The 62,428-nt window shown below is 35.3% G+C and overlaps 1 protein-coding gene across 2 annotated transcripts; it reads right to left on the bottom strand.

The window, feature by feature from the left end:
* Positions 1 to 28,773: 28,773 nt before the first annotated feature.
* LOC124360569 lies at positions 28,774 to 60,550 on the bottom strand. 2 transcript variants are annotated; one of them, XM_046814295.1, is made up of 7 exons: positions 60,419 to 60,550; positions 56,985 to 57,208; positions 47,905 to 48,214; positions 47,486 to 47,693; positions 33,754 to 33,966; positions 31,286 to 31,406; positions 28,774 to 29,216 (listed from the first exon to the last, which is right to left on the bottom strand). In XM_046814295.1, the coding sequence occupies exons 3-7, from the start codon at positions 48,093 to 48,095 to the stop codon at positions 28,774 to 28,776; spliced, it is 1,176 nt and encodes a 391-aa protein (XP_046670251.1). In that variant the 5' UTR covers positions 48,096 to 48,214; positions 56,985 to 57,208; positions 60,419 to 60,550. The 2 variants fall into 2 exon arrangements, with proteins under 2 accessions (XP_046670251.1, XP_046670252.1); XM_046814296.1 differs by lacking the exons at positions 56,985 to 57,208; positions 60,419 to 60,550 and adding an exon at positions 49,710 to 49,985.
* Between the last annotated feature and the right edge of the window lie 1,878 nt (positions 60,551 to 62,428).

A 62,428-nucleotide genomic window follows, 5' to 3' on the forward strand; every position in this document is an offset into this window, starting at 1 on the left:
GAAAGAGACTCTAGGTTCTTTTTCCTAGTGAATGGTACAACTACTGTCTTGGAGGGATTTACTTTCAGTCCCTCTCCATGACACCAGTTGTGTACATGTTGAAGGTTGGTATTCATGATATCAACAACAACATTTGTATATTTTCCCTGTACCATAAGGACTATGTCGTCTGCATATCCTTGGACATAGATTCCATTGTTAGTAAGGACCATCAAGACCATCTAGTAAGGACCATCTAGTAGTAGACCATCTACTACTAGATTCCACAGTAGAGGTGACAGGATGCCTCCTTGAGGACATCCCCTTGTGGGTGCGATCACAAGCGATTCTTCATTGAGATCGGCCCTGATCCGTCTGGAGCACAGCATGGCCCTAAGCCACCGGCACAGAGCTGGCTCGAGGCCACGTCGCTGTGCTCCACTTACCATCGCAGTGAATTTAGCATTGTCAAAAGCTCCTTCAATGTCTATGTCAATTGCACAATGCCAATTCCTTGGCGGACAGGCTATCCTCAATCCTACTGACTAGTTGGTGCAGTGCTGATTCACAGGATTTGCCTTGCTGGTATGCATGTTGGTTGCGATGAAGGGGAGTGTCTGAGAGAACTCCCTTTCTCAGGTGCCTCTCCACCAGTCTTACTAATTGTTTCAGTAGAAACGAAGATAAACTGATGGGACGAAAAGATTTAGGGACAGAATAGTCCGCTCTCCCTTTTTTAGGGATGAAGACCACTCTGTTGAGACGCCAGACTTGTGGTATGTACCCATAAGCTAGGCTCGCCCTGAATAGTTCACATAGAAGGGTAAGGAGAATCTCCGGCCCTTGTTGAAGCAGGGCCGGAAAGATTCCATCCCCTCCTGCAGATTTGAAAGGGGCAAATTTAGAAATTGCCCATTTGGCTTTAGAGAGAGTGACAATCCTTCCAATGGCCCAGCTACCACGATAAGCTCTTGGCCATGAGCCTGCCTCATGGTTACCAGACGTTCCAGTGTCGTCATTCTCAAAGATACAATCAGGGAAGTGAGTCTCAAGGAGAAGTTTGAGGCTATCACTAGACCCGGAAGTGTGTTGACCTCCCTGGGACCTTAAAGATCCCAAGTGACCGGTACTTAATACTTAATAATGTTTGTTTTTTTTTGCTAAGCATTCATGTGATTAACGATATTTACTGACAGAAAACCCTCCTCGACCAATACCTTTTCGAGATCTTGCAGAGCGACAAGTAGTGTCATCGGACACCATCATTTGAATGACGAGAAATTCTTAGCTCATTTATACTTATTGACAGAACACCTAACCTCTGCCCTCACTCTACTCATAATAGACGTCGAAAACAGGCGTGTGACAACGCCGCCTCGGTTGCGAGATGTCTCCTAGTTTCACAGAAGTCAGCTATGGTCTTTGGATATAATTGTTTATATCCCATTTTTTATCGGTTCATCTCAACCCATTTCTATCGCTTCATTAGTCCTACAATCTTGTACCGTTATTTAGTTGCATTATATATATACATATATATATATATATATATATATATATATACATATATATATATATATATATATATATATATATATATATATATATATATATATATATATATAAAACAAAACCTGTTAGCACAAAACCTGAAATAAGAATTCCACGCAGTTTTGTTTAACCTCTGGTTCTCTTAACCATGAACGCTGAAAATTGTGTACCTGATACATGATTTATGACTATTTCCGTTTCAAAACATTTATACGACTCCATTTTATTTCATCTTGAGTGCCTCCACTAAGCTACAGACTTCGACTTTGGGATTCCTCCACATTGGTCTAAAATAGTTCAAGTGTTGCTGAAATCGTGGGAGCTATTCAATGTAATACGTAGAATGTTGCATATAAATTGCACGCGAACCCGCGGGTAGAGCTAGTAACTATTACTAAGACGCAAAATTGAATACTTACGGACAGTGTTCGCGGGTTTCGTTCTCGTGGCTAAGACAGGTTAATTTGTCTAAAGGAATTTACCGCACTTCCACCGTGAGTAGGTGTTCACTCAGCCACGTATAAAAAATCGGAAACGTATGTTGTGTTTCATTGCACTGTACATATATATATATATATATATATATATATATATATATATATATATATATATACAGACTCATATGTATTATAGTCGATATCAGCTTAATAAGTAAGCTAATAAGTTGTTATACATCACGTTGGCGTGATGTTAAATAATGTTGTTTTATATATTTATTTCTACAAAATATTACCTTTTGTATTGACTTACATGCTGATGCTATAGACTTTAACCCTGACGAGTAAGTGTGATGCAAAATGTAGAGTGTGGACGGTTTATCCGAAGCTTGGCATGATATTTTCTTGTAAACAATTTGTATATCATCTACAGTATTGTAAACATTGGAAACAGGGGAAACTGATTTCTAGAAAACGTATTCTTATTAAAATGGTATTCAGTAAACTTTTCAGTTTAACATAAGAATACATTCATTTTTTAGCCATTTTAAAAATGCAAATTCTATAAATGGAAAATGGAAAAAAGAATAGGTAGAAATAGTATGTATTCTTAACAAACTAATACAAGTAGCAGAGAAAAAGTACAGAAATGGGTTAACGTGCTAATAAGAAATATATACTTAATGTGTATTCAAATGCATGTATTTATCTATTAACTGCCCTAATAGTATCAGATATATTATTTTGCAGATAATAAATCAAATACAATGAGAACTATACATGGCGCCTCGGAGAATAATCCGCCTCAGGTGAATTTCATATATAAACTCACCAAGAGTTGCTCTAACAACTATATTCCACGCCAGGACGCCGCCTCGGAAAATCCTATTATTCACCTCAGATGAGATTGATATAAACTAACAACTGTATTCAACACAAGGGCGCTGCCTTGGAAAATCCTATTATTCACCTCAGATGAGATTGATATAAACTAACAACTGTATTCAACACAAGGACGCTGCCTTGGAAAATCCTATTATTCACCTCAGATGAGATTGATATAAACTAACAACTGTATTCCACACAAGGATGCTGCCTTGGAAAATCCTATTATTCACGTCAGTTGAGATTCATATATAAACTCAACAAGATTTGCTCTGACAACTATATTCCACGCCAGGACGCTGCCTTGGAAAATCATATTATTCACCTCAGATGAGATTGATATAAACTAACAACTGTATTCAACACAAGGACGCTGCCTTGGAAAATCCTGTTATTTAACTCAGATGAGATTCATATATAGACTCAACAAGATTTACTATAACAACTGTATTCAACACAAGGACGCTGCTTCGGAAAATCCCATTATTCACCTCAGATGAGATTCATATATAGACTCAACAAGATTTACTCTAACAACTGTATTCCACACAAGGATGCTGCCTTGGAAAATCCCATTATTCACGTCAGTTGAGATTCATATATAAACTCAACAAGATTTGCTCTGACAACTATATTCCACGCCAGGACGCTGTCTTGGAAAATCCTATTATTCAACTCAGACGATATTCGTATGTAAACTCAACAAGAGTTATACGATAACATGATATGGCTAACCTCTAATTTTGTCATTTGCAACAGGGCCATTGTTAATGACTTTGTCAATTCTACTACATGCTAAACAGTCGATTCAGTCATTCCACTTACCTCATATGAAATACGTTATTCATACATATTCAATATTTTATACATCAGTAAATCCGTGAGTAATATTACTCAACTAGCAGACAGATCAAATTGAACTTGTGGCTTCCTATTTTGGTGAGTGCCGCATTTTGTGAAGCAATAGGTGTCATCACACATCATTTAATTCAACAACCACTGGTGGATGGGAAGAAGAGCCTATATCCGACATGTCTTTGTTTCGTGAAATTTACATTTTAATTGTTTTATGACAAAAAGGCCTAATAAACTTTTTCCAAATGAAACGATGAATGCTTGAAAGGATAGTAGGATATGGAACAGTTGCCATCGTTATGTGTTACAAGAATAATTATAACATTGTATAAAATAATAACTCTTTATACTTTTTGTAACATATAACGATGGTAAATGTCCGAAATCCTATTATAAAATTATCCATCATCAATAACAAAGATGAATGCTACCTTTAAATTTATCGATACAAATACGTTTTCTACGGACGGTTTAGATCAACTTTGTATTACAGGCTCCACAGGAGGTGACTTGTAGGAGTCATAACATTAAACGAGACCAATGTTGCCAGAACTAACACCACAGAACTGACATTGTCCCGAAAGGTTTGGAGTGGGAGAGGGCGCCCGTTTATCACCAGGTCCTCGAATCTGTCAGCTGTCGTCCACACTCTGGTATCACTCCGCAGTGTGTCATGCCCGTAAATACTCGTAACTATAATATTTTATGTTAATCAGTAACTATTAGTATTACGGTATGTACAACAGTTACAACTATATGAAACCATATGAAACTATATGAAGTCAGTTACAACACTTGACTCTCCAAAAGGACCCTTTCTCTTCCTTCCGGAGTGATGTGATTTTCAAGATGGGTAGGAGACACTGCTTGTCGGATCCCATAAGGAAGGATAGCGTGTTCCATATCTCAGTCTTGTCACCTTGGGAGAAGGAGAGGCTAGCTCCGTTCCAGCCTCGTTCAGTCAAATTGGATTATAACTAAACTTGCTCATGTCTTAGGAAATCCTTTAAAACTAAGGAATCAACCATTTAACTCCAATATCCATTTAATGTAAGAGATGTGTCGTTCCTGATCATCCATTCAGTTATCGACATCAGACACATCGTTTTTTTGCTTTACCCAGTGTAGGTTCAACTGCAAGGTATACATCGGCCATAAAAGAACCTTCCGCAGTAGATAAGAGTCATCAAATGTGCTGTTCCAGTTTTAGGGAGCCTGGGAACCATCCTAGTGTAGTGAGTAAAATACATAGAATAGAGTACATAGATTGTAATCTATACAATTGAAATTTCAGCCATTATTGCTGCTAAAGGCTTTTTCGTTCTTCGTGTCTCTATACCAAAATAACGGCTCAATTGAGACTTTAAGGGCCTTAATAAGGCGCTTTTAACCAGTTGTGAAGGGTGAAGAAACCAGTGACTGATTAGTGTGCTAGGTAGACGATTTATTTTACGAACTACGATAAAAAATATCTTAAAAAATGCAAGGAAAGAATGTATTTTACTTAATTTTTTGGAATAGCACCACAGTTATAATCTCGTACTTCATGGAGAGGCGGATGGAATGCAGAAATTGCGATTTCACTAAAAGACCGCAAACCTCATACACAGTATGAGAAGTTGTTTTTACTTCATATCAAAGTATTAAGCGACGAACCATTGCCTGCTCCCTTTGACAAAACATGGGACAACAGTACACGGAATAAGGTCAAATTTCATTACCTTGATTAAAAGAATGAACCAAGTAAAATTGACACGTTCTCCAACAAAATAACATATTTACAACTACTGACTGAAGTCAGAAAACGCTAAGAGCTAGAGACTTATCATCTTATAAAGGATTCGTCATTACTGGTATAATATAGAATACAAAACATTAGGTTAGTTCCTAATGTTTTGTATTCTTAGATGTTTAAGAACTCGGTTTAATTTTATGTTAATATTTGCATTATTTTAAATACTATTTAGTAATAGTATTTAAAGAAATGCAAATATTAACATAAAATTAAACCGAGTTCTTAAACATCTAAGAATTTTAGTAATAAAATAACGGAATAATATGTTTAAAATATCTTTTATTAAAGAAATTAAATTTATTCAAAACCAATACCACACCATTTTTGGCTTGCGGTGTCACAGTTTGAACTAGACAAAACAGTAATGATATGATAGCAAAAACAGTGTTATGAAATTTGCATGTAACATACATGTAGCATGGAGTTTTTTAGATACAGTTTCTATTAAATAATAAGTGGGATAAATGTCATTAAATAAATTCCTTACTTCATGGTTAAGATATCACTTGGTCTCCGTAGTCTCGCATCATCAGGATCATAATACGCTCTTGTTCACTTAAACACTACAACGTAAAGTATAACAAAAACTCGTCTTAAATGTGTTAATTCCAACCAGGAACTGATCATGATACTGGAATTCCTCAAACCTGGTAAGTTAAGGGAGGCCTGCCCTGCAGCAGGTAATAACTGTAAAACAAGTTTGAGTTCGTAAGGAAAGTGGTTGTCTATGGAAGTTATTTACCTTCTGAATGTGGATGTTCATGTTTTGCAAATGAGGTGTCACTTCATTTTGGTGTGAGTATCTTTACATTTAAAGATTTCCAGCCACTCCCAGAAATCCCATTTTGGGGAAATAGGCAAAGTTGTAACAAGGACTATTTTTAAAAAGTTCACTTCTGTTTCCTAGAAAGGTTTCCCGAGTTCCATCTCTCCATATTTATCCATCGACTAAACAGAGTGTATAACACACACACATATATATATATATATATATATATATATATATATATATATAAATCAAATATGAAATGTATCATTTCAAAATGTTCGATATCTTTATGGGGAGTTTTACTCTGTCAAGTAGATAGATTACCGTTATGAATGAGACCTAATCTGTAAATGCTACGTCCGCGTTACAGTATTAAGGATAGTCGTTAGTAGGAGAGTTATTTCATCCTTCATTACTCAACCACTTAATTATGTAATCACAATAATCTCGCCTATCCTTCGCCTTCCTCTGTTTGTGTTCTAAAGTATAAGCGCTCTTGAGAATTTAATTCAAGTCAGTTTAAGTTGCGATATTGACTAATTATCGTCGAGTTACTAAGTAAAAGTTTAAAAAACTAAAGTAGGCTACACCATTTTCTTATTTTCCTGTATTGTGCTGTCTGAATTTCCAGTTTATGTATTTGGACAAGCGTGGGCGAAAAATAAAACGTCCAAAATAAAAACACAATATGGCATTTGAAATTTTCGTCCTCTATAACTTTTTACTAAAAGTTGCTAATAACATTAATACAAATTAAGTCGTATATATATATATATATATATATATATATATATATATATATATATATATATATATATATATATATATACAAGAGAATACCAAGCAGAATAATAAAAATTTAATGACGAAATAAAACACATGCAGTTGTACTATTCTGAAAAAAAAGAGTCAATGATGAATGAACAAAGACCCTCGAGAAGAATAACAAGCCACCTCATTACCTGATCCCATTTTATATTAATATTCATCCAAACCTTATTGTTTTTCGTAACTTAGCTTCGAAAAATTAAAGTTCCCTAAGCTTGTAAGCAGAAGCTTGTAAGTTGTAAGCAGAATTTATAATAATAAAATCTGAACTTTCTCTGTATTCACTATCAATTCAACAAATTCAATCGCATTATACTAATAGATCAATCTTTCGTATTCCTTAATAATCTTTTGTAATTTACAATTATTTGTGTTTGTAAATCAAACATTTTGGCATTTTTCGTAGAAACATACTAAATTATGGATCTTTCGTCTCCATATACAAGCATGAGATTTCGATTGGTCCTCTAATTACATATTCAGTTATGAAATGGTGATTCAGTTTATTTACATAACGACACCGCTTTTCAGCAGAAACTGTTCTATACAAAAGAATCTGTATAGTAAGATCTATAGCAAGATCTGAATATACACAGGGCAAATCCCCAAACTTAACTAGCCTGTCATTTTGGTAACCAATGTTATTTTGGGTATGTATCAGTGAAAGTTAATTTTTATACTTTAACTAATACAGGAATATATATACTTTGGATATTTGCGTAGCATATTCATTAAGACACATTTTTCTTTACCCAGATCAATTTATCAACGTATGACCAGACAAATTATTCCAATATTTGCCATTTTGGAATATTCATAGAGGAAAACCACGGTTTAAAAATACTGTTCTATGTAGCAATAAAATTTTAACAATTTGAAAAAGTAATAGATATTAAAATTTGGAATGGTATGCTAAAATGAAATCAACAACATTAATTTGACAATCTGACAAACCACATAGTGTCACTATATATATATATATATATATATATATATATATATATATATATATATATATATATATATATATATATATATATTGCTACAGAATAGTTGGTAATACATTAAACAGACCACAAAACACCAACTGCAGACTGACAAATAATGCGAATATACGCTTTGGCTACCCAGAAAGAGCATTCTTGTGAAACATTCATATCAATAGGGCAAAGCGTTTGGCCGTATTTCCTCATTACAGACAAACTGTTTCAGCCTGACAAAATTCAGCGTATTACTTTAAACATAAACCTTAGTTCAATAACTACACAACGTAAACTTTGCACATAACGTAGCTATGGCAGGAAGGGTTGATTCCATTGAGTTTTGAGTTTAGTCATTAAATTTGTCATTAATTTAAATTTGTGTCATAACCTTGTGATTACTTTAGAAGTTTATGTCCCAATGTTAAGTTAGGCTAATGAGAACAAGTCCGGACATGCTATGTTAGAGTTAGGGCCACATGTTACAGGACGAACATCCCACAACATTGTAGGTAATTGAGGGAGAGAGTGGAATACCCACTCCACTCCTCCTACTCTACCAGCTCAACAGGCATTACGGTTTAATTAGGAAGGTGGAGAATGGTGTTTAATTTTGAGTTCTCCTCGGAATAGCAAACAGACAAGGTGTTGTTAAGACTGCATTGTTTCTTGTTATCCCGACCTGCATCAATATTTGTATACTACAAGATTTGAAAGTACAACATAATCTCCACATGGTAAGTACATATTTTGGGTAATGGTTACTCTCCAGCTTCACGCGAAAACACTGTAACATGGGAACTGATAAATCATCGTTACTAGTAAACTGATATCTGATAATGAAACTGACATGGCATGATTAATTACGTTTTATAACACTACCAAAACATCTGCTGTTTACATCCTCTCATTTATATATCGGTGTTTGCGTGCCCCAATTATACGATTCTAATATGAATGAACTCCATCATAATGGTTCCAGAAGGAGCTGCTGTCGGTCGCAAAGAGAATTAAAATAGTCTGTACTTCATCTGATTCAAAGACAGATATGATGCAATCATGGGTGAAAATGTGTTGATTTTCTTTAATACATGAATTTAAATGTTTACCGTATACTTCTTTACTTTGACCCTTCTAAATATCAAGGTGAGTGATAATCACGGCCGCTGGCTATATTATGATGACTATTTAAATGAAGCACCGCTGCAAATAATATTTTCCAGGGTTATATTGTAATCTAATCTAAAATTCAATGAATTGTGCTAGCGTGAGTGTGCCTAATATCAGACCTCAAAGTGAATCTACAGAAATATAAGATTAGTCTGCATACTGTGTTAACTTTTACTGGTTATATAAAACGTGACTATAGTGTTTATTTTAATACGCCTACTCCAAGTAAGCAAAGACAGTAATAAATTATACGTTGGTTTAAGCAGTTGAGTAATGCAAAGAGGCGAGTGAAATGGACTGAAAGAGAACCGCTAATTTTAGGATTCCAGGAAACACTCGACTGATGTACAATGGGTACAACAAAACTCTAGAGGCTTTAGCAGGTGTTGAATGGGGTAGGAAAGTGAGGAAGTTCAGGAAAGTTTGGACGGACATTACAATGCCGTTGAGTGCCTCTGCAGTTCTGGACTCTACTCTGAGAATAACTACAGTGAAAGGTGGGGTAGTACGGAAAATGTTTTCGATTACGTCATAAAGAAAGTGGAGTAATAGAAATGTGTACTTGTCCATAATGTAAACCTTTCAATGTATATAGTAATTTGTGATGAAAAATTAAAATCATTGTTGTCTAATACTTAATGTTTTTTACTAAGCTGATGGCATTTACTAAACTCTTCAATGTTTAGTATTAAAAAGTGTTATTATAACATTAAGTTTAAAATTATACATCTTACAATATAATTGTGTCTCATGAAATTTCACCCATACATTTAGCAATATTTTAAAGGACCTGATAAAATAAAACATTTTTTGTAAACAACCTGTAATGGTCAACGTAATATTATTGTAGCAAAAGATCTTGTATTTTGTTCCTATGCTTTAATCGACGGATAGTTTAACAGTGAGTTTCAGCCATATTTCCTTTTAAATCAGTCATAGAGTGATGTGCGTGCGTGTTTGCGTACGTGTCCGTCTGCTCGAGGCATAGATTATAGGGATTGTCCGATTATGATGCAATTGATCTCGCCGATAATATCACTTCAAACACTTTTCACCATTTTTTAAGTTTTTAGTAAGGACCATTATCTTGTCTAAAGTGCCCTTAATGTCCTGAGATTACTGAAAGTCTGCTATAGGTTACGGTAAGTAAGTTTATTTTCAATACAGACTGGTGCCAAAGTATTAAATAAGTGTATAAAATAACGCGTGTGATGATACTCTTAAGGCCGATACCCAATTTACACTGAATAAACACAAAACATGGTTTTTCTTTTAATCAATAGAGGAAATTTCTTCAAGATATTGATTTTCAGCTGCGCTAGTTTTAGTGAAGGTCGAAAGGGAATGCTATCAAAAGGATTAAATCATAAATATTTTTTCGGATAATTTTTAGCTTGGTGTGATTAAAATCAACAGTCAGACACGTAACTCAACTTCAACCAATACTACCATGGCTGACAATAGATTTGTACACGATAAATACTACACACTTTTAGATTTTAACATAGGCACATAGGCACAGTCAATTACACATGCTAATCTGTAACAATGTGAGTGTGTGTGTGTGTGTGTTTTATTAAAAATGTCTTTTATAACAAAAAGGCTTAATCGGGAAATCGGGATTTGATTGTTCATGGATTCGTCTTAGGTCTCACAGGGAGCTTATGTTCGTCTATAGACGTTCTATGCTGTTGAGTTCTGTGCTTGTTCCTACCTCTGGTCTCGTATCGGTGGAAGTCCCTGCCCTGAATCAGTTCATATCGCAATCGGCAGTATAGAATGACATCGAGAAGATAGAGTGTGCAAGGTCAGCAATCCGAGCTTCCCGGACGGAAGTTTTATACGACTCTGGGTTTTAATATTAAAATGATTCTGACAGTCTTCTTTTGTGTTCTAAATACAATATCGAATTTTAATTAGTTTCAACGATTAGTTCCAAATATTGAACGATGATTACATGTAATTTTCTATAAACATTTCTGTCATCCCAACACAGATTTCCTGTAAAGGTTTGATAGGATCGGTGCAGAGGTTGCTTAAACTTGCTTTACCTAAACAGAATATTTTCATCCTAAGTGTTTTATACAACTTTAAAGGTTAAATTTCACAGATTAAAAATTGTAAAGAGAAAATCGTAAAGAATTGCGTTGTCTGGGTGCCTTTAAAAATATTGTGTATAAATAAAAACCACAGTGCATAAACGATTTGAGAAACCAATTTAAGGATTTTAATACAGGTTAGCACATTGTCAGTCCGTAGCACAAGAAGTGGTTTGACATCTGTTATGAAAACACATAAGGCGAATTTTACAAACATTTTCATTTGTAAAACCTATGGCGCTTGTTCCGCTTTTATAATAAAAAGCAATCCATTCGTACGATTTTAAAATATCATATGTCATAACTTATTATTTTTAGGCATAAGGATGGTTTAAATTTGAATTAGTCACCAATTGAACTGGCTTGAGACATTAACCTCTATTTAAAGTTTGTTTTTGATGTACGATGGAAGGATTGTGAAGGATATGTGATATTTGTGGACAAACAAAATCGGAGTGATACAAACAAAATCGGTAATCACTGAACGATGGCAAATGTCAACCTCTAAGTTTCAATGTTAATTTTCTTACAATATAAAAACTATAAAACTATACGTAGACCTATAAAATCTATAAAAACCTGCAGCTTTGTACTCTACAGAGGAATACTGAATTTGGTTTTTGTATGTGTGGTGATTAAAAAGTTAACATGGTTTACCCATAATTTGTATTCACCCTTTATATATAATTAAATTATATTAATATATAATATAAATATAATTAAATTATATATATATATATATATATATATATCTCAATTAATGCTTTTATGCGCGAGGCGACGTTGTATCACTATTGCATAGATAGATAGTATTTGATCGGTTTGATTTTAATAAAGACAACATTCAATTAAATTATATATATAATTTAATTATCTTTTTATGTAAATAATATTTATTTGTTATCGAATCATGATTGCATTAATTAATTTTCTATTCCAAGTGTGTAACTGAATGTTGTGTAACAATTGTTAGCAAGCTCTGACCGTCCACTGTGGTTGATTGATTACACACCGTCCGTCTGTATGTCTAAACCCGGGGATCATTGTGTGGTGACGAGATCAATGACGACAGATCGCATCCTGTCAGATAATGGCACGGCCGAAATTGTGTGAGACCGCCAGCTTATCGCACTCGCATGGCTTGTGTTGCCGCTCCACCGGTTACTTTGATTTGGGTAGGCCTTACATTTCAACATTACAAATATATTGTAAATAACAAATTACCATACACGGTAATAAATGTTATTTCGATTACTTTGTCGAATATTTTGGGGCTTGTGGACGTGAAAAGGGTTTTTTCATTTAAAATGTTATAAGTAACACTGAAATAACAATATGTTATAATTCTATTACACCACAGAAATATGACGAACAAGCAATAAATAACTCAACTCTTCAACATATTTTTTTAAATTAAGGCTTTTATGCGCGAGGCGACGTTGTATCAGTATTGTATACATATATAGTATTTGATCAGTTTGATTTTAATAAAGACAATTGCTGAACCAATACACGGTATTTTTTTATTGAGTATATCATTCATATTTGATATCTATCATAAGTATATCATTTCCCTATCTCCTCTCTATCGAATGCTAGTATAGGCAGGGCACTACGTATCTCGTACTGATTAAAGAAATATCGAATTGAAAAGAAATTCCATGCACAATATACCATAGTTGACAATAATATTAAACAATAAGAAATTAAAATTCACTACAGACTATCGTCAGCGAAATGTGGAGAAGAGCCCAAGACGGACGGTATACATACCTCATAGCCTTTATTTAAACTTAATTTAATTTATTGTAAACCAATCTTACCAAACAGGCCTTCGACTACATAGCAGAACATGTCAATATTAGTCATAAAAATTAAAATAGTAAAACACATAAATGAAAGATATTATTTTGGGCAAAAAATAAAATTATTTTTCTTATATAATGCCAACATGTTGGAGCATGAGTGATAAACTATGAGCGAGTGACGTGTTGAGTTACCAGTTGGGTGGAAATTGCCGTCGAACCGAACCGCCACCCTACATGCTAGAGCGTGTTTGACTCTAGCCATCCTGCAAGCCCAACCAAACTACGAATTAAGTTAATAAAGTTTACTTCTTTTATAATTTATACAAGGACTAATAATCTAATCTTTCAGTACAGAAAATACTAATAAATGAGTAGCATATACGTTATTCTTGATTTATAGTTTATTTTTAATTCGTTAATAATGTTGTTGATCATTGTAAAAAGAACTCTAAATTCATCCTTTTCGAGCACTAAGAAATTCATTTACATCTACTACTAACTTTCTCTTTACTGTGAATGGAATAGTTGATTACTAACACAATTTGACTAACAGAGTAGGCAGTGGTTAAATTATTTATGATTAATTTCGCTGATGAAAGCGCTCATCTGATGCTGAGTCAATAAACCTGTCCACGTCAAATGATTTGATTGTTAATTTGCTGAAATGAAGTGATCTGATCATAATATAACGTACAGAAGAGGAGGGTGGGGGGTGGCTGGTGAGACTAGCTCCTAACTCACAAACAGCGCCACACGCCCCGCGGAGTGTCTCAGCCTCAAGTGTGTGCGCTATGTATCTCAGATCTTGCAGGAGAGGAGGGTGGGGGGTGGCTGGTGAGACTAGCTCCTAACTCACAAACAGCGCCACACGCCCCGCGGAGTGTCTCACCCTCAAAAGTGTGTGCGCTATGTATCTCAGATCTTGCAGGAGAGGAGGGTGGGGGGTGGCTGGTGAGACTAGCTCCTAACTCACAAACAGCAACACCCGCCCCGCGGAGTGTCTCAGCCTCAAGTGTGTGCGCTATGTATCGCAGGTCTTGCAGGAGAGGAGGGTGGGGGGTGGCTGGTGAGACTAGCCCTAACTCACAAACAGCAACACCCGCCCCGCGGAGTGTCTCAGCCTCAAGTGTGTGCGCTATGTATCTCAGATCTTGCAGGAAAGGAGGGTGTGGGGTGGCTGGTGAGACTAGCTCCTAACTCACAAACAGCAGTACCCGCCCCGCGTAGTGTCTCAGCCTCAAGTGTGTGCGCTCTGTATCTCAGATCTTGCAGGAGAGGAGGGTGGGGGGTGGCTGGTGAGACTAGCTCCTAACTCACAAACAGCAGTACCCGCCCCGCGTAGTGTCTCAGCCTCAAGTGTGTGCGCTATGTATCGCAGGTCTTGCAGGAGAGGAGGGTGGGGGGTGGCTGGTGAGACTAGCTCCTAACTCACAAACAGCAACACCCGCCCCGCGGAGTGTCTCAGCCTCAAGTGTGTGCGCTCTGTATCTCAGATCTTGCAGAAGAGGAGGGTGGGGGTGGCTGGTGAGACTAGCTCCTAACTCACAAACAGCAGTACCCGCCCCGCGTAGTGTCTCAGCCTCAAGTGTGTGCGCTCTGTATCTCAGATCTTGCAGGAGAGGAGGGTGGGGGGTGGCTGGTGAGACTAGCTCCTAACTCACAAACAGCAGTACCCGCCCCGCGTAGTGTCTCAGCCTCAAGTGTGTGCGCTCTGTATCTCAGATCTTGCAGGAGAGGAGGGTGGAGGGTGGCTGGTGAGACTAGCTCCTAACTCACAAACAGCAGTACCCGCCCCGCGTAGTGTCTCAGCCTCAAGTGTGTGCGCTCTGTATCTCAGATCTTGCAGGAGAGGAGGGTGGGGGTGGCTGGTGAGACTAGCTCCTAACTCTCAAACAGCAGTACCCGCTCCGCGTAGTGTCTCAGCCTCAAGTGTGTGCGCTCTGTATCTCAGATCTTGCAGGAGAGGAGGGTGGGGGGTGGCTGGTGAGACTAGCTCCTAACTCACAAACAGCAGTACCCGCTCCGCGTAGTGTCTCAGCCTCAAGTGTGTGCGCTCTGTATCTCAGATCTTGCAGGAGAGGAGGGTGGGGGGTGGCTGGTGAGACTAGCTCCTAACTCACAAACAGCAACACCCGCCCCGCGGAGTGTCTCAGCCTCAAGTGTGTGCGCTATGTATCGCAGGTCTTGCAGGAGAGGAGGGTGGGGGGTGGCTGGTGAGACTAGCTCCTAACTCACAAACAGCAACACCCGCCCCGCGGAGTGTCTCAGCCTCAAGTGTGTGCGCTATGTATCGCAGGTCTTGCAGGAGAGGAGGGTGGGGGGTGGCTGGTGAGACTAGCTCAGAATCAGAATCAGAAATAATTTATTTCGTTAATAACATAAAGTTACATGAAATAAGTCATAGATAAAATAGTACGTATATAAATATAACAATAACAATTAAATAAAATCAACAATCAAATAGTCAACATAGGTTATTTCACATGTTTGTGCAATATGACAGGAATTCTTGAACAGAATATGGGCATTTTTCAAGCAAAATAGTTTTAATGTTTTTTAGAAAAATTTGTGAGCTGGTTATGTTTTTCAGGTGCCGAGGCAGCGCGTTATAGAGCCGTAGAGCTGAATAGTGCATGCCCCTTTCGAAAATTGTCAATCTATGGATCGGGTAGACCATATTACCCCTGTGGCGGGTATCGTACTGATGATTAAAAGTGTTCTCTGCAAAAAGATGTGGGTTATTTTTGAAGAAAGTCAAAACTTCAAGTATATAGATGCTTGGAAGAGTGAGGAGATTCAGTTGCTGAAAAAAAGGCTTACAGTGAGCACGATTACCTGCTGCAGACATAATGCGAACAATTCTTTTTTGGAATCTAAATACCCTTAAAATTTCACTAGAAGATCCCCAGAATCCAATAGCATATTTCAGTCTACTGTATACATAAGCATAGTAAATTTGAACGATAGTTTCTTTACCAACTGCAGGCATTAAAACTCGAAAAGCAAAGGTAATTGAAGACAGCTTTGAGCATAGCGTATCTATATGTTTAGACCAGTTGAGCTTGTAATCAATGACAACACCAAGAAGAGAGGCAGACTCTGATGGGTTGATACCATTTACGCTGAAACCCGCTATATCACGAGAAGTTGGTGAGAAAACCATGATTTTAGTTTTTTCTTCATTCAATAGGAGACCATTTGACTCAAACCACTTATTCAAGCTGACATACGACTGATTCATAATAATTTCGAGGCTGTGAATATCACGACAAGAAGATAGAGCAGTTGTGTCATCCGCATAGCAAACAATGTCTGATTTCATATTGGAAGGAAGGTCGTTTATATATATAGAAAATAAAAAAGGACCAAGTACGGAGCCTTGAGGTACTCCTGAGCTGGTCCTCAACCAACCTCTTTGAAGTTGTCCTTTATTTGTTACAGAAACTGTCTGCTTTCTCTCAGAGAGATATGAGGAAAGGAGTGAGAGAGCTGCACCGTTCAAGCCATATCTTTCAAGTTTACCCAAAACCTAACTCCTAACTCACAAACAGCAACACCCGCCCCGCGGAGTGTCTCAGCCCTAAGTGTGTGCGCTATGTATCGCAGGTCTTGCAGGAGAGGAGGGTGGGGGGTGGCTGGTGAGACTAGCTCCTAACTCACAAACAGCAACACCCGCCCCGCGGAGTGTCTCAGCCTCAAGTGTGTGCGCTATGTATCGCAGGTCTTGCAGGAGAGGAGGGTGGGGGGTGGCTGGTGAGACTAGCTCCTAACTCACAAACAGCAGTACCCGCCCCGCGTAGTGTCTCAGCCTCAAGTGTGTGCGCTCTGTATCTCAGATCTTGCAGGAGAGGAGGGTGGGGGGTGGCTGGTGAGACTAGCTCCTAACTCACAAACAGCAACACCCGCCCCGCGGAGTGTCTCAGCCTCAAGTGTGTGCGCTATGTATCGCAGGTCTTGCAGGAGAGGAGGGTGGGGGGTGGCTGGTGAGACTAGCTCCTAACTCACAAACAGCAACACCCGCCCCGCGGAGTGTCTCAGCCTCAAGTGTGTGCGCTATGTATCGCAGGTCTTGCAGGAGAGGAGGGTGGGGGGTGGCTGGTGAGACTAGCTCCTAACTCACAAACAGCAACACCCGCCCCGCGGAGTGTCTCAGCCCCAAGTGTGTGCGCTATGTATCGCAGGTCTTGCAGGAGAGGAGGGTGGGGGGTGGCTGGTGAGACTAGCTCCTAACTCACAAACAGCAACACCCGCCCCGCGGAGTGTCTCAGCCTCAAGTGTGTGCGCTATGTATCGCAGGTCTTGCAGGAGAGGAGGGTGGGGGGTGGCTGGTGAGACTAGCTCCTAACTCACAAACAGCAACACCCGCCCCGCGGAGTGTCTCAGCCTCAAGTGTGTGCGCTATGTATCGCAGGTCTTGCAGGAGAGGAGGGTGGGGGGTGGCTGGTGAGACTAGCTCCTAACTCACAAACAGCAAACACCCGCCCCGCGGAGTGTCTCAGCCTCAAGTGTGTGCGCTATGTATCGCAGGTCTTGCAGGAGAGGAGGGTGGGGGGGTGGCTGGTGAGACTAGCTCCTAACTCACAAACAGCAACACCCGCCCCGCGGAGTGTCTCAGCCTCAAGTGTGTGCGCTATGTATCGCAGGTCTTGCAGGAGAGGAGGGTGGGGGGTGGCTGGTGAGACTAGCTCCTAACTCACAAACAGCAACACCCGCCCCCGCGGAGTGTCTCAGCCTCAAGTGTGTGCGCTATGTATCGCAGGTCTTGCAGGAGAGGAGGGTGGGGGGTGGCTGGTGAGACTAGCTCCTAACTCACAAACAGCAACACCCGCCCCGCGGAGTGTCTCAGCCTCAAGTGTGTGCGCTCTGTATCTCAGATCTTGCAGGAGAGGAGGGTGGGGGGTGGCTGGTGAGACTAGCTCCTAACTCACAAACAGCAACACCCGCCCCGCGGAGTGTCTCAGCCTCAAGTGTGTGCGCTATGTATCGCAGGTCTTGCAGGAGAGGAGGGTGGGGGGTGGCTGGTGAGACTAGCTCCTAACTCACAAACAGCAACACCCGCCCCGCGGAGTGTCTCAGCCTCAAGTGTGTGCGCTATGTATCGCAGGTCTTGCAGGAGAGGAGGGTGGGGGGTGGCTGGTGAGACTAGCTCCTAACTCACAAACAGCAACACCCGCCCCGCGGAGTGTCTCAGCCTCAAGTGTGTGCGCTATGTATCGCAGGTCTTGCAGGAGAGGAGGGTGGGGGGTGGCTGGTGAGACTAGCTCCTAACTCACAAACAGCAAACACCCGCCCCGCGGAGTGTCTCAGCCTCAAGTGTGTGCGCTATGTATCGCAGGTCTTGCAGGAGAGGAGGGTGGGGGGTGGCTGGTGAGACTAGCTCCTAACTCACAAACAGCAACACCCGCCCCGCGGAGTGTCTCAGCCTCAAGTGTGTGCGCTATGTATCGCAGGTCTTGCAGGAGAGGAGGGTGGGGGGTGGCTGGTGAGACTAGCTCCTAACTCACAAACAGCAACACCCGCCCCGCGGAGTGTCTCAGCCTCAAGTGTGTGCGTGCGCTATGTATCGCAGGTCTTGCAGGAGAGGAGGGTGGGGGGTGGCTGGTGAGACTAGCTCCTAACTCACAAACAGCAACACCCGCCCCGCGGAGTGTCTCAGCCTCAAGTGTGTGCGCTATGTATCGCAGGTCTTGCAGGTGAGGTGGGTGGGGGGGGGACAGGAAAGCCTACTTCTGTCAAAAGACAACTAAGATGGGTTTTATAAACAAGTGTATAGTATAAATATTAGACAGTAACTTTATTATTTATATCTACATTACAGTACTGACCAAGCATTACATACTTAATATTTGCTAAATTTTACAGTTAAAAGTATATTATTACACTTTTTTGTAATATATACCTTATATATATATATATATATATATATATATATATATATATATATACCGCATATATACAGTATATATATATATATATAAAGAACCCTATCTGAATGTGTATGCCAACAATATATTATAATTTGTTTCTGCACGATAACCATTGTATGAAAGTGTGTAATTACTTACTACATTACACATTTAATGACACTAATACAGTAGAATTTGACTGCATTACAATGCAAGGAGTGTTTTTAAATTAATTTAATCCTTTTATTTAATTAAATAAACACATCGTTCATGAATGGCATAGCTACTATAACTATGTGGAACAAAACAATAGGTTCAAAACAATTTTGGATGTTCACATTAACTGCTAAACTTATTCACACCTACATGTACAATGTACATATCCTAGAAAAGGGGGATACTCCCCTAAGACTAGGACGCTGTCGAATCCCGTTTATTCCTATTGCATACTTGATACTGGACGATCCAAGTTTCGTGATGAAGCCTGTGATTTTCAATGCAGAATCTAGGTTGAAGACAGAGATACCGTTTATTCTCTTTGTAACCATCAATTAACAATTATTGTAAGATTTAATTTAATAATGTATAGCTGCCGGTGGAGCATTGGTTTGTAACACAATTTGACACTTCACAAAGTCTATAACAGACTTTCTGCTGAATCCAATACTCAGAGTTACTAGTGAAGTCGGTGTTGCCCTAGCCCTGAAATCTTACTTGTAACTCCTGAAACTTAGTAGATTATATTGCAAATTATAAAGAGCTTTCCTCCTCCTATAAATTGTCTTGAAACTTTGATTATATTGAATAATATATACTGGCTACACTGCGTGTTATTATCCGCTGTTCTGCTGCTCATCCTCTCACTACTTTATTACAAGTGTCCTTTTCAGCTCATTCAGAACACCAGCATTTCATGTACTGTCTTGGGCACTTGGGGTTGCATACATTATAATAATAGTAAAACAGGAACGCTTTTCGTGATTACTGAGAAATAAATGTCGTAAAATAAGTAAATTTTGACTTTATTAATTTATTGTTACAGCAGGTTTAGAGAAAAACCTGTAAATATTGTCCATGTATGAAGAAATTTATAAACACGCATCAAAATTTGTCATGCCTTACCAAAAAAAACTCTTCTGATATTTAAATAAAAATTAGTAAATTAATATTATCAGTAGAGTATTCTTTAAATTACGAACAAACCTCGTTTATAAATCAATGCCATTATCTGCAACTCACCACTCTAAATGTAATTAATTAAAGAGTAGCTCTTGTAATGGAGTGTTTCATTTAGCGGAACGCTGAGCTAACCCGATTATCACAAACTGTTTTAAACGCAATCCACTAATCTTACAATTTTAAACAAGTGCATCAAGTTTCCCCTGTACAATGTTTAACAATACTTTATTTTGGCAAAAATTATGCATTTTTGAGAAGTTGTATTTACTAAATTAATAATTTTTATGTTACTTTATAATTATGTAAATTAGGAAATCAACAACTAATTTTAAAATCCTCGTAAAATATGTGTAATATTTCTTGGATACAGAACAGTTAATGTGTGCCATCCACAATAAAAATCAAGTAGTTAATATTGTGGCAGCCTGTAACAATATAAGTTAATCACATTGTCCTACTATCTTTGATTGTATTTGTGTAACTAATACAATCAGATCTACTAATAAATTAATAATTATGTTGGTGTGTTGTAACCATCAACAATCAATGCTGTAAAAATATCATTGTACAACTTTTAAATAATAAGGTTTTGAAGATACTGAGGGATATTTTTTGAACCCTACTTCGATTTTTAAGTTCCAGCGGATGAATTTCATTTTTATTTACTTCACACTTATCTATTAATAACCTTGAGTGTTTCTCGCTGAACAACTGATTTCTGATATTTCTTTCAATTATATACGTAGACAAATAAGTGTTCGAAAATAAACAATTACACAATGTACCCCTATAACAAAAGTTTTAAGTGAAAACAAGATTTGAGGCGAAGTTCGGGCGGGAGTTGAAATCATTTTCAACAGTTCATATAACTGTAAATAAACATATGAATCAAACAGTTTTACGCAATTTTCAAAGTCAGATTGAGGTCATTTTGTAAAGTACAGATTACATATTTACCTGTATGTTCAAACTAAGTAAAGTAAGACCCCACGAAGGTATTTACATATTTTGAACAGTTACCAAATGAATATAATACTGTCAGCTAGCTCATGAACGTTTGCATATACGTTAGAAACACAAAAGTGTACCTTTTAAAAATTTCAAGGCTTATATCTCAAACAGAAACAAAATGGAGGCTGCCGACAACGCTTAATTATTATCCCTGCGTTTATGGCTGCCTCAGAACAAGCTACCTTAAGAGCGCTTCGCTTGTTTCAACAAGAAGTTTGTTTACTAAAATAGGTTATATTTTCGTTTGAAATTAGATTTTAAAGTGTTATACATACCTTAAAAACAAAAATCTCTTTCTTTTATTTCGTCTAATTTTAGCATAATTTATTACAAAGTTTTTCGCCTCCCCTTAATAAGTTTTGGTATATTCAAAAACCATAATAACTATTGTATCATAATTCTAAAATCAAACTGTATCAAGGCTTGGTATTGCAATAAGTCCTGCATATACCAGACAATAAATCCTGCAACAATTCACAATGCCAGCCAGCCACCGGAGAAAGTGCAAGAAAGAAACAACTTTCATTACGACATCATCTGATCTGCCCCTTCAATAAAAATTCTTGTCAACTTGTCCAAACCACACAACTACTATCAGTCAAGTAGCTCGTCAGTGTCGTCCTCCGATCTTCATCAATCACACGACACACAGCGCCGCTTGTGTTAATATAATAATAATTTGTCAACTTAGACTTCGTTTATAATAGACCTAAGCTAATCATTTTTTATCGATAAACGCTGTTATATTTTTCATGATAGGCTACATTTATATTTTTATTTAATTTATGAATCCACAACTGTGTTATGGAAATAGTGTAAGCTCCGGTGAGCTGAACTCAGAATTATTGTCACCTACTTTAAACAATGACATTTTCATTTATTATTATTTTTTTCTATGCGTAACAAAAGTCTACATAAGAAGCACTGGATGAATACTGTTGGAACCTGCTGGCACACAGACCTGTCCGACGCTCCGCTTTCAATTCTGTGGAAATAAGGGGGGGGAAGCGCTCGGCCTATGTTAATAATTTTTTTAGTTTTTTATTTTCCAATTTAAAGATAATTAAATGCCATATTTTCTAGTGAATATTTTATCATTTTTAGAGTAGTATTGTTCACTAAAACAGGTTATTCGACCCTTCGTTCGATCCACACACTTGCTGCATACGTATTTCCTGAAGTTTTCATTATACTCTAAAAATGCATGTCGACTGGTATTCCTGCCATTTTCAGCCTCAATATTGTTTCCCTTAGGTCTTTCAAGGGTTGTAGTTGGGACGGTTGATATACACCTTCGTCTTCAGGTAACCCCAAAGGAAAAAAAACAAAATAAATCGCCATGGGGCTAAGTCTTTTTATTTTGTAACTGGTAAAAATACAATTATTGAATTTTAGAAAAGAAAAAATTACAAAAAAACATGCCAACAGCACGTGTGTATTACAAAGGAGTTTGTAGCAGACAACTAATAAAAAGAATTATTCCGAGACTTATGATCATATCATCTATGATAAATCATGAAGGGGACCTATTACGGCCGGCTGGGAAAATTGTAGAATTAATTGCCCTCATAGTTGACCACAAAAATACCAATATAAAAACCTCTTGTCTCGTCGACTCAGTCAAATCCAATTACGTTGATATACCACCAATCATCAAACTCAAGATTTCCTCAAACTAAGAATGAAGCTTCATCGCAATATTCCAAGTATATAAGTCAGTTCATGGTACAAGAGTTTCGAGCGGACAAACAGACAGAAAAACTTCTACCCTGACAAGCTTCTAGTGATAGGTTGAGCATTAACGAAGTTATTTTATGTTTATTTTAATGACTGTTGGTCTGCAATATAAGCGATGTTCGTTTTTCAAAGCACGTACACCTTGTTGATGCTATTTGTACAATGAATCAGTTTAGCGTAACTTCGACATATTATGTTATTTTGACATTTTTTCTGTCATGTTGCAACGGCAGGGTGTTTTGTAAGCTGCAGAAAAAGCTTAGTTACTCGGTTCTCTTGTTGCAACCACCCCCCCCCCCCCCCACCCCCCCCCCCCCCCACCCCCCCCCCCCCCCACCCCCCCCCCCCCCCACCCCCCCCCCCCCCCACCCCCCCCCCCCCCCACCCCAACACAAATTAATTTACATGACAAATAACAGAAAGGAATGACATCAGACTATAGGCAGGGTGTTTCACGAGTGGTTGGCACAATTTCAGGATATGATAGTAAGACACAAAAGAAAACAAAAAAGTCCATAGTGACATCCTGAAGTTATGCCAATCTCTCGGGAAACACCCTGTATATACACCATGTAATCATATATTCTACAAATACCAAGTACAAAACATATATTGGTAAAATTAGAAAAATACAAAATACTAGAAAAATTGGTTGAATTGACCTCTTGTCATAAAAGGGTTACACAAAGGAATGCCTTGTGTCTGATGTCTAGAGTATGCAATTTAGAAACACTAAAAGCAATATACTTCACATTAACACGTTAGATGCCAAGCCTAAATATTCTGTTTTAGCGTTAGAGTGCCAAAATTATCCGTGGCTAAAACTAGGAACTATTCATGTTTTTTCTGTTAGTTGGTCACTTACCATTGTGATTTGATAATTTTTTTGTATATATAAACGTTTTTACATCGTCGGTCATTCCTGGCCGACAACGATCATTTACAGTTACATAGTACACTATAAAATATGCCGTCGGTCGTACATGACCGACACAATATTAGGTGTGGGATATTACGTTTTTGTGGTTGGTAGTGCAGAATAGCTCACTGGATTGTACTGCAGCTGTAGTCAGCTGTGTATTACATCACTCTCGGACGACACCTCACTGTACTTTCGCGCCTTTTCCTCATAAACCTGCTATTGTTTTGAAGCTTTAGCCTAGAAAGTGGAAGTGCGTTCGTAAAATGGGCGATCCTTTGCGACAATCGGAAATTGACAGAATAATTGACCTTCCCTCATCTCAAGGTGATTTATTTGCGGGATTTAAGTGAAGATGAAAGTGTTGAGGACATGGACTATAGTGTGGTTGACGACACGGATTCAGACCCTGACTTTCAACCCAAGTGATGGCTCGGACGAAAGCTGCTGAAAATGAGTTTATGGTTGCAAACGAAGACACAGACGCCGATGTTGATAGTACCATAACGACAGTTAACAGTACTCCTGACGAAGGTGACAATTGGCATAGTTTTTGAAGGTAAACAGCAGATCTTTGAGTTTAACTCTAAGCCTACATTCAAATTTATTACCACTAATGATTCAAAACCGATCGACTTCTTTGAACAGTGTCTTAATGCCGATGTCATTGATCTGATGGTCACAGAAACAAATCGGAATGCTCACGATGTAATTTCTAAATTACGATTGAGCCATAAGAGTAGGCTTAAAGATTGGCGAGACACCAATCCAGAAGAAATGAAAAAGTTTTATAGGCCTACTTTTGTACATGGGCCTAGTAACACTTCCCCGAATAAGTGATTATTGGTCACAAATGCTTTATACAGCTTCTCAGGTGCCTCAAAAGTAATGAGCCGAAATAGATTCCAATTAATTTTACGCTTTTGGCACTTCAATGATAACAACAATCTGCAAAGAGAGATGGGCGTATCGGCAAAATAAAACCCTTGCTTTCTATTATAAAATGGTATGTTTTTTAACCTAAAAGAAGCCGAACAAGACCTTGTCATCGATGAGACAATGATACCATTCCGTGGTAGGTTACTTTTCCGCCAGTACATACCTGGCAAAGCTCATAAGTACGGTATTAAAATATTTAAACTTTGTGACAAAAACTGGCTATACTTATGGTATAAAAAGTTTATATGGGGAAAAGGTACCGTTGCTGCAAACAGACAACTCAGTAGCTACCTCTGTAGTAATGGAGCTCATGGCAAACCATTTGAACAGTGGCCACAACCTATATGTTGACAATTATTATACCTCTGTTCAACTAGCAAAACTCTTTGTTTATCGAGACAAACTCATCTTTATGGAACCTTAAGACGAAACCGAAAGGGCATTCCAAAAGACTTGACAAAAGAAAAAATCCAGAAAGGAGAAATGATTTGTTTAGAAAATGATGAAGGGGTCCTTATAAACTAAGTGGCAGGATAAACGAGAAGTTTTTCAATGTTGTCAACTGTGCACAAACCGGAATATGTAGAAATTCCATCCAAAAAACCCAGACAAGCCGTCTGTACTAAAGCCACTTGTTGTCACAAAGCCTACAATAAGGCTAAAGTAGGCATAGATCTTTCTGATCAGATGTCTTCATACAGCACCGCTGTGAGAAAGACTATGAGATGGTACCACAAAGTAAGGTGAAGAACTCGTTCTTGGTACTTCTGTGGTTAACAGCTGGTTGGCATACAATACATTTTTGAAAACAAAAAAACCTCCCAATGCTAAAAAGAAGCACTTAATTTCGATTACAAAATTCAAAGAACAGCTAGCTTGCTCCTTAATGTTGTTTGCAGGAAAACGCCACGCATTCCTGAAGTATCAAGGACTGGGCATCACTAATCTAACATCATCTGCTATGGTTGGAGAAGGTGCAAAAAAAACACAGAGTTAGGAAAGTTTGCAAAATGTGTTATCAAAAACTGTCCGAACAGAGAGGCCGCAGTGTAGCAAGAAATATGACAAAAGTCACTACATTTTGTAGCGTGTGTCCTGGACAAACCATTTTTTATGTGAAACATGTTTCAAGGACATTCACAAATGAAAAATTTACTATGTAATACAAGAAATGACATTAAAATTAGATCATTCATTTGTGGTAAGTTAACAAAAACCTTATGTCACAAAGTGTTAATTATATTTGTAATTTAGGTATAAGGAAGCCAACTTTACAAGAAGCTATAAGAAAGCTTGTAGTAATGTTCTGAATTATGTAATGAATATTTTATTCCTGACAGTATAATTCTAAATAATACTGTACATTATGATATTTCATGTAAGTAACCTTCTCGGTTACAGATTAATAATTAACACTTTTTGTGTGGTAATAATAAAACGTATATTTTATTACAGCATAATACGTATATTATTTTACAAACAACATCTTTAAATCTTAAAAAACAAAGAAAAGCACCATACAAATTGCTGATTTCCTTTAAATTTTATAATGCAACACAGGGTAATAGTATTTGCTATAATCACTACTATTTTTACAATAAAAATAACAAAAATTATGTTACACCAAAATTACAAAAAACATCTGTCGGTCATCTTTGGCCGACGAGATGCTAAAGAAATACTCTATCTTTCGAGCCATATAACAGCACTTTATTGTAGCGTATCTGAACTGAAACAGTGTTCTGTAAATAGCCAATGTCATTCTAGGTCACGTAGTTTTGATAAATTTTCCGCTAGAGTGTAGTGCATTATACAGGACGGGCATAATGGTTGTCTGTTGCGTAGCAACGCTGTCGGTCAGGTATGGCCGACAGTTTATCTGTACAAACATCATAGGCGTCGGTCAACTCTGACCGACTTGGCATTTAAAGTGTTAATTAATTTTCATATGGCATGTCATATTGTAATATATCAATGAAAAACACTTTGAATTATTTTTTAATCTTAAATCAAGGCAGCAAGCAAAAATATTTTTTTTAACCGTATTATGTAGTCTGACAGTACACTCATCATCATATATTTTTGAAACCATAATAAATATTAAGGTAAACCAAATATCAAGTCCAAATACTCAACCATACAATACCATATTTAACAGATATCTAGTCCCACACAATTTAAATTTTTATTTTTAAAGAAAGCTTGTTTCATGGTACAAAGTTTTTATTTTATTTACAAAAAGATAATGCTCGAGAACACAATTTAATATTATTATAAAAGCTACTTTGCATTAGTATGTCTGTTTGTGTGTAGTGCAGTCTGTCTTGTGTATAGAAGCTACTTCAAATTAGAGCATCTGCCGCATTCAATGTGTTAAATTACTGTACAATAACTGTCCAGCTATAATACATGTTATTAACACCTTCACTGAAGCTTTATGCTGAGTGTTCTTGTCTTGTGTATAGAGGCTACTTCGCATTAGTGCGTCTTCCGCAGTCAACGTATACTATTCCTTATACTATGAGTTATTTTATTTTATTTTAGACTTATTGAACAATTTTATATACAAGAAATTAAGGAATTTGGTATTGGCTAGTTATATGAATATTATGAATTTTCTGACGCTGTCAATTGCATTTATATACGTTTAAAGACAAATAAAGAATCTTGAATTTTGTTAAATAATGTGTAAATTCCAGTTTGTTTTTTTTTTTATTAGCAGCATAATTATCAAACGCAGATCAACATATACTTTTAATACATGGAAATGTGGCTTAATCCTGTATCAATCAATATTCAAAGAATATGTTTAAAACTTTCTTGATAAGTGCTGAAACCTAGTGGAAAATCTGAAAACCACATGTGATGCTGCCTGACAAGATGATACAATTCAAATATTCTCTAACATGTATGTTTTCTACGTATTACAGTTTCTGATGTTAATGGATTAAGTGAATACTCAGTTAACAACAGAACATCAACATGTTTACAAGTAAGATTTATGGAGGATCCAATTATTATGTTCAGAAACAAAAAAGTCTGACCTATTTAAGTCTAAAATTAACAATACAGATCCTATTTTTTCTGAATATGCACGTTCCTTTACAACAAGGTATCCCATTTTATTTTAATTAAATTTAGTCTAAATAAAATCATACTGAAACATTAATTTACAATCCATAAAAAGATGATACTGACCACTGACAAAAATGTACTGCTGAGGTAAACAGCTAAAATAAATTTAAAACGATAACTTAAATGATTTTTTACATATGTACTGTTTATCTGTATAATGCATTAAGGCACATTAGTGTCTAATAATTAGCAGTTTTAAGTCTTTTAATAGATCGTTGTGATTAAGCTGAAAATATAACATAACTTACCCTCGAGGACAAGTAAAAGCAGGAGTCTGTTGTTCACTTGGAAGGGGTAGCAGATTTGATGAAAGTCCAAATGGTGTTTGGAAACCTCCAGGATTTTCAGGTTGAGATTGAGTTTCAAAATTCTCACGAGGACGGCTTGACGAGTTTGCTTTTGGGCATGGCAAGACTCTTCTTTTTGTCAGAGTATTGGGTTTAGGGATGGGTGTAGGGGAGTAGGTTCTCTCGCTAGGACAGATTCTAGAACATCGTGAGGGTTTACATGAGGAACGAGGACATTCAGGTAATGGTAATTGCCTATGCTGATCACCAGTTGGGGGAGGACGTTGAGTTTGACGTTTGCATTGCTTGTAAATCTCTGCTAATTCATCTAGTTTGTCGGCAAGATGGTCAGATAGGTCACTAACTTCGACTAAGCTATTTTCTATCTTTTGTTTAGTATTTAGTGGTTGGTTTTTGGAGCTTCCTTGTATATCCAAACAATCTATACTCTCCCGCCGCATAGTTAACAATTTTTCAATATATTTTCTCAAGTCCTTTTTCAAATCAGTTTTTTTTGAACATTTTCTTCAAATTTTCTATAAGCTCTAACTCAGAAGCTGTCAACTGATCTGGTGGATCACAGTAACTTGATGTACTGGAGTCTGTTGGAGGTGTCTCAAACTTTTTACATTTTTTCTTGTGTTTTGCCCCTTTATTTGGTGGTTTTACAATAACATGTATGTTTCCAGAAGGTTCAGTACGAACAGAAACCAGAGAATTTACGTGGTAGCTGTGATCTGCTGAGTGTGTAGGAGACGGGGATCTGGAACTGGTTCCTCGAGATCCTGACTTGGGTGAAGTCCTGTGAGGTTGTCTCTCTGTCTCAACACAACTATCTTCTGGTATTACTGGTAGCTGTGGCATGTCGACGTGTTGACACAGCGCAAGATTTAGAGTCGGTGGTGGGGAATCATTAGTAGTTTTTGATGTTGTTTCATGCGGAGAACCTTGAACACAAACAAAATTGTTCTCTGAGTAGAATTTAAAATGAAAGCACATGTGTTTTAAGATATATACTTATTTATAGTAGTTAAGTGCTGTAGTTTTGCAAAAAGGCAACTTCAAATTCTAAATATTTCAATATTTCTCCAAAAGATCCCTGTAGCAAAATTAAGAAACAGTTAAAACATTACATAAAGTTAGTATTCACAACTCAAATATCCAACTGTTTTCTTTTTTACATCGGATGGGTAAGGTTGGTGGCATGGACCGCCCCCTGTCGAGATCCCATGAGGAGGGATAGCAGACTATATCTCAGTCATCTCACTTTGAAAGAAGGGGAGGCTAGCTCTGTTCCAGCCTCATCCACCTAAAGCGAGTAGAGGAAGATACTTTAGGCTAGCAACACCCTTTAACACTAAAGGAGTTCTACTCATTCCAACAGTCATCCTCCACAGTAGATCAGATCTATCAATCAACCATTTTACCCATATATCTTGACATTTGCGACTAGTGATGTGCCACTCATGGACGTTCATGCAGTTGCCCAGATGTAAGTGACAATCGGTTTATTATACTGCACCCTTTGGCATTTAACTTTCATGCCCGTGTCATCACATTTCCAAACAAATTATCCTTTAATTTTGAAATAAAAACCACAGATGATCTTCCTCTAGTTCTAGTATAAGAATAAATCTGAAATGATTATAGACAAAAACCAATTCTGTGAATGTCATGTTACAAAACTCAAATGTTTTTTGTGAAGACCATTTTTGAAACAAGCACTAAAATACTAATAATCTATAGATGTTGATAATTTTATTAAACAAATAAATATCGCCTTATAAAAGTGATCATATTCATTAAAATTTAAACTATTTGATAGTCAAATACCAGAAAGTTTTTTTATTCTTGGGGAAAGTTGTATTTACTTTGATTTATTGTTTTTCTTTGGCATTAGCATTGACAGCTGTTCCTATGATCAGTCTTGAGTTATTGTAACAATCACTGTGCTGTTTAAGTTCTTGTCAGTTTTACTCATTTCGTCTTCTGAAGGAATAGTACGGGAGCTAGCAACGTTTCTAAAACAAGAATTTCAGGTCAGCTGAAATTTTGATATGCTGTCTTTCTTGCTCTTTCGGTTGGAGTCCGGGCTATCTGGCTGGCGGTAGTGGTTGCGTTTATTAATGCGCATCTTACCTGCACAGGTAAAAATCCTGCAGCGCTTCGGCAAATGGACAACATGGCGTCAGTCTAAAGTCACATGTGTTTCTGTAATTAAAAAAAAGCACTTCAAACTGTCTCTCTCAAAACCACCTGTCTCATTTATTTCAGTAGGCAGTTCAATGTCACGGTACTTTAATTTATATTTTAAACGTATATTCAAAACTTCCTGGCACTTCTTCAGTTTATCAACCACGAAAAGAATGATTTTATCTTTATGCCCTTTACAGAAACACGTTTCATTTTACCACTGGCGATTGTAGCGAAATTAATAAATAAACATCACAAATAACACAAACACAAAACAAACATGTGACTTTAGACTGACGCCATGTTGTCCATTTGCCGAAGCGCTCCAGGATTTTTACCTGTGCAGGTAAGATGCGCATTAATAAACGCAACCACTACCGCCAGCCAGATAGCCCGGACTCCAACCGAAAGAGCAAGAAAGACAGCATATCAAAATTTCAGCTGACCTGAAATTCTCTCTCGAAAACGTTGCTAGCTCCTATACTAGAAGACGTTATTACATCTAATGGCAAAATGAGAAAATGAGGGAGAGATACATTAACATTTCATGAAAATAATACATGGAACGTTATTGATGAAGAGCTTGATTTCATTTTCGGTGCCTATTACTCAATATAAATATATGTGTGTGTGTGTAAAAGTCCTATCAATTCCTCCTAACATCATACGTGACTTATATGTGTAGCTATTTGAAGGAAATATTTCTTTGCTTATATTATATATCAGATATGAAACAATACTGGTTCAGCATGGTTAATTAATTATTCAAAATTAAGGAGAAACCCTCTTTTTAATTTCCAAACAACCAAATAGTAATAATTACCTGATATTTTGGACTGCTTGGATTTGTCTGTATGAAGCAGGGTTTCAAATGCACCAGCTAATTTTTTCTGTTTATTTTCATTTCTAGCCAAAACATCTCTTTCTCTTTGATAGATTCTAGGCTGAAAACATAAAATATATTCATATATTTAAGTAGAGATATTTAAAATAGACCAAATTATAATAATTAAGCTACATGACTGTAAAATAATTTGTGTACCCTATTATATTACAAGGCTAAAATACATTTGTTTATTTGCATTAGAATGTAAAGTATACAAATATAACTAATTGTGTGGTAAAATTTAAGTAAGCAAACTCAAAAACTAAAATTAAGTGGAATATATTAAATGTGAATATTTAATTGATGTCTTATAAGTTGTTTTATAGGGGGATTACAAATTAAAGACCAAGTATAATGTCAAAAAAGGACTGATGGTAACGTAAATGTTTCTATCTCAAGTTTATTGGCAGTCAGTAAACAAAACCAATATTTGTGAACAATTATTTTGTGAAAGGTAAGTACAAATTGATAAAGTTAATTTAATAGCAATTATCTTAAAATTGAATTTGAGAAAACTGCCAAAAAAAGAGCACATAACAGTATGTAACCAACAATTACTTTGAAACTTGCTCAGCAGGTGTTAAGTAATGTACCTATTCGTTGCCCTTTGATGAAACTTTTTTAGTACTGCATACTATGATGCAGGAAAATAACCAATTCTTAATGGTATATTAACCATACCCTTTATTTATAATCAGATTCTTGGATCACGATGTTATTATTTATTCTAGGTCTTATTTAAAATTATTTCAATAAAAAAGTGTTAATCAAATATTTTGAATTAAATTAGCTATCAAACATATCAAACAAACAAATGTTCAATAGCTGATTTCCAAAAAAAATTAAGGAACAAGTGCAAAAGTTCCCCAATTTGCAGGTCATCATCATCATCATCATCGTCAGACGTTTCCGTTCTCACGGGTCGTCGTACACAGCCTCCTCCACTTTAGTCTATCCTTCCAGGTCTCCTCTTCATCCACCTGTATTTTCGGTAGTCCCCTTCTCTCTATGTCTTTCCACACTTGGTCCTCCCATCTTCCTCTCGGTCTTCCTCTTGGTCTTCTTCCTCCTTCCTCCTTCTCCAGTGCTATTCTAGGCATTCTATTATCTCCCATCCTCTTCACATGCCCCATCCACTGTATTCTTCTTCCTTCCATTGTCTCTTGCAGTTGAAACTACCTTCAATCTTTCTCTGGTTATTTCGTTCCTTATTCTATCTCTTCTTGTAGTCTTCTCTATCCCTCTTAAAAATCTCATTTCTGCAGCTTGCAATCTGCTTAAATCATTTTTTAGTCCATGTCCACGTCTCTGCTCCATATAATAAAATTGGTTGGAAATAAGATTTATACATCAAATTGCAGGTATTTTTGTAAAAATGCCCAAATTCCAAGATTTTTACATAATTGTTTTTACCCAATTAGAACCTTACAAAACTCTGTATATAACTCAGTGTACTTATATTCAAGACATTCTATAAATTATAGAAAACAGGATACTAAAGGATAAATTCTGAGATGTTATGTTTATATTCAAATTAACTAATGTAAAAGTTAAGCCTAATAAGTTATTGAACAATTTCCACATTGAATCTTGAGATCCATTGGGATGAAACCTCAATGAGTACAAAATAACAAGTTTAACTATAAGTAAAAGGTATGAGGTCACATATGTTACTGGATTCAAGAGCAGAAAACACAAAAAAAATTAATCATTTTTGCATTATTCATCTAGTTTTGTTTTGTTTGAATAGAAATGCTAAAGTAACTTAAAGAAAAGTATCTTCATGTCATATACAAATATTGCAGTTTATGTAGAAAGTTACAGTTATATAATTACTTGAAGTTACACTAAACATCTAAGAACTTAACTATATCAACATATCAAAATATTATGAATATCAAAATACTCTCTTGCTTAGTTTATAAATAAAATTTTGCTCAATAAATAGTAAATTATAACTAAAGTATCTAGTAAATACTATCAATTTGAGCTAAATTAACTGACTAAAGAAATCAGAAGTTTTATTGGCCATTAAATACTCCAAAAAATTACAATAGGCTTCGTCAAAATAATAATTGTTTAGCTTGATTCAAGTGAGATTGTATAAATATATACTAGTTTCCAGTCATATCCATATTAAGTTTTAATAATATCTAGCACAAAAAACCTGAATAAAAATATATACTTCTGTATACTGATTAAAAACAAACTCGTGATTAACTTGTTTTCGATGATAAGCCATAAATGCCTACCATTTCATTTAAATTTATTGAAAGTTATCATTTTAAAAGTTTGTTCAAATTGTAATTTTTAAGGTGATTTAAATATATTTATTACTTTGTTTGCATTTGTTAAATAAGGAAGAGGAATTAATTTGAATAAAATATTCAAGTACGCTTACTTACTTTTGTTTTTATTCTACTCTTCAGAATCTGCTTTCTGCGAGTAAGATTCTTCAAGTCATGGAGTAGCTGTTGAAAGTCTTTTTTGAGATGTTCTCTCTTTAAGGCTTTTTTACCTCTTTCCTCAATTTTTTCTTTTATTTCCTTAGTGTAATTACTCTTTGTACTGCAGCCTTTCTTCTTTAAATCAATAAATGTTGCTAAATCTTCCTTTGACTGCAACAAATAACATTGGTTCACCATTAAAGTCCCCAGATCATTATCCAAATACCACTAAAGCAATTGTGTATACAAGGAACTGGCTCCCTCCCTAAACCGACTTCTTAGAAAATACAAGGGCTATTTATAAAGTAAGGAACGTTTCCACCTGACATCACCAAATGTGTGTCAATCATATATATTAGTGTGCTCGTGCTCGGCACCTCAATCAGCATCCAGCCATGACAACGGGAATATCTTCATGCTGCCTGATTTTTTTTACATTCAAATTGTGCTGCATTCAAATCCTGCCAGTTGTGTGGTCTGTGATCAGTTTCTTGATGGCAAAAACTTAAAACAAATAATTCATCGTGAACTATGTGAAGTGTACAGGAATAATGTACTGGACTGAAAGTTCTTTCAAGAAGAAGAAGGTGCATTCAAATTAAAAATGGCAAAACAAACATTTATGATCAAGAGAAGAGTGGACATCCGAGCATTGTGACTGATGATCTGGTCATCAACGTTGATGAAAGGATTCGTAAAAACCGCCGTTTCACAATAACTGAGCTTTCTTTATGTTTCTCACAAGTTTCACGGACTTTATTGTTTGAAATTTTTTAGCTAGGCTACCACAAATTTTTTAAAGACCAATTCCAAAAATCCTTGCAGATCACCTTAAAGAACAACAAATGGGGCCAGCTTTGATGTTTGTGGAGGCCTACTACAGTCAAGGTGGTCATGGATTTTGACTTATAAACATGACAAGTGCAGAGATATTAATTTTCACTTGTTTCCGAGAATCAAGACTTGGCTAGCAACACATTGTTTTGACAATATGCTGAGTGACGCATTTTTGGTTTGCATCACTGAGTGGCTGAGATCACAGGCAGCAGAATTTTATCATACAGGAATTTCAAAGCTTGTCCACAGCTATGATAAGTCCCTGAATTTGTATGGCGATTAAGTAGAAAAGTAAAGTATTATTTTAGTCCCTCTTTCATACGTATACAATAAAATGTTTTTCTAGGACTTGGTTTTCTATAAATCCAAAACATTCCTTATTTTCTGAATAGCCCTCGTAATAGTACCCTGATAATGGTATACTTTTACTATAAATGTTATTCATAACACTGACATAGTGGCAATTACTTGAACAGCAGGCATGGCATGGCTCTTAAGTCAATAGGTTAGGTTAGTAATGATAATTTGAATGAATGAATTAATATTTATTTCCTCATATAAACACAGATTACAGCATATAGTGTACAAAAACAGGAAATGATCTCCACATGGGCTTAGCCTGTGTGTGGAGATAGAGATGCGATCAGCAGCATGAATATATACGAATTAACAGTATAAGTACTATAACTTTTTTTATGGAAAAAATACATAATTAAAACATGAAATGTACAATATAAAAATGTATTAGTGTAACGTGTGTATATATATATACATATATATATATAACATATATATATATATACATATATATATATATATACATAGAAAAAAAAAACAAGAAACAAATACATCATACCTACAACAAAGCTAGTGTTAGGCAATAAATTACTACCAGATAACAAGATAACAATTTCAGAAACAATTATGTGATGATGAATGATTAATAAATATAGACCAATAATATTAACTTCATTTATATAGAAGAAAAAGATTATATCCATAACAGTTTATTAGGAGACTTGGAACATCTCACACACGTATACACTCACACCACACAACAGAACCTTTTTCTCTCTCTCAACACATAATACAAGTTACGACATTATGACACTATCATACGCCAACCCACTGTAAATGCTCCTCATGAACATAAGATCAACAATTAAGGTAGTGTACGTACAAATAAGTAATAAAATATTCTAGTTCACCCTTATCTATGTTTAGTATCCATAAGGTTACTTTCTTTTTGTCAGGTTTGTAAACACTTAGTAGGTAGCTTAAGGCAATCTGGTAATTTAAGAAAAATTATATTTGCAATGTAGTGTGAATTTGTACAATTAATAGACTTCTCCATTCCACTCCATCTTCCATTATTCTTACTTTAATTTTAACGTTAAAATATTTTACTAATTCCACCACATTGTTTAAATTTAATTATTTCTTTTCTTTTTTTATTCTTAAGGCAATATTTATTTAATGTTTTAAATTTTACGTTGTCGCAGATTAAATGTAATAAAGGGCCATGCGGCCCTAACTTTGCTTGTATAAATAAAGAATTTTTAATTTCTCCAATTTCGGGGCAATAATCCCAGATGACACTGCCAATCTGGTCAAATAACTATGGCTTACTTGGTTCAAAATATAAATGTGGTTTTTGTTAACATGTACATTATATTATGTTTCCAACGAGTAAATGTCTAATGTTAAAAACCTTAAATTCATCAAATAACAGTTCCGAAAGATAAAGACGGTTTTTTCAAGACAGCTTTAATAATTGCTTTTTGGACGATTTCTAACGGTAAACAGCGAGCTCTTAAATGTCCCACCCCAAGCAATAATTCCGTACTGCAGAACAGATTGTACGAATGCGCAGTAAACCAGTTTTAAAATATCAAATTTTAATACATTACAAAGCTTTTTAAACATAAAAATTTGTATCCTTAACTTACTTCTTATATACTGGATACGACCTATCCATTTTAGCCGATTATCAAAAATTACTCCTAAATACTTGTATCATATACATGCTCTACACATTCTCATGACATTCACACAGCCAGCCACGCCGCCACAAGTGTGAAGCCTCAGGTTTAAATTGTCCAGATCATGACACGTCCGAAGTGCCACTGCCATGCACTTTGTTTTTTTGACATTCATAGTGAGTCCATTTTAATCAAACCAATACTTGACAGTGTTCAGACCATGCTCACTCCCATACATCCCTTGTCAGCTGGACCCCTCAAAACAAAGAGCTGTGTCATCTGCTTATAAAAATATCATCATTTTCCATATTTATTTTACCTAAATTGTTCATATATCAAAAATAGTATAGGCCTATAGTACTTCCTTGAATTACACCGTACTGTATGGTCTTCCTCAAACTCAGCTCCCCCTAAATTGTGACTACCTAGACAGAAAAGTAGTTTTTAAACCAATCCAAGGTTGTAGCATTTAGCCACTAAAGAAATTTAGTTTCTTCATTAATAAGTCCTGATTAATTGTGTCAAGCGTTTTAGCCAAATCAATAAATACCAACAGAGACTTCCTGTTTTTGCCCACAGCATCATGTAACTCTTTAGTTAACAAAATAAAGCGTCAATCAAATTGCTATCGCTCCTAAATTAAAATTGGTTTTAATCAATTATATTGTTAGTTTTTAAATAATTCACAAGTTGGTTTTTAATTAACACATTTATCCAAAATGTTTGCAAGTACACTGGATAAAATAACAGGTCTATAGCTTACACACTCATGTTTTCGACCCTCCTTAAAAATTTGAATAACTTCACCTTTTTTGAAAACGTTAGGATAAATCGTTTTTAAAATACTACAGTCAAATATGTAACAATGGTGTTAATTTGGTAATATTATCTTAGACGATCTTAGCGGGAATCCAGTCAATCCCCGGGCCGAAGCCCCCTCTGAGTTTGGTTACACTCCAAACAATATCATAATGAGTGAGAGGAACCAGCCGGAGGGCCGAGTCCATGGTAAAGCTGTCATCAATAAAAAGCTCAGTCACGGGAGGGACAGCACTGGCCAGCCCTGCTCTAACACTTACATAATAATCATTAAAGGTTCCACAACCTCTCTTTTATCCAGCTCCTCATTCCCTTTCAAAAATGGGGCAATTTTAAAAGCCTCTTTTCATTTAGTATTAACTAATTTTTCTAATATTTTCCATAGAAATTTCACGTTATTCTTGTTTAAGTTAATATTATTAGGAAAAAATTCTGTTAGGTTTTAAACTGAGCAATAGGATTGAAAGTTGTTTTTTTTTTTTTTGCTAATCTTATCTCTGTGTTTGACCTTTATTTTCATTTCTTTCATGGGAGATGTTATTTAACTTCTGTAGTTTTTCAATATTTTATATAGTTTGTATCTGACAAACAAATCGCTCGCAAGAAGTGTTGATGTCGTCTGTATTAACTAAAGACTCCTAATTAGTTACAAAAATGAGATATGCTACTTTTTTTAAATCTATCCAAATATTGTGGTCTGTTTTACTATACTTAGAATGAATAATGTTGTTATTAATTGCAGCAACTGTAAAATAATACAGACTTTTATAATTAAGTGGTCGGTCAAAACATGTATTCTATTATTATAGACATATTAATACATAGCTTAAATCTGTAAAAATAAAATTAGTCATTAATTCAAGCTCAGTTAATATAATTTATAGAGCTAGAGAAAAGTCAATGTGTTTTGGAATGCATATTGCATTTCCCTGACTCTTTATATATATATGCCCACAGCATATATATATATAAATATATATTATATATATATATATATATATATACATTAAATTGTATAAGTGGCAATTGCCTTATTTAATTTCAATAAACATTGAATCGCAAAAAGTACTTGCTCCGCCGGGAGTCGAACCCGGATCTCTCACTTGCCGGGTGAATGTGCTACCATTATATGTGACAGATACGGCCAAATACAAAATAATTGAATCGGAAAAAGTAAGCGCTCTGTGGTGTAATGGTAGCACATTCACCCGGCAAGTTTTATATATATATATATATATATATATATATATATATATATATATATATTGTAATGACTCATTTCATACACCCATCTCACATTCATATGAATACTTAATTTAATTTAGAAATTTATTAGTAATAATAATTAAGGAATAGTTATTTATAAATTGTCTCAAATTTTAATACAAACAATCATAAATACAAAATTAAATATATCAAAATTAATCAAAATTCACCTTATTATATATAAAACTCAAAAGTTATAAAGTAAACTAAAGTCAGTGATACAGTGTGCAGGGATGATTGTTGAGTGAAGAGAGCAGAGGTTTAAAAGTGAAGAGGAGAGACGGATATAGAAGAAGTGACGCAAGATTATTATTTTAAATAAAGAAACTGGTTACATTTTATTCAGCAGTATTTGATTCAAAAGAAAGGTTAATTTATTAAATTCATATTATCACTGAAGTACAGAGAAGCAGAAGACAGACATTGGGTGAGAAAATTCCTTTTAAATTTAACAGTGATCCATTGGAAGAACATAAAACCCAGGAACATTCGATTTGGCTAACAATTCAAAATTAATATAATTAAAATTTAACAAAATTATTTTTTAAATTTCAATATCTTTTATTAAAAACAATACCTAATATTTCTATTTCATTAAGCCAGCACGACCACCCTCCCCTAAAATTTAAGAACTGTATTTAAAAAAAGTTTACCATTATTGCATCCTCCATCTTGTTTCAAAATTCAAACCTGTATGTCAATTTATCATCATTAAAGTTCACATTTGTATCATACTGAGTTATTTGTTATTTCTAGCTATAATCATCAGAATACAAATTAAGTTTAACCATTTATTTAAAGTGTATAGTAGTAGTTTATTATATATATATATATATATATATATATATATATATATATATATATATATAATATATTTCAATGTTTATTGAAATTAAATAAGGCTATTGCCATTTATACAATTTAACGTATATATATATATACACTATATATATATATATATATATATATATATATATGTATATATACATAGTATATATATACTAATTAATATATTAATTATATGTATATATATATATAATTTTATAATTATATATATATATATACTAATTAATATATTAATTATATGTATATATAATATTATAATTATATATATATATATATATATATACTTCTGCTGTATGTTTCTAAGGTTCATAGACATTCTTTTTGGTACTTTGGGATTATACCGACCACACCCAGACATGAATCGTTATTTGACATTTTGCTTCTACTGATTACTAGATTAGTGTAGAACAATATTTCGTCAATATAAAACAGGAATTGTCTTATCGCAAACCCCTCCCCATCCTCAGACAGAGGTCAAAGTCGAGCGGTCTAGTAGATAACGTGATTGCAGAGTCTCGCCGCCCGTTCAGATGGACGGTGCGTCGCTTTGTTGTACTTATAAATAAATAAAAATGCCTTTATTGCAAGCGTTTTTCAGTATAACAACTGCTTTACAGAACAACTCTTGTCATATCTTACACTATTTACAATACTGGGAAATAAAAATAAAAACTAAAACCTATAGACTAAAGAAAACACCCAAACAAGACAAATAAATTACTGCACAGTCATTTTTCTTAATTTACTTTTAAAAACAGTAACAGAAGTCAGTTTAAGGTTCTGGGGAGGTCATTGTACAACTTTGGGCCAAAGTAAGAAAAGCTCCTCCTCCCAAACTCATGCTTGACTCTGGGAAAGTGAAGCAGGTCACCATGGCGGACACTGCGTTGAGAGACCTCCTCCCGAAATTGGAGCTTCTCGATCAGGTACCGCGGCTCACCCAGCGCAAGCACCTTGTGGATCATGCCACACATTTTCAGGATCCTGCATACATTTTCCATGGGGGACAAACTGACAGCATCTCGGAAGGGTGATACATGATCTAAGCGCCTCAAATTGAAAATGAATCGAACTGCAGAGTTTTGGAGTCTTTGAATCCGATCTATGTCTCCCCTAGAGATACTGTTGCCGTATGCAGGATAGCAGTAATAAAATACAGATAGAACAAGAGAACTCATAAGCCGGAGCTTAGCGGATTCTGGCAGCAGACTTCTAAATCTGTACAGACCCCTCAGCCTACCAAGGGCACGCTGGATAGCATGAGTGACATGATCAGAAAAGGTGAGCTCACTGTCAAGCACAACTCCGAGAGTCTTGACTGACTCAGAGACAGACAGGCTCTCCCCACTGAGCCTTACTCTCACTCCTCTCTGACCAAGGGCCTGCACCAGATTGTGTGGGGCAAGATGAAGGACAATGCACTTACCTATATTGAGTTTAAGGCCATTGTTAATTGACCAAGTGTTGATGTTCACTAGATCGGAATTTATTTTCTCAATAGCCTCATCAATGGAGCCAGGCTCGTATAACAAGCGCAACTGACAATCATCTGCGTACAGGTGAGCTGCACAGCTTTGAACACAACTGGAGAAGTCAGACGTATATAAGTTGAACAATATAGGTCCAAGACAACTTCCTTGAGGAACACCTCGCCTTTTGACAAGTGAAGTTGACGTCCCACTTCCCATCTTTGTAACCTGACTTCTGTCTCCTATGTATGATTTTACCCACTCGATTGAATTTTTGCCAAAGCCATAAAAATGCATCTTAGCGTACAAAAGTTCATGGTTAAGGGAATCAAATGCTTGTGAGTAGTCTAGTATAACTAGTGAACTACACATCCCTTTATCTTTCGCATCAATTAAGTCACTGAACAGACTTACCAGGGCAGTGCATGTGCTATGATTTTTTCTAAATCCAGATTGTGTTTTTGGCAATATGTTTACTTCGTTCATATACTGTGCTATTTGACGTGTTACTATCTTTTCCATAATCTTTGATATTGCTGGTAAAATCGAGATGGGTCTCAGTTGTTGGACACTTTTAGGGGACGTTACTTTTGGCAATGGATGAACAATACTCATTTTCCATCTCTGCGGGAACACACCGCTCATCAATGATTTGTTAATGAGATGAGTAATTGCACCCAAAGCATACGGACTCACAGCCTTAATCATTTGGATGGATATTTCATCACTACCAACAGCTCTAGATTTTATTTCATTTAGTGCTTTTTTTACATCATCTTCAGTGACAGCAGAAAAGCTAAAATCATTCATCGATTCAATTCTCTTACTAGTTCTGAAGACATCAATTTCTTCAACTCTGGCTTCATTTCCATTCCCCATATTGACAAAATACTGATTGATGTCATCAAGCTTCAGTTGGTGTGGAATGTTTTCATTTCTGTTTTTCATAACTATATTACACTGTTTCAAACAAGTCCAAAAATCTTTGGGATCCTTGTTAGTGGATAATTGCTCAGTGAAAAAATCTCTCTTTGCTCTCCACACCATCCCATTTAATTCATTGCGTGTTCTTTTATACATCTCCCAATCTTTACTGTCCCTGGTTTTCCAATATATTTTACAGAGTTTGTTTTTTAGTTTAGTCTGCTTGTTTATGACATCGTTCCTCCACGGGGCTTTCTTTTTTGTTACTCTCTTGCATACAATTGGAGCATGTGAATCAAATACACTTATAATATGGGTAGTGATGAAGTACTCAATATTGTCAACCCTGTCAATGTGCATTGCTCTCTCCCAGTCAATCTCCGCGACTGCTTTGACAGCACTTTCTGCGTTGAATTTTGAAAAATCTCTGTAGGTTATCATTTTTGGCCCTTTTTTCTCTTTCTTAACTTTTACGCAACAATATATCAACTTGTGGTCCGTTATCTTCACCCCTCTATGGTCCCTAATGCCTGCTGCATCGATGACGCCGGTCCTCTCGACCTCGACCGACCTGTCCACTATTATGTGGTCTAACAAGGTGGAAGAGGTTGCTGTCACTCTTGTTGGTTCATTTACTAATTGTATTGCATTGTATTCTTTCAAGAGTCGGCGTAAGTACTTGGCTTCATTACAACTATTTGACAATAAATCTATGTTGTTGTCGCCCAAGTACATAATGGAGTTCGTGGTGGCCTGTATACCACACATAAACCAAGCCTTACTCCCCTTATCCTCAGGACAACACAAAGAGACTCGATACCAGGGGCCACATCCTCAGTAAGTGTGTGCTGCTCGAAGGAGATTCCCTCCTTAATATACAAGGCAACGCCACCACCTGTCACCGCGTCTGCAATGCCGTGTAAGTCAGCATGCCGATCACATCGTAGAAGTGTGTACCCAGTCATCTGATAATTGTCTGATGGGGTGCCGGGGTGAAGCCAGGTCTCAGATATCCCACTTGCATCAAAGTCAAAGTCATGCACAAATGAGCACATTTCCTCAAACCCTGTATTGAGGGATCTAATGTTGAGGTGCGCGACTTTGAGACACCCCGTGCTCCCCATCCCAGTTAGTTTCCCGGGACCCAAGAAACATCGCAGCTCCCAGAGGGGTCATGGTCACCGCTGATGGTATTCCCAGGCCCGGGACTCAAGCCGAGACTAGACATGTCCTCACCCAGGTCATTGGCTGGTGCTGCATCCAGATACCGCAAACCCGCAGTAATAGCGTTCACAAATAGAGATCCCAAGCGAGTAACACCTCTTCTGGAGAAGTGCACACCATCCCGGGTGAGGTCCCGCCTGCTAACACAAGTGTTAGCTTCGACGAATTCAACGTCGAAGTTATTGCACATGAGCTCCAACTGAAGGTTGAAGTCATGTAGAGCTTTATAGCCAATGTCACGTCGAATTAGTACACTGTCCAAGAAAATTTTAGAATTTTGAAAATTGGTTTTGACAGTGAACAGCAGATCCGCCATGCTGTGGAGGGCCTCCCGCTTACCATGCCCTCCGTTGTACCCAGGACCCCCCCCCCCCCCCGATACCCTTTCCTCAAGTTGTTGGCACCAACATGAATATAAATTACAGATAAACTTAAACCTACAGTTAACGATTAGTTTCAGTTTTAGATTTTTATAGTTATTGACGCTATTCATGTACAGTTGATGTTTACATTTAATGTAGCTCAATGTATGTTTTGGAATAAAGAAAATTCTCTCTCTCTCTCTCTACATAATTTAACAATCTATTCTTAATATCTACTATTTTCCCCCCAGGACAGCACTCAAGATAGGCCCCTTTAAAAACGCACTTACTACTAGCGTGTCTCAAATGTGAGTCACCTATCAACAAAACATTTTTAAAACTGCAGTCCTGACGGTCTGCTGAGGGTGTGGGGGTGACAGCATGAGGCACCGGAAGACTAGAGAGGCTGGTAGGTTGGTCGATGCTGTTGCGGGTTGATGTGGTGCTCTGATGAGCCGCCGTCAATGTAGCAGGGGGAGGAGGGCAGCTAGCCTCAGCCAAGGTCATCTCGGCCAGCAGGCTGTCGTCTGCTGAGGTCCGCCACTGTCTCGCCCGTGACTCCGCCTGTCTCAACTCTGCCCGAAGAGCCCTCACGTCGGCCTCCAGTACCTCAATACTTGTCACCAGACACTGGCGCTCCGCTGTCAGTACGGCAATTTTTTCGCGGCTCTCTACAAGCAGCATGTCATTGTCTATGTTAACCCGCCGGTTCACTGCCTCTTGTAATAGAGCGTTGTCTTCTCTACACTTGACTAGCTGAGCATTAAGTTTATGTCAGCGTCATATTGTTCCTCTAGCTCATCACACGCCATAGACTTATCCTTATAACTATTATTTAAGTCCATGCAACGATGTTCCATAGACGCTAGATTGCTAGTTATGGATTCAACCTCATGTTTTAGTTCACTATTCTCCTTTGATAAGTCATTTAATTTGCTCATCAGGGAGCTAATATGAGGAACTAATTGTTTAATTGCACCTTCACCAAACGTAGCCATAACAGATTTTAGTTCGTTATATAAGATAGATGCAAGATCAATAACATCTTGGTCAATAAAAAATAGACCGTCAATAACATTCAGCAGTTCGCTTGATCTCGTTACTGGAGGCATTTTAGTCAAACTATTAAATAATAAATAACAATAATAAGTTAATGAAGGATAAAATACTACGACTACGAAACTAATAACTAAATATAAAAACGAGTCAACAATTACGAGCCATACAACAACAATAACAACAAAGGATAACAACAGTTTATTAAAAAAACTATTAAATAAATAAGTAGGTTTCTGCTATACAACAGAGCTATATTGTCATTTTGTTGCGCCGTATCTCCGATTTCCGGAGTTGGCAGTACAGCACTGTGTTGCAGTAGTGTAGTTAAAATTGAAGGCGCTGCGCTGTGCCGGTCGTAACGGAGTGTCTGCAAGCCGAGTGCCGTGGCGGGGCGGGGCGGTGATTAGTGGGACAGTTGTCGCTGCACAGTTGGTAGCGCAGGTGAATCAGTGCCGGTGCGCACTGGTTTGCGAATGCTGTTCACTCGTTATCAATGTCCGATTACAATCAGCTCGCCTTGTTGGTTAGTCACGTTATCTCCAACATATACTACTTACAGTTAATTAATGTCTGTAATGGCTTCGTAAAATGTTCCGTCGCACTGTGAACGTTGTACTAAGAGTCAGTAGACCCGCACAAAATGCCTATGTTGGGCCAATTTAAATATTAAATTGAGATCGAAATAAACTTCAACCTAATTCTGCAGATCAGGTTGGTCAGTATACCGATACTGGTGTGGTCAGTATAATCCCAAAGTACCTTCTTTTTTTCATTTTAAGGTTATGTAATGATGTTATGGTGGTGTGGTTTCAAAGCCAACTTCCATGTTTTACTCCTACATTTCTCCAAACACAAAAATTCAACAAAAACAAACATTACCAATCAAAAACTAAACTCTTTATTGGAAAAAACACACAAAACTTGTTTTTATTCTTGATCACACTCCGCCACCCATAATGCGAGTGCCTCCGGCCATCAGCGCGGGCTTCGGCAGCACCTTTGGTGCTGCCCCACACTGATGTCAACGAAAGAAAAACCTATCCCTCGAGATAGTACCTATCAGTAAAATATCAAATTCTAGAGGGGCTGATCAGAAATATAAATTGAATTGAAATGAAAAGGCAATTATGTAAATTATGTACTGTGCAAAAAACTTAAATAATCATGTGATGCCGCGTGGCCTGCCGTAATCGGGATTCTCGAGAAAGATAAGATAACAGCGAAAGATAAAATAACAGCGACAACAATACCGATCACAATACCTGGAAATGCTTGTTGATTGATGGAATGTTAGTTCTGTTACTCAACTACATCGTTTTATAACGTTCTAAGTTCATTGAAAAAAGTTTAAGCGTTGGGAGCATAACGGAATCTGACCCCATTAACAATTGATAATCATTGTAAGTTTGTAATTTTTTAATTAAAGAGTTGTTTTTTCGTTCTATCATGTTTGTTTCTATAAATTTATATTTTTGTGTTCTTCATACTGGTGTGGTCGGTATAATCCCAAAGTACCTTTTTTAATTCCAACTCAAAACTAAACATAATACTGGACTTCCTCTTGATAAGATAAGGTAGGCCTGCCCTGCAGCAGGTAACAACTCTAAAACAGGTTTGAGTTTGTAAGGAATGTGCTTGTCTATTGAAATTATTTACCTTCTAAATTTATTTAATTAATTTTAATAAGCTGCCATTTTGTACTGGATTGAGATAGAAAGCTCTAGTTTCCACTGTTCTTCTTCTTTTAAAAAGACCTTTCAAATAAGGTGGTTTTACATTTGAAAATTTTTAGCCGCCCCCACCCCCAAAATCCCATTTTGAGAAATGGGCAAAGTTGTAAAAAATTCACTTACATTTCCTAGAAAGGAGTTTCGAGTTCCATCCCTCCACCTTTATCCATCAAAAACTAAACAGAGTGTATCCATACTTTTAACTCACACTGTATAATCAAATGCATTACTCTATTAGTTCTTGCTTTGCTCTTGTTAGGGTTTTCTGGCCCATGTTACATACTGTTTGTGTGAATTATAGTAAATTGGTGTTTACCATGAAATTAAATAAATATGTTACCACAGAACAATTGCGTAAAAAATACCAAGTACTACCAATAGAAGTAACAATTTTTATAATGCCATTTATGAATCTTATTGTATAGTATGTAAGATTCTGTGTATATTAATGAATTTACTTCATGGTTTTCATGTTACTAATATGCATTCATCAGATGGAAGTGTGATGCCATAGTAAACTTTGGGATCCATTAGATAAAAGAATATTTAAGACCTATAAAATATAGATCTTTTCAGCTGGCATTTGAACAAGGGTGGTCCAGAAAGTAAGAGACATTTGTTCAAAAAACACTTAAAGGAGGCTTCAGTTCAGATATCCTATATAGACATATTTACAATTATCTGACATATTCCTCCACTAGCCATTTAGAAAGTTTCATTGTTGTGCATTGGAAAAACATATATTTATTGGTTAGTGTTGGCCTCCTTTAGACAATAACCCACACCGACGATTCAGAAGGGCTTGTCAAAGTCTTCTGAGGATCAAGCAGTTTCTGATTAATATATTTTTTGTGTTCTTCATACTGGTATGGTCGGTATAATCCCAAAGTACCTTCTTTTTTTCATTTTAAGGTTACCGTATGTAATGATGTTATGGTGGTGTGGTTTCAAAGTTAAATAAAAAAGTGTTCTACACAGAAGACAATTGTGTACAAAAGTACATATAGATGTAATAACAAAAAACAGTGCAGAGGCTTTTAACCATGAACAGAAGTATAAGATTAATACAGAGAGCCAAACAGCAATTTGATTCCTATTTGCAACTGAAGGAGGAATTGATGCAACAATTAATTTGTAACAATACAGTATCGAGAGCCTAATAAGTTGCTTACCTTCGGAGGAGAGGAATGATGAGTTACAGTCACAAAATTGCGTTGATTACTCTCAAAGAGGTTACCAGCATCAAGATAATTAAGAGCTCTAACACTTCTTGGAGAGCAAGAACGACTTCTTGTCTTAGTTTTGCGTGGATGATGTATTCCCAATTCAAGACTGACCTCACTGCTTAATCTTGTTTCTGACTGACAACGTCTTCTGAAACTGAAATTACATATTTCAAAACTATTTCTTAATAAATAGCCTTTTCAAATATCTAATAAAATACTCACTTTTCTTATTTAGAAAGTGGAAGAGGTTTTTAGAATTTTAAAATATTATACAATTTTGATTTAAGATAATGGAATCCTACAAAGTGGAAACTACAAATATAATTTTATTATCAATTTGAATAAATTTTGAGAAAATGACTTACGAGACTGGAGGACTATTATGACAACTGCAGACAACATAGTCACAACAACATTCCTTTGGTGATGAACTACAATTATCCTCCTCCTGATTGAGGTCCGTTATCACTTTTTCTGTAATGTTTGCTTTCTTTTGATTTTGACATTTAACATTTAAATTTCTTTTAGCAGATTTTTCGTTTTCAGGTTTTTTCATCAGAAATCAAAGATCCTGTTGAAGAGGCTTGAGAGACCACTAAATTGCTAGGAACTTCTTGCAAAACCTGCGGTACGACAGCTGGTGGACTGACTTCATTACTGGATTTCTGTGGTTTTCTAAAACACAAATAATTTAAACCATAACCATCACATTATGTTACTCCATCACCAGTTTGCATAACAGACCATGTTAACATAATTAGTAAGGTAATTATACATGTATAAGTAATTATGGATCATGTTCTTAATTTGCATTACATTGTGTCAAGTCATGGTAAGTAATATTCCACAACCTCTAATATTAAAAGCTAACACTGTTACCATGATACATCTGGTGCCCCTAGTCGGGATGATCTATAAGGTGAGCATTAGTCTATCACTGGAGAGGCTGGAAAAACTTCATTTCTATCTTTCTGTCTGTCTGTCTACACGGTATCTCAAAAACAAATTTATCTATAGACTTGCAATTTTGCATGAAGCTTTATTTCTGTATAGACAACACTGAGTCTGATGATGGTTCATGTCACTCCACAGGATTTTGCTGAGCAAAGTGAATATTTGTATATTGGCCTTGTTGGTAACCATGATAGCAACGGGAAAATAGCAGAATAAATAAATTTGTAAACAAACTGAGTCCAAATCATATAAGATCTCAACATATAACTTTTATTCAAGAAGTAAAAGAAAAAGTAATTGAGTAGAAACTGGAATATGTATTGACTGAAATTGGTTAAATTGTCAACAGATTTGATTTTAGTAGTTCTCTTGCTAGATCACCGAAACATTTATTATTTAAACACTCTGTTATAAAACCTAACGCAGTGGACAAAAATGTGAATGTATCATGTGGCAAGAAATCTCGAGAAAAATTGTATCTGTAGACATTAAATTTTACATAAAACTTAATGTCTACATAGACAAGAATGAGTTCTATGATGGTGCATGTCCAACTCTTTTGGAGAAATAAGAGTAAAAATTTATTTTTTGTATGATTGACCATCTGTATATCTGCCATAGAGCATCTAAAGAATGAAATGAGCAATATACTTGAAATTTTTCATGTAACCTCAGCGAAGTCTGTTACACAACACATGGTGTGACAAGCACATTAACTATTATAGACGAGATTTTGTACTTAAAACAACATTTTATTTGTTTAATTTCTATTCATCAAAAACAGTACAACATATGACATAAGGACACAATTTTACAATTAATGATGTTTTTTTTTGTAAGCCTAGATTTATATATTTTATAGATATAAAAATTCATTTAAGTTAATTTTTTTTCCTTTTATTTGATGTTTTTTATTCTTACAGTTGAACATAAATAATTTGATAATATTGCAATAAAATTTTTATCCTAATTTTATAATAAATATACAAGATATACCTTTATACCCGAGGTATTTTAAACTTTGAGAAAAAAAAACTATTTTATACACTTAACTTAGAAGGTGTTTAATGTAAACTTTTGCTGCTTCATCAAACAAAATTATACAGGAATTATTTTAAAAACCTTTTGACACTACCATTATAACCGTAATGTGTTATACATCAACAATGTGGTGTAAATGCTACAAATAAATATAGATAAAACTTCATAAACATACCATAAGTATTTCAGTATGAAATACAGATTAATCTTATTTCAAAGCACTGCCACAGTTTATGATATTATGTTATTGTTATAAGGTTATGTTTATTACTACTACTAAACAATACACCACACACTGCTCTATGAACATTTATACATACTGTTTGATAGTAAAATTTTGCTGTACGAATATTTTAAAATTTTTACTTTAATTTTAAGTGAAATTTTGATTAAAATGAATTATGTAAATATGAATGTTATAATGCTTATGTAATGATAGTGTTATTTATATTTACATTATGAGAAACAGATGACAGACTACTAAAGTTGAAAAATATTCAAATTAATAATAAAGCTGGGAAATGTCAACTAATTTCCTCTCTGTCAAAGTCATAGAGATGTAGTCAAATGTTTAATTTTATATTAAATTTTACTTACAAAAGCATTAAAATTTTGTATGATTATACACAAAATTAATGCTTGTTTGAGTAGAATTTATCTAAATAAACACTGAAGACAAGAATTATTTTTAGTATTTTACATAACATTGTAATGCACATGTAAAGTTTAGTCCATGATATGCAAAATAAACATATTGCCACACAATTATAAACCATTTTAGATGTCTAGTATCATGTTTAATGTACATGTAAACATTTTTGAAAATGTTTTAATTCAAATTTAACCACAGAAAATTTACCACTTACATCATTAATTTATAAGGTAATTGTATTATTGATAATATAGAACTAAATTCATTCCTGGACAAAACAATCTTCCAAGCCTGCGACTTTAAGAACACTAAGAGAATGTAAAGAATGCACTACACAAAAGCATTGAAAAAGTTGGACCCAATTTTAATTTATAATTTTAAAAGTATTTATGAAGCGATTACAGGAAAGCTAACGCCTTAATACAGAAAATATATTGAAGTTTTAATAGTGTCATTGGGCTGACCTTGCAACATCGAGCAAAGCATGTTATACAACTAATCATAGAGGTGCATTTATTACTACTAGAATTGTACCATATGTTTTACAAGTGAGTGTGTAACTTTAGGATACAAAGTTGAGCTGATTTGCAACTCTGCGCATGCACCATCTCTTAATATGCACCAATTCCCTATTCAGTGGATTGGTAGAGCTGGTCCTGTGAAACTTAAGGAAATGAATGAATACTGCGATTCCAACTGTGATCCTGACATGATTGAATGGACCTGGATGGAGGTCAATTATGAAAGATGTATGTCATACTACAGGGAGAGCTCATTTAAAATCATATTTAAGTAAGTAAAAAAACCTTTAGGATTTTTCTATATCTTTTGGTGCCAAAAACAACTATTTTTATTACAGCTTTACTTATTAATGTTTAAAATTGGATCCACCTATTTTGATGACCCTGTATTGTGACTAATTATGGAGGTAATTCAAATAAAATGTATAAAGTAGGAAAATGCAACTTTCCAAAATCTCACAGATTTGCAAGTCATCTAAATCTATTTTGTAAATATAGTATATTATCCCTTTCATGTAGTGAAGGGATTAAACCCCACATGAGTTTTTTAGGTTACAATAGATAACAGCCCTAAAACTGCTATTTATAAATATAAAAGCAAAGGAACATTGTAAACAGGCAGAATTCATATCCGTTTTTGTAAAAATTACCAATATTGCTGAGATATTTACTACCAAACAATTTCTCTTCTCCTCAGTCTAGTAAAGTAAAGTAAAGATCCTTATTTTACCAGGCGAAGTTAGGGCTAAGAAGCCCTCTCTAACACTTAACCTAGTCTGACCGAGAAAAATAGTTCTAATAAGGTTATTATTATTGTTGTTGTTGTTGTTTGCTTAATACAGATTCAAGTAATAGGGCAACACGTTTTTTTATATTTTTTATTGTGTATTAAAACTTTAATTTTTTAAAGTATCTTTACCTTTTTGTAGGAAGGAAGAGAGTGAACCCTAAAGAATCAATGTTATGCTTAGAAAAATTGTTTAGAAATATAGGATTTCATACTATATGATGGGAAGAGAGTAAGACTTTTTTACTTTCACACTCTAATCCAGTCAGTTTTGAATGAAGGATTGAAGTACTACAATAATCAGTTATCAAATATTTGGCATCCATAACTCCATATGTGTGAAAGAAACAGGATTTTCCTGGACATTTGCCATCGTTCAGTGATACAAAAACTTAGTAACACTACGTTTTGAGATTTGCAATCTGATCTCTCCTTCAGGTAAATAACTAACCTAACACATAATTACAAACTATGTTAAAATAAACAATTCATACTTGAGTGTTTTGAAATACGTAGATTTTTGGTATCACTGAACGATGGCAAATGTCCGGAAAAATCCTGTTTCCTTCACAATATTCCATTGTCAAAAACAAACTGCAAAGGTGTGTTTACAAGGTTTTCAGGTAGTCCTCCAACGTAGACTAGTGGAAATAGACACGGGTCTCTAATTGAGAGATCACGGGTTCAAATCCCGGAGATGTCCCATCAGACAGTAAAAACAGCCAAAGTGACTCAGACAAACCAGCACAACCAAGAGCTGAGACTTAAAAGAGATAATAAAAGGTTTTCAGGCTGCTGATTACTGAATGTCTAATCATTACAACATAAATCTTTGTAGTTGGTTCAACTCCTACCATGAATTTCGTTATCTTGTCTTGTATATTGATTGCAAAACAAATGGGGTTTTTTCATGAGTAAATTAATAACAATCTAACGAATACTACGATTTCAATAGCAGATATTTTCTCAACTACCTATGATTGTTACAACATTTATACATAAAATACTATGGAAATGATTAAATAGTAATATCTGACAAGCTAAAGTACGTGATGATAAAACTCTCAGCCCCATGTGAGTATGGCGGGTTATGGTAATTATACTTGTCATAGATTAATATATACTACTGGAGCTGAAAGTGAATACTCAAATAATTGTTAAGTTTCTAAAAGTATATATTATCTAAATGTTATTTTACTTATTTAATTTATTAGGTGCTTCTTACATCATAGAACAAAGCATGTTATACAACTAATTATAGAGGTTCATTTATTACTACAAGAATTGTAACATATATTTTACAAGTTGAAGGATATAAGTTGAGCAATTAGATAAATATAATACACCTAAATAATATCTTACTAGATATAGAATAGTTAAAGATTAATTAGTATTTTTAAATTGATTCAAAAGGTTTGCTAAAAAAACCAGTTTTAGATATTATATTTATCTTGTTTTTTATTTAAACCTTTTCTAAATAACAGCTTTCATGATAAGGGTATGAATGGGACCAAATTTATACAAAAATACTATTATTACAAATAAACACATACTAAATACATGTATAACAATTTCTTTTTAAATCACCAAAAAGAAAAAAAGATTATATAGAATAACATAACTAAATAGCCTCAACCAAAAATAATATTTAAGCTTTCAAATAATAAAATTATTCGTCTAAATTCAAAATCTGATGTATTACAGCTGATTAAAACAAATATTAATCACAAATATGTATATTTATATAGGCCTATCTTATCTACCTGTTTTGTGTAGATTTCTGTACCCATGCTGATAATATATTATTTTATTTTAACAAAATATGTCTAATATAAATGTGTATAAATGTAATTTTTTACAAATTCACAAGCAAGGGTTATAGTAGCACTGTGTGGTGGACAGGTAACATTATACTTTGTCCTCTCAGTAGTCAAAGTATCAATAGTGGAACTGATATATTTCTCAGAACGATATAACAATCGATTTTTTCCATATATACATCTATATAACGTAAAACATGTGGGGCTGTATATCATTTTCATGTACACGATAAAAATGTTTCATATGTACCAAAAAACTAAAGTTATATACAGGGTGATTCATGACGTTCTCCCCCCACTTCTACAGCACATTGTACTAGTAAAAAATAATGAAAAAATGTTATATAAACATAGGTCCGAAAATGCTTTGTTAGCGAGTTACAGCTAGCGAAAGATTTCGCCTGAATTCCAGGGTAAAGAGCCGCCACCACAATCGCGACGACACCGTCTATGTCGGCGGCAATTTTCGGACCGTCACGCCCGACTAACCCTGTGTGACACCCAGCCAGCCACACGGCGGGAGAGTCGGTAAAATAAAGCCATACTGAACTTTTGGAAAGGTTAATTAAGTAAGAAATATTGTGGATTCTTATGTATTTTTACCTGATAAAGCTAATAAAATAGGTTTCAGAACTGTACCTGTAGTAGTTTTTGAGGGATTCAGGGTTAAATGCAAAAAATTGGGGCACGAAACAATGTTTTTTTAAGTTTGATGTACAATAACTTTGTTAAATTGGTAATAAATACATAAAAGCAACAAACATTAATTGTAGAGAATTTAATTCTGAGAAAATTGATATAATCAAAGTCTAAAATAAAACAGAAATAAGTACCAAAAAATCGATTTTATTCAGTATAATACATTACTAGCTGTAAAGAAATACTGTACAGTATTTAATTAAAATAAAACAAAAACAAAATGTTTGTTCCTTAATGATGAGATAAATTGAGAAAACAAGATTAACTGTTAAATAAATTTGTTTGTAAATAAAAATATCATGTTTTATTACGTTGTATTTTTTTTTTTTAATAAAAATTTACATCAAATGTTCGAAAATAAATGAAGCAAACATTTTCCCAATATTGTTTACTAATCATCGAAATGCAGTTTTTTGTTTTATTAATTTCAAAGTTGGTAACGCACGAATAACAGCTGATCAACAATGGAATTCTGTACTGTTACGTTAGAACTGTGTATTAGTGGTGTTTTGCAAGCTACAGCAGGAGATCGGGTTCTGTGAATCGTGTTATTAAATGCAATTTTTCTGTGAGTTATAATTCGATTGTTTATTCAGCGAAAAAATGCCTTACTTATTTACATCAGAGGAATACGCTGATATGGTTTTTATTTTGGGTTACTGTAATGGTAATGCTAGAGCTGCTGTAGAACAATATGAACTACGTTACCCTAATAGGAGGATTCCAGATACCACAACAATTTCAGGAACTTTTCGTACTCTTCGGGAAACAGGATCACTACCAAGTACTAGAACCAATTATGAACGAGCTGTCCAACTTGATGATGAAATTGTTATTAATGCTGTTCATCGCAGTCCAGGTGTAAGTACACGTCGTATTTCTAGGCGGATAGGAGTTTCGCAGTCAACGGTGTGGAGGTCACTTAATCGAAACAAATTTTATCCGTTTCATAAACAAAAGGTTCAACATCTACAGCTAGGGGATGGTCCGCTTCGCTTGGAGTTTTGCAACTTTTTGAATATTAATAATCAACTCTACAAGCGTATTTTGTTTACGGATGAGGCACAATTCACTCGGGATGGTGTCAATAACTTGCACAATGAACACTCATGGGCAGAAGAAAATCCACATGAGGTAGTGGAACAGAACTTTCAACACCGATTTAGCGTCAATGTCTGGTGTGGCCTTTTGCACAATCGGCTGATTGGACCTTTCATATTACCTGGACGCCTAAATGCTGAGTTCTATTTGCATTTCCTTCAAGAAGAGTTGCCGCAGCTGTTAGAGAATGTTCCTTTACATCTCAGACAAAATTTGTACTTCCAGCATGACGGAGCACCTCCCCACTTTTCACGTGCCGTTTCTGCTTACTTAAATCATCAATTTCCTGGACACTGGATTGGTCGTGGAGGGCCTCACCCTTGGCCACCAAGATCACCAGATCTATCTCCATTGGATTATTGCATCTGGGGATGGATGAAAGACATTGTATACAAGACAAAAGTGAATTCTCGTGATGAATTAATTGCCCGTATTATGGATTCGACTGTGCAGATACAGGGAAGTCCTGAAAAATTAAGAAACGCAACAAAAGCAATACACAAACGTGCTGCAAAATGTATTGATAATGATGGCCTCATTTTCGAACATCTATTATAAAAAGGTGCGTACGGTTGGCCCAACCTGATTAATTTTGCTTTAAAACTAGTAATGTATTATACTGAATAAAATCGATTTTTTGGTACTTATTTCTGTTTTATTTTAGACTTTGATTATATCAATTTTCTCAGAATTAAATTCTCTACAGTTAATGTTTGTTGATTTTATGTATTTATTACCAATTTAACAAAGTTATTGTACATCAAACTTAAAAAAAACATTGTTTCGTGCCCCAATTTTTTGCATTTAACCCTGAATCCCTCAAAACTACTACAGGTACAGTTCTGAAACCTATTTTATTAGCTTTATCAGGTAAAAATACATAAGAATCCACGATATTTCTTACTTAATTAACCTTTCCAAAAGTTCAGTATGGCTTTATTTTACTCTTTACCCTGGAATTCAGGCGAAATCTTTCGCTAGCTTTAACTCGCTAACGAAGAGTTTTCGGACCTATGTTTATATAACATTTTTTCATTATTTTTACTAGTACAATGTGCTGTAGAAGTGGGGGGAGAACTTCATGAATCACCCTGTATATATATATATCACTGTATATATATATATATAGCTGTTTCCCGCGGCTTCGCACGCTTTTCGTAAGTTTTGCCCGCGTATGAGCATTTCTGGTTGAAGTAAATTATATTTCCAACCCCGATGTAGATTTTACCTTGATGTCACGATCAAGAAAAATATGTCAAAAATGTATTGTACATGCATAATGTATTTTATTACAAAGTGGTCTACCACTCAACCTTTAAGTTCAACCAAAAAATTTAGTTTAGACAATTATACATCATAACTTAGCGCCTTCAAATAGTGTTTCACTGTTTAATATACGTATCTATCTCGTAATTGCAGGTTATAATGTGCAGGCGCTTTGAAAACTTTTCTTCATTTTATTCGTTTATATTCACGACATAAGCGAATAATTCAGATAATAACTATCCTATCTTCTAAGTTAGACTAAATTACGGATACATGTGAAATTTGATTGAAATTGGTTCAGTCGTTTTGGAGTTTATTGGCAACATACATCGTGACTCAAGATTTTTATATATATATAAGATATATATATATATATATATATATATACCCAACCAAATATAAAATATCAAAAATTCACCCTTTGCATAAGCAAGGTAATGGAAAGAAGTTACAGAACCATAGCAATAGTCACGTTGCTGTGCGCGAAACTGGAGCGAGCCAAAGTTATACAATTTTATGACATGTACAAACAACATACAAAAATCTACCACAAGAGTAATTTAAATTTTTAGCTAGATAAAATGATTTAATGAAATTTTCTTACAATGAATCTACAGGTAGTTGTGGATGCTTTGGCAGAGATGATACATAAAATGACCTTAAATTTTCTTTATTTCTTGTCTTTCTTTTCTGTTTAATAGGTGCTTCAATTTGCTGCTGATGTAAAGCTTCATTTTGAAGTTGCTGTTTTCTTGCTTCAGCCCCTCTTGAAGCTGCTTTTATAGCTCTTTGTGTTTCATTCTCTATGGCTTTAGAAGTCATATTTGGCTAAAACAAATGTTTAAACATCACATTTACAAATCATAATTTAACATTGTTGACATGTGTAAAATGCCACAATATTCTACACATGTCATGTAGTGTATCCCAACATGATGACTGTTTGTAAAAGGATTATTATGGAATATTTTGAAACTATTTAAAAGAAAAATATGTGTATTGACTGGGACATAGTAAATAGATATGTGTCAAATACATATAAATACAATAAAAAAATATATAGGTTCATGTAATGTATACTCAAATACTCCTTTTATGTTAAACATGGTTCAAGGTTTTAAAATTATGCCTATTGATTATAGGCATAATAATATTTATTTGTAATGGTTAATATAATTTTACAAAAAAAAATTTTGAACATAAAGATTTCATAATGTAGAAAACTTTTTAATCTTATTTCTTGGAATTGGAGGGAAAATATCAAAAGAAATAAAAGTTTACTTCTGTGATCTTCAATCTAAAAAGTTTCAGGTTTATAAATAGGATTCATGTGTTTACAAAAGAACACAGTTAACAATATTTTTTTCTGGTATCAATTATAAGTAAAAGTCTGTTAATATGGTATAACAACTCAATTGAGAGGTTAAAGTATAGATCTATAAAAGAAATTAAGGACTAGTGTTAAAGTTATTTTCGTGTATAGTTTGGAAAGGCACATACTTTATGATGTCCAGGAGATCTTATTAGTATTAACCACCATTCAATGGGAATTCTGTTGACAGGTAATAGTTATTAACCTCAAATAGACGTCTGGGCTTGTATTGTCTTTGGTTAGACCTATAGTTAGATATGGAATTAGTACCTGCATAAGTATTGTTTGTATTTACTATAAGAGATCTTTAAAAAAATCATAAGGACCAGTACAGTCAGATCACTAAAAGGTTTTCATAATAAGAGAGAGTTTGTGTGGTTCTAGTTTCTTATCGTTCAAGCCATTAAACACTGTGACAAACTTATCGGGACCAGTACACTTAAGATCATAAAAAAGGTATAAGAGAGAGTTTGTGTGGTTCTAGTTTCTTATCGTTCAAGCCATTAAACACTGGACAAACTTATCGGGACCAGTACAGTTAAGATCATAAAAAGGTATAAGAGAAAGTTTCTTATCGTTCAAGACATTAAACACTGTGACAAACTTATCGGGACAGTACAGTTAAGATCATAAAAAGGTATAAGAGAGAGTTTGTGTGGTTCTAGTTTCTTACCGTTCAAGCCATTAAACACTGTGACAAACTTATCTGGACCAGTACAGTCAGATCACTAAAAGGTTTTCATAATAAGAGAGAGTTTGTGTGGTTCTAGTTTCTTACCGTTCAAGCCATTAAACACTGTGACAAACTTATCGGGACCAGTACAGTTAAGATCACTAAAAGGTTTTCATAATAAGAGAGAGTTTGTGTGTGGTTCTAGTTTCTTACCGTTTAAGCCATTAAACACTGTGACAAACTTATCGGGACCAGTACATTCAGATCACTAAAAGGTTTTCATAATAAGAGAGAGTTTGTGTGGTTGTGGTTCTAGTTTCTTACCGTTCAAGCCATTAAACACTGTGACAAACTTATCTGGACCAGTACAGTCAGATCACTAAAAGGTTTTCATAATAAGAGAGAGTTTGTGTGGTTCTAGTTTCTTACCGTTCAAGCCATTAAACACTGTGACAAACTTATCGGGACCAGTACAGTCAGATCACTAAAAGGTTTTCATAATAAGAGAGAGTTTGTGTGGTTGTGGTTCTAGTTTCTTACCGTTCAAGCCATTAAACACTGTGACAAACTTATCGGGACCAGTACAATCAGATCACTAAAAGGTTTTCATAATAAGAGAGAGTTTGTGTGGTTGTGGTTCTAGTTTCTTACCGTTCAAGCCATTAAACACTGTGACAAACTTATCGGGACCAGTACAGTCAGATCACTAAAAGGTTTTCATAATAAGAGAGAGTTTGTGTGGTTCTAGTTTCTTACCGTTCAAGCCATTAAACACTGTGACAAACTTATCGGGACCAGTACAGTTCAGATCACTAAAAGGTTTTCATAATAAGAGAGAGTTTGTGTGGTTGTGGTTCTAGTTTCTTACCGTTCAAGCCATTAAACACTGTGACAAACTTATCGGGACCAGTACAGTTAAGATCATAAAAAGGTATAAGAGAGTAATAATAAGAGAGAGTTTTCATGGTTCTAGTTTCTTACCAATCACTTCATGGCACACTGTAAAAAACTTTTATGAGTGTAATAATGCACTCACAATCAAATCTATTGTGATCCAAATGATCAGATGAACTGTGGAGTTATATTTTTCTAGGTCATATGCTCAAAGGACCAACATAATTATCCATACATGTGTGAATGCATGATATGACTTTGAACCGATACAACAGAGTATTAAGGATTCTGGCGAAAGAGTTATCACACAAACGTACAGACTGTCCTTTAAACTTTACACCCCAAAATCAATAAAATTCTTCATCAAACATAAAAAAAATCAATGCACCAAGATTCAAGCTCTATGATCTTTCTATCAAGAGTTATTACACAAACAGGTGGACAACAACACAAATTTAAAAGGCCCCTGACATGTCTTTAAGTCCTGTTTACATTAGATTATGTCATGTCCTTAAGCCTGGTTTTCCATTAGTTGAGTAAGCTAGGCCTAGTTTACCCGCCATGTAGAAAATTGTGTCTACTCTCAGTTTAGAAAACATATAATAGTTGATGTGCAATACTATTAATTATTTTGGTTATCCATTCAGAGTTCAAACATATTTTTAATACATACAGGAAAAATTAAAAAAAATTTGATTATTCTAAAAAAAAGTAAAGAATGTCTTACAAGGAGTTGTACAAATTTGAAGCATCATTTTAGATCATCTTAAAATTAGATCCAAAGTAAAATGGTAAAAAATATGGATATGATCTCTGTGTAGTTAGAATACTATTAAAATTTCATACTTTTATAATCAGCAGTTTTTACTTGAAATTGATTATAACATTTCCAAAATTTCCTACTTCAAACGACTGTCATTTCTTGTCGAGTGACCAAAGACATCTTTTTTATTTGTTGTATATATATAGGAAAGTTACCTTAAAATACTATGAATTTCAAAGATTAAAAATATTTCCCAAAAAAATCAGTGCCACCAACTACTTTTATTCTATCCAGTTATAGGTAAAAGAGACATAAATGTATTGCAAAAATACTTACTTGCTTAGATGCTTCTCTGTGGCCCTCTCCGACAGACTTGAGACAAATTTCATAGATATCTCTGAGACGGTTAAGTTCTTCTAATCGTTTTTCTTGTATTTGTTTCCTCTTCATCTCACAAATCTTGTTTTTTCTGGTTGATTGTTTCTTCTTTAATATTTTCTCTTAGTTTACTAGCAAAATCTTTGGATTGTTGACGAACCTAGAAATTTCATTTAAAAATAAATGTTAAAGCTAAGCATTCTAAAAATGTTTATGTCAAGTAGTAAATAAACCTTCTTCCCAAAATAACACATATGGTCATAATAACTGACGTTATTAAAATGTATATACGTGCCTCATACATTATACATTGCTTCATAGACTAATCCAAAAACAAAATTTTAAGTTCATTCTCATTATTACAAGAATGAAATTAAATGTTATTAATACTGCTAATATTGATATATCCTAAAGTAATCAAACTAATAATTTAACTAATTAAGTGAGATCATTTTACAAAAAGTAGACTAATTGCTGCCAATGAAAGTTCAATGATCTTGAACATAACTTTTCTGCCACATCTAAGGAATAATTTTCAAAAGCAATAGTGTTATAGCTAACATTTTATTCTATGTCTGCAATCAATTGCCTAATCCTTAATCTCTGGAGGAATCCATTTTTTTAGAACATGCTTCTGAAGGTTTCCATTCATATAATGTGGTTTAATACAGTAGTAGTGTGTGTTTATTTTTTCCTTTCAAAAAGTATCATTGTAGGAACAACATAGATGATAATGTTGTGCCTTCATCTCTGGAAATGGAGTGATATCCACCATTGCAAATTCTTAATGCAATCTTCCACTGCATTCAAGCTTCTTAAATCCAACCAATGATCTCCACCCTAGGTGCCACTCTGCACTTCTGGTGCAAAAGGAAAAATATCCCTCGAGATAAGTACCTAAATTCAAATTCCGATCATGTAATCACTCATGAAGGCAACCTTTAACTTTTTTCTATCAATAATATGAATGGACCTTTACCTACCTATATCATGTAGGAACAAACAGTGTATAAGGACAGAGGATTACTATGTTATTATTTTTAATTATTATTTTCAGTTATTTTGTCTTGATGTTTATTTTTCGCCTATTTCATATTAAAGTTGATACAATAGGCTATTTTATCAACCTTATATAATAAATTTTCAGGTAAATAAACAAATAAATTACAGATAAAGGCTCTCAGCCATTCGTGACCAGACCATCTAGAACTTAGATATTTTACTATTTCGAAGGATGTTTTTCAATGTGAATGTTGAGTTTAGCTCCAGTTCACCTTCCTCTTAGTGCAGCGTATGGAATCTGCAGCTGTCACAGACGCACTGCACTAAGATGAAGTAAACTGGAACTAAACTCAACATTCACACTGAATTAACCCTTCCCACCATAGTTACACTATATGGATTTTTTCGTTCATCACCATTAGCGAGGGGCAGAAATTGAGGTTTTGCCGCAGCCTATGCTGATGGCAGGAGACATTTACATTTCAACTAGTAGTTCTTTTTACAAAGAAAAGAAAAATGCTTAAAAAGTCAATAGGTTAATACACAAACATTCAGTTTTCGAAAAGCCGAGAAATTTTAAAAACTCTCATAAAAGGAACTAATAGTTGAGTGGGATGAGCTGATGGTGCACTGCCCAATGCTGATGGAAATGAACAAAAAACATTCCTCAAGATAGCAGCCTACCAATCAATAAAATATCAAAGGTCTAGTAGATCTCAGTACGAACCACTATGTCCTAGTAATACACCTGCAATCTTCAAATATACATCCTAGAAGAACCTATTTTTTTATAACAATAGTAACATTTTTTTTTGCTTTCTTTGTGTTTTGACTTCATTTCATTTAATTTAAACATTCTACACACTTAATGACAAACATATGCCTCAATATGAAAAATAATATGACCATTATGCGTGACAAGTGAATTGTATACAATTGCCCAACACAAAAACACACCAGTATGAA

Source organism: Homalodisca vitripennis, chromosome 4, assembly GCF_021130785.1.
Source record: "Homalodisca vitripennis isolate AUS2020 chromosome 4, UT_GWSS_2.1, whole genome shotgun sequence".
NCBI lineage: Eukaryota > Metazoa > Arthropoda > Insecta > Hemiptera > Cicadellidae > Homalodisca > Homalodisca vitripennis.

What these genes read in the sequence shown, in the direction of transcription:
- LOC124360569 (XM_046814295.1), bottom strand. Translation starts at nt 48,095, where the DNA reads ATGAAAAAACCTGAAAACGAAAAATCTGCTAAAAGAAATTTAAATGTT. An exon ending in AGAGTAGAATAAAAACAAAA is followed by an intron (nt 31,407 to 33,753) that starts GTAAGTAAGCGT and finishes TTATGTTTTCAG; the next exon opens with CCTAGAATCTATCAAAGAGA. An exon ending in CAAGCAGTCCAAAATATCAG is followed by an intron (nt 29,217 to 31,285) that starts GTAATTATTACT and finishes TTTGTGTTCAAG; the next exon opens with GTTCTCCGCATGAAACAACA.